Source organism: Talpa occidentalis, unplaced genomic scaffold (genome assembly GCF_014898055.3).
Source record: "Talpa occidentalis isolate TD23 unplaced genomic scaffold, MPIMG_talOcc4v2.1 talOcc4.8, whole genome shotgun sequence".
NCBI lineage: Eukaryota > Metazoa > Chordata > Mammalia > Eulipotyphla > Talpidae > Talpa > Talpa occidentalis.
The window spans coordinates 81,997,472-82,069,560 of NW_023605194.1; positions in this window are offsets into that span (position 1 = coordinate 81,997,472).

Below are 72,089 nucleotides of genomic sequence, written 5' to 3' on the forward strand. Positions count from 1 at the left end.
AAGAAAAAAATCAGAAAGCCAGTACTTATTCTGAGTGTTTACATTGGCATCTAAAATCTAAAATTTGATTCCAGAGAAGATGGAAATCTATCTGGGAAATATTAAACAGTCTTGGTCGTGTTACCTAAAATGTATTATTTCATTCTTTTTTAGTACTACATTTTAATATCAATAATTTTTCACAATTTATAAAATACTTAAGTGTTTATTTCCATGTGTTTAACTATCTATGACTCTACTATAACCTCTATCATGTCATAGAGAAAAAGCAGGCACATTATGTTTGGAAAAAGCTGGCAGTTTGTTAACATTTATTAGATAAATAGAGATATTGAGAGCCTGATATTGGTTATTTATCTAATAAAATAGCTACTCATATGCTGAAATGTTTTCAATTTTTGTATTTTACTGTTCCTATAATATTTTATGTTATTTCTAATAAAGATTCTAAAATTAATATAGCATCTTATAAAAAAGAACTATAGTTTACAAAATATTATTGCACGTGCTGTATTAGTACATAAATGGACTATAAAAGTTCAGTTATATTGTTCATTTGATATTTGTCATTACCTATTTTCTCTCTCTCTTATATACATGCACACACGCACACACACACATATCACAAGCTTTAAAGTTAAACAATTTTTGGGCCTCCTTGGTGGTATAGGGGTTAAGTCTCAGTGCTATCAAGCTATCAACAGCCACTGCAGTGAGTTTGATCCCCGGCCAGGGAGCTCACCCACATGGTACAGCACACCTCTTGTGTCTCACCTGCTGTTCCCTTCAGCTGTGTATTTCAGTAGATCTGCCTTTTCTGCCACCCACTCTGTCTCTGGTCAATCTTCTCACCACCCACACCTCTGGTCTACATCCAGTTCTTGTATGCATGCATAAATAAAATATATCTTTTAAATAAATGAATAAAGTAAAACCATTGTACACATGGGCTTATTCCTGAGATCAAGTAGGATTCTAGTTTAAATTGTCATTCTTTCCTTCCATACAGATGTTTTAATTATATGATTTATATGAACTTTACTATTTGCATTTATAATTGCATGAATTGCCTGATGATTTGGATACAGAGAACTTTATGATATTGTCCATTGATGTATATCAATTCACTAGAAAAAATGGAACGCTTTAAATACAAGCTGCAAAATGTATGGAAGGAGGAAAGTACAATATATTTTACCCTTTATTTCAATAGGCTGTCAATATATATTATCATATTTAATGTACAAGACTTTAAAACATCTTTATACAAGTTTAAAGAATACAAAGTGCCCCACATCTGTGATTTTGAAAATGACAGATATAAATATACAATAAATTTTAAATTCAAAATTCATTATTTATGATAATTAATAAAAAGCAGGGGATAATCTTTTAGAAATGGTACAATGTGTACCATCAAGTAATATAAATAGACAACACTAATGTTAAGAAAAAATATGATCAACATCACTACTTGTAAACATTATTTTAAGACATAAAACAGTGTAGTTACACAAGAGAAATGGATTATAAATCTATATTACGCAAATTTATATTTATAAAATATACAAGATTGGCCAGTATGTAGGAAGCACTACATAAGCCCAGTCAAGTGGCACCACTATTTACTAATAAAAAAATTAACTATCTGGAAAACCCCCAAAGAATCATTGAATCAGTTGAGAGAAAATTACATGTCATGAGGAGTTTAATAAAGTGCCTGCCTAAAAGATGAAAGTCAGTAACATCTTATACAATCACATAATCACAACAGCTCCACCTTCATATGATTTCTGTGTGTGTATGTGTTGAGGGTGTAAGAGACTTTAATATAATAAATCAGTATACTGCATTGTATTTTTTTAAGACAGCTCAATAATGTCTTCTATATGTTATTCTACAATTTGAACTTGACACTTCTCCAATCAAAAGGTGGGGATCATGATCATCTGCTTGAATCTGGGCAAACCTGTAACACCCCTGTAATCAGAAAGGGGTAAGACTGCATGTCTTCCAAGACTAGGTCACAGAAGCTATAGAGATTCCTGATTTCTTTGCTGGGACATTCTCTGGACCCTTGAATTACCATGTAAGAAACTGAATTATCCAAAGTCTTCCATGTAAGAAAGATAGGTCACCTTGTATGAGAGGCACCAGGGAGAAGCTTTTAGAATATTTGAAGAGAGAAATTGCTGGCCAATTTCTTGCTGCAGCTATGGCAACCATAACTTGAGAGTCTGACACAGAACCACCTACACAAGTTCATCCTGAATTTATAATTCCCAAAACCAGAGTGTTAAAAAAATAATTGACCAAAACAGGGCCTCCCCAGTGGCACAGCGGTTGAGCGCTGGGTTGCGAAACTGCCCACAGCCTCTGCAGCGCCGGTTCGATCCCCGGCTGCTCCCTGGCCACCGGAGGAGAGTTCCACATGGCGCGCAGACCTCTCCTGCCGCCTGCTGCTCCCCTCAGCAGTGTACTTTAGTCCTACTGCCTGCTCTGCTACCTGCTCTGGTGAATTCTCTCACCCTCCCGCGCTTCTGACTATACCCAGTGCTTGTATGTATAAATCAAACAATCAATCAATCAATTGATTATTTTTAAAATCACAGAATTTGGGGTCATAGAATTATACAGCAATAAAACAATGAGCAATGGCTTTAAAACAAAATAAAACATTTACTGCTAAATATTAAACCTTAATTAAATGCATCATAAGTGGTGATTTACCTGCAATTTGCAACAGCACAGATGGCCCTACAGCGTATTATGCGTAATGAAATAAACCAGATAGAGACAAACACCATAGGATTTCACTCAGATGTCATATACAGAGAAACCAAAAAATAAATCAATTATGCTTAATGAAATGAACCAGATAGAGACAAACACCATAAGATTTCACTCAGATGTCATATACAGAGAAACCAAAAAAATAAATCAATGAACTAGAACAAACCAAAACAACCCTATTAGACTTTAACACCATATTAATGGTTACCAGAAGGGATGGGGTAAACAGTATGGTGGATCTGGCAAAGGGGTCAATTATATGATGAGCATGGAATTGGATTTTTGTCTTAAAATTATATTCAGAAATAAAAATATACAAATATAGAGAATAAGACATAAATATTATTTCCAATGTTTGTTCTTAAAATATTCAGGATAGATGTATATTAGATGTTTTGATTTCATTCATAATCCATTGATACATGTTATCTTTATTTATAGTATAAATAAGTAACAGGTATTATTTGTCATCCAGCACTTGAAGGCCTAAATAGAACAAAATGCCATATTAGGGAAGATAATATGGTTTTAATGAGCCTACTGACTCAAGTGTTAATCTCACTCAGAACCCCCCTCATGTACAAATCCAGGATTTAGTCTGATCAAATATCTGGCTATCCCATGCTTTAACCAGGTTAACTCACAAAATTAATCATCGCACAAAGTGACAGACATGTACCATTATAATATTTGTAATTTGTAAATCTATAATAAGAAAATGTGGAAAGAACATACTTTTAATTTATTTAATACCAATAATTTGATAAATTTGTCTTTATTGTGATTCTCTCTTAACATTGTTATGTCAGTAAATATATACATACTCTTTGGACTTGGTTGGACAAAGATCATTAATTTATGTAGTCTTGAGTAAACAAGGGAAAGAACTCCTTTAGTGACCCTGTGATCTGGTGAAAATTATACATTTCTGGTTCCCCTGCTTTCCTCAGGATCACTGTTTTCAAGTTCTAGTCCAGTTCTTGCCACTAATCTCCCTTCTCTTTTCCACTGCTTCTCTAGCAGCTACCCTCAGAAAGCCTTTTCTTCCTGTAAAGCAAAATATGTCCCTGACTAGCATCTGAATAATGTGCACTGACACCAGGCTTCCTTCTTTAAATGCAGTGTTAGTCACATCTTTCACTCAAACAGGGGTTGGTGAAAAGAGCATGAACTTTAGATGCAGACAGTTCTAAGAACCATCCCCTGCTTCATATTTACTAGTTGTGTGATCTTTAAAAAAGGAGTTAACTCTTTCAAGCAAACAACAACAACAAAAATGCTGTCTCTGCTTCATAGCTTTGTAATGAGAATTTAAGAAACGTTTGCAAAGAATACATAGCACTGGGCCTCCCTGGTGGCACAAAGGGTTAAGCACTGCACTGTGAAGCAATCCGCAGCCTCTGCAGCATGAGTTTGATCCCTGGCCAGCCAGGGAGAAACTCACATGGCACAGCAGACCTCTCCTGTCTCGCCCGCTGCTCCCCTCAGCAGTGTATTTCAGTCAGTCTGCCTGTTCTGTTCCCCACTCTGTCTCTGGTGAATCCTCTCACCCCCCGCATCTCTGGCCTGTACTCCAGTTCTTGTATGCATAAATAAATCTTTTTTAAAAAAAAGAATACATAGCACCGAGCATGTAGAAAAATCATGGTTATATTTTTCCTTGGCTCCAGTATTTACTGAACATTAACTCTGTCTCAGGCACTAAAGTTGTCACAAAGGATACTGGGTTAGAGACAGGATCTCTGACATCAAAGAGCTCACAGGCTGTCAGGAGACAACATAAACATAAATGACTACCAATATGCAAATGTCTATAAAATAAGTAAGCATAATGGTTGTTTAGAATATGTGAGTACTAGTCTGAAAAGGATCAGGTATGGTTTCTTGAAGTGATAAAGAAGCAAAACTTTGGAATGAGCAAGACTTTCCAATAGAAGAGGGAAAGGAGGTCTCCTCATTTAACATCTGGCAACTGAAGAGAGTTGGTGACAACACACAGATTTCAGAAGGACTGAGGTTTAGTTTATTCAGAATGGGGCTTGGGGAGTCCAGATAAAGTAGTACAATTGAGAGGGGGTGTGAATAAGCAAGATCTGGGCACAATAAATATATTAATGTGCCTAAACTCTTAGAAAGTTGATACTTTTGTTATCTCTATTTTAAAGAAATAGCAAATAAAACCAGCATTCCCAACGTCATTAAGCATATAAGTTGCTGAGCCAAGTTTTATATTTTGGGAATCCAATCTCACAAACAATGCCTTACACCTGTCTGTACTGCTCCTCTCCAATATGAAAGCTTCAACTCAGGCTCCTCACTTCTTTCCCTTATTTTTATGTGAAACTCAGTCAGAAATAATATCCTTCTATTATGCTACTAATAAAAGTTACACACACACACACAGGTATAACACTAATATGTTGAGGATGAAAGAAAATAGTTTGGACTGATTTTCTTTTTTTTTTTATCAAATGCAGAAATCTAAACTTTTTCTATATAAAAATGCAGAAATGCAGAAATCTAAACTTTTTCTATATAAAAATGCAGAAATGCAGAAATCTAAACTTTTTCTATATAGTATTAGTAAACTGATGAGTTTGGTCTTGGTTAAAATACTATGTGTGCATTTTCAAATTCCATTTAGGCAACTGTAAAGACTATCTCTGGTAGGTCTCAAGAGGGAAAGCAGCCTCCCTAGGACACACTTGGTAATGAAGATGATGCACTGCAGTCCTTACAGGATGTTACAGTCAAGGACTCAGGCCTGTCTGGCCAATCACACCCTCCACTTATTTTCCTAGCCTTTGCACCTGCACTTCTGGATCTCTTTAACTGAGGTCTTTGCCATTGGTCTTTTCCAGGTGCCTCTTCTGAGACTTCCGTTTTGTGGGTGAGAGGAAGGCTGAATAATGGGGAAACAATGAAGACACTTTTCTACATCCTAATTCAATGCCCAGCACTTTTCCACTCCTAGTCCTTTCCCCTTGCACCATCATACACTACTTCAAAGTATATATAACTGCCAAAAGTCTTTTGTTTGGTGTCTTGACAAGGAGATGACCTTCATTAATATGCTTATCCACCTAATCCTAGACCAGTGATCCATAAAGAAAGGTAAAAATAAATACTGCATATTTCACACAAGTCCTTTTTAAATAAATAAATTATAAACTATAAATAAGAAATTAAATATATGAACCTTAACTAAGTTAATGCTTAACATCTGTATGCTTAGACTCAATCCTTTTAATGGGTTAAAATTAGTATATCTTTCATAAAGTTGACGTGGGGTTTTAATAGTTAACTGTGTTCAAAGTTTCCTTGATATATCTTTGTTTAAATATTTGGACAATTTTTTTTAAAGATTTATTTTATTTATGCATAGAAGAACTGGAGTGCAGGCCAGAGGTGCAGAGGTGAGAGGACTCACCAGAGACAGAGTGGGAGGCAGAACAGGCAGATTTTCTGAAATACACTGCTGAGTGGAGCAGCAGGTGAGACAGGAGAGGTCTGCTGCACCATATGTGGGTTAGCTTCTTGGCAGGGGATCAAACTCAGGCCGCAGCTATGATAGCATGATTGTGCTGAGACTTAACCCCTATCGCATCAGGGAGGCCCCATTTGGCCTATTTTTAACCACGAGGTTATGTTAGAGATATATTAGTGATTGCTACAGAATGCACATAACTGTCATTTCCTTACTGTATACTTACCTAAGGAGTTGTTATTTAGATATAAAATGCATACCTTTTAATTTTAGGATGGACTTATAGTTTATGTATTGATATTTATAAATAATAATTTCACCCCATTTTAAATGTATTTTATAGAGTAAATATAAACAAATTCTGTCACTAACATTTAAGATTTGAGGTATTTGAATATATTCTTGAGTGGTTTGTTTATTTACCACAAAGATATTCAAAGCCATGGAATTTGATCAAAGCAAATGAATGTTCAGCATCCTACTAGGTCTAATTACTTATACCATTAAGATGGCTATAATTTAGGTCGTGTCTCTCCATGTCTCTGATTCTTGCCTGATAGGATATTAGTCAGTTGAATTAAATTTAATTGTACAAAATACTGCTATAAAGTAAAAAATATATATATATATATGCCTTGAGTCTCAGTAGGTATGTAACTATCAATACAAAGGTTCAGTTGGCATGTCTTGTTCTTCTATGCAAATATGACACACCCTTCCAGATACATCTATTTATTATTGCTTTATTTCAAGTACCCACAGTTACATAAGTTATACAATCTCTTCTTTCTGTGTGTCCATGTATACCTCCATTTATGCTACAATAACCCCAAATTCATAATATTGACAAACTGCAATTCTTTTCTCTTAAATTGAGACTGGAACCAATAGAATGTGACCAAAAGTATTTGTGAGTTTTATGATTAGATTACAAAAGCGTGTGACTTCTTTTTTCCCAAACTGACTCTTGATATCGCAACTTGCAGCTTTGGTGAAGTAAATTGTCACATTTGAGAGATGAGGTTTCAAGAAAGTGGGGATGGTCTCTAACCAAATGCCAGCGTGAAATGCAGCCCAAATGGTAACTTAAAAAGAATTTAAGTTTCACTTAAATAAAAATAAGTTTCACTTAAGGTTAACTTAAAAAGAATTTAAGTTTCACTTTTATTTATTTGTTAAGTAAAAGAATCCCAGAATAAAAAGAATTTAAGTTTCACTCAAACTAGGCTAAATTACATAGGCCTTAGGCACACCAGATTGGGACAATTCTCTGGATCACAATAGATAACAATACATGATGACAATTGTGAATTACAATCTCTCAGAGTTATAAATCAAGCTGTTTCCTTATATGCAATGGTATTTTGTGGTATTAATTCAGTTCCCATCATAAAACATGTATGTTTCATAAATCATAAAGCATAGTGACTGTGAAAAAGTTTGAAGGTAAACATATATTTTTCTATACAGTATAAGATATATAAGTTAAATATCAAGAACAAACCAATTTTATGTTTTAAATTTTTTTTTCACAAAATGGTGTGGATTGGGCTTTTTTAAATCAATTACTTAAAAAATAAGGTTCTTGCTTAAGCATGGTTATTTTTCCATTATTTAACATTTACTAAGCATAGATGATTATCTTGTGCCAAGGACTTTCCAAGTCAGATTTCTGGAATGTAATTATGTAATCATAATGTCACATGAATACTTTTAAGCAAAATAATTCAGTCATGATTCAGTCACCCTTATTGAGAACCAAAACAGTAGCATTACCTCAAAGTTTTCTAACTGCTCCTTTTCACAGTATCACTCTGCCTCTTTCATAGTAGTAACTGCTATTTTTAAATTTTATGGTTATTACAATTTTACTCTAAAAACATTTGCTACAAATGTCTGTCTGTATCCCTCAGTGTATTTTCTTTGAAAAATGCCAGTGTATATATGACTGTTCCACACAAAGCTAGTAAAATATATTCTTTAGACATCATTGATAAAATATCTAACAATGGAATATTTATCAAAATTTCAGCACAGCTGTAATTTGGTCTTCTATGGGGGAAGGTATCAGGGAAAACACTGCTCAGATTTATTATATTGAATTTCCAACAAAAGTCCCCCAGTACTATAGATACAGTATAAGTATGTGTCCAGTTGTATAGATAGAACATAAGTATGTGGGGAAACATCTAGAAAATCCTTGAGAAATATTTGTCAACCATTTTAGTTTGTGATTTTAGTATGTGTATAAGTTCAGAAGATGTCAAGGTTTACATTTTTTGGATGTATCATATGTATATGGAAGTTACTATTGTGGAAAAATGTAGTGCAGATATTAGTATAACCTGGAGAAATGGCTGGTGTCAAGTTATGAGAGGACAGAATTAGCAGAATTAGTTTGAGTGAAATTTGAATTCTTTTACTACCATCTGGGTTGTACAGGAATTTAATGTATTGATTGCCAACATATTGCAGCGTTAACTTTTAATAAAGAGTAAATTGACAACTTATGAAATATAAGCTTCTGAAGATTGACAGCTTTAACCAATACCAAGTATATGTAATTAGAAGAAAGCTTACACAGGAACAACTTCATGAGCATGTTGACTTCAAAGTAGAATTTTGATGGCCTTAACATATGTGTGATCACAAGAGTGTATATGGACAACCTCAGCTCATGGAAGCCATAAGTACTGGGGTTATGTCAACTTTGATACCTTGTAAATCATGTAGGCTACCTACAGCCACACCATACTGGACCTATTCTCTGGATCAGGTGCATCTCAGCAATGCTGGATACTTATTACTGGGTTTCACACCAAAATATAGTTACTTATTACTGGATTTCACACCAAAATGTATGAAGATAGTTGTTGACTATTTTCACTTAAATTGGACCTGAAAATTCCTTACAAGTGCTTTATATAATATTGCCCTAGAGATTGGTGAGGGGTCATGCCCTAAGATACCATTGAACTTAGAGGAATGGACCATATATCAACTTGTTCATCCTTTACCCCATAGACATTTTGGGTTTATTCTGCTGCAAAAAAAAAAATTTAAGGAGTAAACATTGGTTATTTTCATAACATGATTCAGGAATTTCCTGACCGACAATACTGGTTTCTAGTTCAGGCCCCAGTTTTTCCCATTTATTTTTGGGCTATTATTTGATTTCTCTAAGGCAGAGGAAAGAAAATGTGATAAAAACACATTGTAAAGGAGTTGTTAAAGGTGAGTATATTGTTCAAATACCTTAGAGTCCCCTTTTATATAGGAGTGCAATGAATAAAGGAAAGTTACAGCAGATGATGTTAGAAAGGTAGGCAGTAAAATGTGAAGGGCCATATATTAGGTGTAGGGGAATATCTCTGTGCCATATAAACTCATTAAAGGAATGTATACAGTACAATCAGAAAATCATATCACTGAAATTGTAGCTAGACTGTTAAGTCTTCAAGGAAAATGACAAAGTGAAGAAAACTCAGAGCATGAGGGTATTAGCCAGGGAAGGAATTCATTTGATATCATAAGCATCCTATTGATCTATAACATAAATGTAGTCAATTTCATTATGCCATGATCACAAAATAATAGTTAATAAACAATACATAAAATAATAAAAATAAGTTTCAGTCCTAATGGATTTGTAGGAAAATATAGGATCCATACAAAAATGTCCAGTGAATGTTGACACACGGTGGAAGGGAAGTATGATGATTTTTGTTTTTCTTTAATGGTGCTTTGTCAAAGGATAGTATTTAGTTTTATTGGGAAAGAAGCAGATACTCCCTGGAAAGCCAAGGAATCTTTTAAAATTATATGTTCTGTTTTGTTGTGGCATATCAAAATGTTAATACATTTTTGTAAATTGTTCTCATTGAGAAGTAGGATTAATTAAACATTTTATATTTTATTAATCTTAGGGATATTTTTAAATTAACATATGCTGTCTAATAGTTTTACTTTTAAATAAATTATATAATCTGTAGTTTCATGGGGAGTTTTTATTTATTGTAATTATTGATATGTTGATATATTTCAGCCATCTTATTTTGTGTACTGTATTAGTACCATTTTATGTTTCTTCATCATATTTGTCTTTATTGTAGCAAGGCTTTGCCTCATTCTATTTGTTCCTTTTGTTAGTTTGGAAATTGCAGGTCCTATTTGATTATCACCCTTGGAATTTTATAGTACTATATTAAAGGTATGTAAAAAAATATTAAATGAATCACTATTTAAGCTTCATCTTTGCAAAACCATGACCCTGGAGTGGCCTAACTCTTCTCACCTATCAGATAGCATGCTAGTAAAATAGTGCAATTTTCTGAAAATTTTACTGAATAAATTATACAGTTTAATGTTCTCTATGGTTGTTTATGGTTCATGAAGTTTAATTTTCCAAATGTGTTCTGTCATTATCAAATTAGATTATAAAAGTCAATAGTATTTTTCAGTTAGTAAAAACATTAAGTTAATGAAATATACATATATTTTAATGTGAACCCTTTTAATTAACAAATGAACTAATAATAAATTAATTTTAATTTCAAAAGAGCCAACATAAATAAGTGCCATGATAGTTTAACTATGACAATAGCATTAACATGAGAGCTACAAAAATGTTTAATGATTTTAAAATATCATAAATCTTAAAATATTTATTCAGAACAAACTGTTTGAAAATTATTCCAATCTATAACCTTCCATAGTTTATACCTTTACTTTTTTTAACTGGATAGAACAATGATTGAAGAATGGAGGTTTATAGGAAGCAATAGCCTTTAGCTTCTACATGTTGTCAAACATTGTAGAAACATCATTCATTATATTTTTTTATCTAATTCCAGCAGGGATTGATGTGCCGGCAAAGACTCTACCTTCATGTTTCCTAGATAATTTTTCACTTTGATTCTTGGCTTTCTGTGATTTCCCAAATCCAAGGAAAAAGACACAATCTGCCAAACACAGTAATAATCAAGTAGTTTAAATTGGGTTTCTAACAGATGCTTCAAAGTAGGAAAAATGTTCAATTTGGGTGAAAAAAAGCTTAACGATACATACCTTGCAACACATCTTTAACTGTTCCACATACTGTGTTTGGCAATTTATATATATGTACAAGCTTAAGATCTTTCTACAGAGAAAATTATGAGGAATTTAATTTACTGTTTCAGCATTTTCCTTTAAGTTGATTTTATTTCAAAAAAGCTGATAAAATAAAAAAGTTAGTTCAATATGAATGATAAAGAACTTATTCTCAAAATGTAATAAATAGGAATACAAAGTGGAGAACAGAGCTTACAGTTTGTTAGCATTTATATGAATGTATATCATTATCACTGATGAGATCATACACATAAATGATAATATACAAGTATAATAATACTATTTATGTCTCTAGTTTTCAGTGTTTACACATATACATATGCATATAACCAAGTTTACAGATACATGAAATATCTTTATGGACAGAGATTAGTAACTAGTAATGGTATTGATAAATTACATTTTGGGTTTTAATTGCAAATTTTTGCCATGTATGTATATTACTTATTTGAGATATAAGTAACATGTTTTGAAATGTAAGCAGGAATTATCTACTCTTTGGGATTATGATTTCTTTATATTATGTAACGTTTGTATTTATAAAACTAGTAACATTATTAAATAATACTTTGTTTATTTTGTTCTTAAAAAAAACAGAACAATATTACTAAACAACACTGTAAAAAGAATTAGAACCATCATATATTCAGTCTTTACAGACAGTATTCATTATTAGAAAACTAAGAGTAACTTTATTAAATTTATCAATTAATACATGCCTAGAAATAAAGTTAGAATAATAAAGTTCAAATTTTATATCAAAACTATAAATATAAGGGCCTTCCCGGTGGTGCAGAGGTTGAGCACTGGGTTGCGAAGCTGCCCATAGCCTCTGCAGAGCCTATGCCACCGGCAACCGATCGATCCCCGGCCACCGGCAAGGGTCCCACATGGCGGGCAGACCTCTCCTGCCGCCCGCTGCTCCCCACAGCAGTGTACTTCGTCAATCTGCCTGTTCTGCTCTCCACTCTGGCTCTGGTGAATTCTCTCATCCTCCCCCGCTTCTGACTGTACCCAGTGCTTGTATAAATAAATAAATAAATATTTTAATAAAAACTATAAATATAATTATTTTTCTCACTTTATAAAGAGTGGAGTTTCTTGTTCAAAGTATGGAGATAGATAACATATCTGAAAATATTAAAATATCTTCAAATATTAGTATATGAAAAAGTAAAAATATTTGAAGCTATATTTGGAAAACTTTAATATTTCAATAATTGTGATAATATACCTAAGCATTTTAATCTTTCAGAGTGAGAGATACATGCAGTTAAAAGAAAAGTATGCATTAATGTACATGGTGAGTGGTTTCTTATAAATAAGAACAACAAATTGTTCAATTTGAAAGAAGTTCCAAAAAAATTCTTCCTAACCTAATTTATTTTCATTTAATTTCTTTCAACAGGGTTTGGAGTAAATTTCAGAAGGTTAAAGAATTACAGTAAGAAATACATTTTATTGAAAATATAGCAAAGCAAGTCCTTAGCAAAACAAACAAACAAAAGCCAGGCACTAGACAACAAAACAAACAAAAGCCAGACACTAGACAAGCAAGTCTCACTATCATATCTCAGTCAGGAAGGTCAAGCCTTGACTGCTCCCTGCTCCAGTTGGCATTAGATGCATATCTGATTTTAAGGGGAAAGATCCCTTCAATCATGGTTCTTTGACTTTTTTTAAAATAACATATAAGGACTTAGGGATATTGTGCTTAATAGTGATTTTGTACATTACCTACATTTAAATGAATGGCATAATAGTTTTAGTTTAAAGCTAGAATGTCATTACACTGCTACTACAATGTCTCATTCATGTATGTATTTATTCTCTCTGAAGTGTTATTAATATACCGTGAATAGCATTACCTTGCATTTATTCTACTGACAGTATACTTAGTAAAATTTAATATATTTTCATTGCTTTTACTAAAGATATATTTTTCAATATTGGTGCAGTGTCTATCAACTTAATATGTGTAAATATGCATATTTTCATTAGGATCAACAATTTTGCTTTCATGATGAGAATGATATTTTATATGTGAATAAATCTTAAAAGGGATGCAAATATCTGTCAGAATTCATATTGATATGTCTAGTGCAATAGTTAATGGAATTTTAAAGTTTAATGGGCTTTGGAAGATTCATTAAACTTTTAAACCCTAACATTTATCAGAGTCAAGCTAACATTTTTGAGAAGTGAATGTCACTTTTTAAATAGTAAACTTAAGTATTTAATTTTTGAAATGGCAAGCATAATTTATTTGGTTGTTTTCATTAGTACTCATAGTCACTATCTGAGGATTATTGGCATAGAAAACTGCAAATAATCATCTCAATAATAAAATTATTTTTGTACAAAATTCACCAGAGATTTTGTACCAACTCTACTACTGTCTTAGAGTGAGGCCTAGAATACACCATTTACACTCTCTACACTTAATATTCCTTTAATTTAAAGATAAAGATAAATTTTAGAGAGAGGCATTCTCAAGGAAAGAGTACACAGAATAATATAATAGATTAATTAGACTTCGAGATATTGCATTTAATTTACAACTCTGTTGAGTTTTTTGGCATTTGTGGCACAATTTTGCTTATGATTACTGAATAGTTATGCTTTTTTTTTTTTTAAAGATTTATTTATTTATTTATACAAGCACTGGGTACAGTCAGAAGCGCGGAAGGGTGAGAGAATTCACCAGAGCCAGAGCGGAGGGCAGAACAGGCAGACTGACAAAGTACACTGCTGAGGGGAGCAACAGGCACGGCAGGAGAGGTCTGCTTTGCCATGTGGGACCCTCATCGGTGGCCGGGGATGCAACCCGCGCTGCAGCGCTCAACCGCTGCACCACTGGGGAGGCCCTATTTATGCCATTTTTCTGTCCCATATTTTTTATTCAATATTTAATTCATTTCATAAGAAATTTAAAATTAATGAATAATACTATTCCACTATCAAAAAGATAAACTCATTCTATTGTGTAACATGAATGGAACTGGGAATGATTATACAAAGCAAAAATAAATAAGGAGAAAGGAAAATCCCGGCTGGTGTCACTTCCATGTGGATATAGAAAACCAGACAAAGGGTCAGACAAAGGCAAACCCAAAATCTAGCCCTTGAAAGCAGACAACAAAGCTGAGACATTCAGAGTGGAATGGGGAAGGAATGAGGGAGATTACAAAATGGAGAGGGATCACAATAGTCTATGTTGATGGCCTATGGGTCCTTTGGTGGTTGGTAACAGCACCAGAAACGGGTATCCTATGCACCCAAAATACAGACAATGTAAACCAGGGTTACCTCAATAAAAAAAGAGAAAGGAATGTAAAAATAGCAAATTGAAAAACTACTGAAGCAACTCTATTCAGAATTTTAAGGAATAGTGTGTAATTTTGTTAACATTAAGCCTCATAATCATTACTTTTTATTTCTGTATGACTGTCATGTACTTAATTTTGAAACAGAAAATACCAAACTTCTATGATCTTAATCTTAGTATTACATTTCTTGACCAAGCTTAAGACTCAATACTGTAAATTGATACTGTAAAAAAACACACATGATGAAAAAGATTAAATATTATTAATACAATTTTGTAAGGAGGATTTTTCTCTAGATTAAAAGAGTTGAGGGCCTCCCCTGTGGCGCAGCGGTTGGGCACTTGGTTTCGAAGTTGCCCGCAGCCTCTGCGGCGCCAGTTTGATCCCCAGGGCCTGGCGAGGGTCCCACATGGCGCACAGACCTCTCCCGCAGCCTGCTGCTCCCCTTAGCAGTGTGCTTCATCCTTCTGCCTGTTCTGCTCCCTGGTCTGGCTCTGGTGAATTCTCTCACCCTCCCATGCTTCTGACTGTACCCAGTGCTTGTATAAATAAATAAATCTTAAAAAAAAATAAAATAAAAAAAAGAGTTGACTTATATTTTACTCCGAGTAAGAAGGTGGCTTCAAGTGTAGATTTAAATGTGCATATAATACCTATATTGATATATTTAAAAAATTTCATTTTTTTCTAAAAATTGGTAACTATATGATAAACATATTACAGAAATAAAAATCAGTCATAAAGTTATACTGCTATAGAAAAATTAAAATATCATTTCTTTTAAAACTGAGTATTTACTGTTGAACAGTAGAATAAAAATTTGTATCTCAGAAAGTTTGTGTTATTGTTAATTGTTACTTGTAAGAGGAATTTTCCATTTTTTATATTGAAAAAAATTATTTGATAGTTCAGGATCTATATTTCACTCAACATTTCACATCAAATTCTGCAGAGTGGCCAAAGTAGAATATTGGGTACTGTTGTAAACAGAGCCTTAATTTTATTAACATTGCTATAACATTGCTTTAATAAAATAAGCATATCCTGAAAAAACATGTTCTTGCCACAGCAGACTATCCAGTGATTAGGATCTGATCTGTTTGATTCACTCCTTACTTTCTATGCCTAGAACATTGCAACAAAACAGTGAAATAATAAAATGGTTTAAAAATTAAGTTGGGCCTTCAGCAGTGCCCAATGCCAACAGCATTTTTCTTTGACTTAGCTGCTTTGCAATCATCAACATTTTCTTCAGGTTACTCTCATCATTTGGATTTCTCATGTATATGTTATTAAACTTTTCTTCTTTTTTTTAGAGACCATACAGGCAATAAAATATCAACTACCTGAAAAGGGGACAAGTTGTCCTCATTTCCTGTGACTCACTTCTTAGTGTTTAGAAAGCCTTTTAAAAAAACTGGGTTACCTCATGGAAGCAAGTGACATATGTCTGTCACTTGAAAGGACACACAACATTTTTAAGCTCTTGTACCAAATGCCCCAGATAGTATCTACAGTGCAACTATGTAATTGTAATTTCAACAGGCCATTTTACCATCTCAGAAAGTCAGATATTTCTGAAAGATGGAGTATCTTAAATGACCAGAAATTATATGAACAATAACTCACTAAATTATTTACTTATTGCAAAGTAAATTAGAACAATAATCTGTAGAATATCACAATTGATAAGTTATTTAACAAATATATGAGTGGTAGTGTTAAAATAAAGATGAGGAAATTTAATATCAAAATAATAAATCACTGATTCATTAAAAATCAAAACAAATTATTGATTTCATAATGAAATGAGTTTAAGATTTGTTAATCTGCTTACAATAATTGTCTAATTATCATAATATGAAAAAAAAATTATCACTCCTTGAAATCTTGAGAAAACTGCACTTATGTTTTGAGTTCATAGCAGCTAATCTAGACTGGAATTCAGTGGCCCTCTGGTGAACTGTATATTACTAAATAGGTATGTGCCTTTCATCTATGTATATTTGCTTACCCTTAAACCATATCTTCTCCCAGAAACCACAGAAAATGAGATCTACCACCAACTGTTCCCATTGTAAACATACGCCTTCTCCTATCATTCCTGGGTAGCCTATGCATTGACCAATTTCCACAGAAATGCTGCTAGTATCTGCTAACAAGTCCTATGGAAACATTTGTAAAGGAAATCTATCCTCTAAAGTCTAATGGGCAAAAAAAAATACTTAAAATACCTTAAGTACTAGCAGAGTAAACAAAGTCTATAGGCCAGTTTTGTATATAATTTGTTCATCTCATTGGATAGACATGCTTAGAGTCAATTTCTCCACCTATTCTTTAGATTTTTGCCTATTATTTAAAAAAAAAATCATTCTTAGAATTTCCCTTTATGATTTGATTTTTGATGACCATTTTTTCCCTTTTCTCTTGCTTCCATGAGATAACCCAGTTTTTTTTTTCCTTATTTACATACCTTATTTATTTATTTATTTTTTATTAAATAATAAATTTTATTTTTATATTCCCCCATACAACTGCACATGCCCCATTCTGACCCCAATCCCTCCCCTCCTGGCCCCCACCCCCCAAAAAGTATCTCTGGTTCATAGTTTTTTGTTGATTTTGATTTTCACTTTCTTATAGTTATTCTTTTTCCTGATCCCTTATTTAAGTTTTCTAGATTCCTGCTATGAGTGAGACCATCCGGTATTTTTCTTTTTCTTTTTGGCTTATTTCGCTGAGCATGATCCCTTCCAGCGCCATCCATGTTGCTGCAAATTGCATATGTTTATCTTTTTTGAATGCTGAGTAATATTCCATGGTATATATGTACCACATCTTCTTGATCCAGTCATCTATTTTTGGGCATCTGGGCTGTTTCCAAAGCTTAGCTATTGTAAACAGTGCTGCTATAAACATAGGGGTGCAGGTGTTCTTTGGAATTGATGTTTCTGTGTCCTTTGGGTAAATACCTAGGAGTGGAATTGCTGGATCATATGGAAGCTCTATGTTTAGTAGGTCCAGAAATCTCCACACAGCTCTCCATAGTGGTTGGACCAGTTTGCATTCCCACCAACAGTGCAGGAGAGTTCCTTTTTCTCCACAACCTCGCCAACATTTGTTGTTGCTAGTTTTTTTTAATATGTGCCATTCTCATTGGTGTAAGATGCTATCTCATGGTAGTTGATAACCCAGTTTTTTTAAAAGGCTTTCTAAACACTAAGAAGTGAGTCACAGGAAATGAGGACAACTTGCCCCCTTTTCAAAATACCATCACTGATAAAGCAGCATCTGTCTCATTAGAAAGAGAAGATAGGGGCCTCCCTGGTGGTGCAAGGGGTTAAGCCTCAGCACTGTGAGGCAATCTGCAACTACTGCAGCATGAGTTCTATCCCCAGCCAGGGAGGTGACCCACATGGCACAGCAGACCTCTCCTGTTTTGCCTGCTGCTCCCCTCAGCAGTGTATTTCAGTCAATCTGCCTGTTCTTCTCCCCACTCTGTCTCTGGTGAATCCTCTCACCCCCTTACCCCAATGTACCTCTGGCCTACATCCTAGCTCTTATATGCATAAATAAATAAATCTAAAGAAAAAAAAAAAAGAGGAGGTAATACAATCTGCAAGGGAAACTGAGAGTGAGCTGTCCAAGTGGGTACTCATGCTACCCAAACCAACCCAATTCTGAAGATTCCTGGCAGGCCTGTAAATTTAACTGACATCGTAATTTGCAAGCCAGCAGGATCAACAGATGTGTCTGATTTTGGTTGTCAAGTATTTCAGTTTTGCAACTTCATGAGATAAGATATTCTTTTATCACTGCTATGAAAAGTTTTTTGATTTCTATGAATGCCTTGCATTGATATTTGAACTTTTATACTCTTTTTTTTTTTTTTTTTTTTTTTTTTAAATATTAAATTTTATTTTTATATTCCCCCATACAATTGCAAATGCCCCATTCTGACCCCAATCCTTCCCCTCCCGCCCCCCACCCCCCAAAAAGTGTCTCTGGTTCATAGTTTTTTTGTTGATTTTGATTTTCACTTTCTTATAGTTATTCATTTTCCTGGTCCCTTATTTAAGTTTTCTAGATTCCTGCTATGAGTGAGACCATCCGGTATTTTTCTTTTTCTTTTTGGCTTATTTCGCTGAGCATGATCCCTTCCAGTGCCATCCATGTTGCTGCAAATTGCATGTGTTTATCTTTTTTGAATGCTGAGTAATATTCCATGGTATATATGTACCACATCTTCTTGATCCAGTCATCTATTTTTGGGCATTTGGGTTGTTTCCAAAGCTTAGCTATTGTAAACAGTGCTGCTATAAACATAGGAGTGCAGGTGCTCTTTGGAATTGATGTTTCTGTGTCCTTTGGGTAAATACCTAGGAGTGGAATTGCTGGATCATATGGAAGCTCTATGTTTAAACTCTTTTAAAGCTTCCTTAATTTTGTGGCTGCACCCCACTACATAGACCATATTTTTTTTCATTTGTTCACAGAGTTGAATGGCAATGACAGCCCTTAAAATTTTAGCTCTCAGTGGGTCCTTTATTACAGATGATCGCTAAGGATAATTAAATTTTCTTCTTACTGCCATAGAGCAAATTTTATTACATTCTAACTGAGGAATATTAATGTGAAACTGGCTACCTAGCTAGCCACATAATCAACCCCAGATTAGCTACTATTCCTAAGGATCTTCTCCCATAATACTTTGGTTAATTATACCCATAGAGTACTTCCAGGAATAGAAAGGGATTTCTAATTTCTTTCTGTTTTTATAGTTTCAGATGGGACCCTGACTCTCATTAAGTCTTGGCCATTAAATATATCTCCAAATTGAGAATGTGGTTTGAATGCTGGACAAAAATAACAAATATTTACAAAAAAACACAATGCTATTCCTTTTTTTTCCCTTGAAATTAAAATCAATATCTTAGGTCTCTCCTTGGTGATTTAACTCTAGAAAATGTTTGCCATTCTGATCCATATAAAAGTATATAAAAGTGGTTACTTTATCTTCTGTCCAATACAGCTTCATGATTAAGATACTACTATGATGACCATATCGTTTACACACCTCTTTCTCTCTCCCTCTCTCTCATTCTAAATCTGTAACCCTTTCCTCCTTCCTTCACGCCCCTTAAGAGAACCTTATTTTATGTATTTTGGGTTTCCTAGCATATATAATAGTACCTGGCACACTTTCAGTAGCTATAAAATACTGAACGATTAGCATATATTAATGAAGATGCTGAGATCTAACTAAATCACCTGCTTTACAGCAGTTTACATAAGCTAAAAATAATTCTCCCAGTATTATTTACACAAGACAATGCTAGACCAATTGGATAAATTAACAATCAATAAAGTTCATTAGAAACTACAAATATGTTTGCATCTAAAATATCAAAGGGAGTATTTAGATTAATATTGGTCAATGCACATGTACTAACAATGCTAGTAAAATTCCTGTGATATTAAGTAACGAGATATTTAGTGACTTTTTATTCTTAAATAAGAGAGCTAAATCGTAATAGAATCACCCCTACATTGTAAGAAAAATTTAGTAAGCGCACAGTAGCCAATCTATATATTTTCTTACATAAAAATAGTTCAATGACTACCAATCCTTTGATCACCCATGGAGAAAATAGGAAAATTATTGATAGTGTCATCACTCACCATGAAAAACTAAAAATATTTGTATGTATGTAGGAATATATATGTATATTCCTGTATGTATCTGTGTGTATGCAAGTGTGTAATATATATTTTATATGTATGTGAAATAATTAGACTACTTATAAAAAAGCAAGTGGATAGTTATATATACAAAACATAGTTACTCTATACTAATAAGAAACTACATATACAGTTATATAAGAAACAAACTAATAATCAACAATTTCTTTCCCCGTTTTTTAGAACTTTTCTCACATTGAACTAAGCGAAATGTATAAATTATGAAACTTCCCAGGGAAATTAGCAAACACACTCCTCTTTTATGATGGGTAATTGGTTGAATTCTGTTCTCCTGACATTATGTTTCTATCCCAGTCATAACTTTTATAAGTGTCATAAACATGTACAAAGGCTCTTACGGGTTTGATACTAATGCATAAGAAAGCAGTAAAGACTTTCATTTGCATATAACCATGCAGCATAAAGAGTTATATTGTACTTGTTACTTTACCAGATAAATAAAAATATATAAGGTACATTATTACCTCTAACTCACATATTTTTACTATGCATCGAATTTAATCAATATTGTTCTACTGTTGCCCAAAATACAAGCAAGGTTCTGGTTAATGAGTGAAAAAGTTAACAATCTGGGTAAAATTCAATTAATTCAAGTAATTCTCTTAATCAAGATTTAGTCATTTTTTTTAAATTGCGTTTAATATTAAACAAAAATTTTAAAACCATCCATTAGACCCCCTGACCCTTACTCCTATGCCCTACCCTCTCCCACTCTGGTAATGACAGTTCTGTTGTCAAAGTCAACTTGGAAAAGAACTGTCTCTTAAGTATACCATTTATTTTTCCCCTGAAGCAATAACCCGACCTGAGTGGGGAGGAGGGAACAGTGCTATTTAAGACCCAGTTATACTTCTGGAGAAGGGAACTTCAGGACTTGCTCTTACCTCCTGCCATGTTTGGAAAGCTCTTGTGATGTATTTCTTGTGAGCTCGTCTAGGGATTTGAGCAATGTCTCAAGTCTACAAGATCTACACTGTCTCCTCTTCTTGTTTTTATGATATGAATCTCTTCTTTCAGTCCATGAAGCAGGATTTTGAGTTCCTTCATCAAATTGGCCCTATAGCCTCTCTGTAAGTGTCTGCAAGATTAGTCATATTCAATGGCACTTTCTTAGTCTAGAATTCCCTAAAGATGTCTTGATCCTTGTATATATTTCTTCTAGCAGCACAAACCTTGTTGATGAGGTATAATTTCTCCTCAATTTGTGGAGCCAGTGTTTATGTCAGCTGCATTTTATGTATTACATAGTCAACTTCTAACAGACTAAACAAGCCTGATTATAAATAAGAGACCCAATATTAAGCTGAAGAAAAGTGGACACACCACAATCTTCGTGTAGACTCTGAAACTGAAAAGGTAATTCATGTTGTTGGGCAGCAGCTTCATCAGCACCTCACCAAACTTTCCAAGGATCAGCCCAAAGACAAGATCCACAGAGGGGCCTCCCATGGTGGTGCAGGCCGTTGAGCACAGTGCTGTGAAGCTGTCAGCAGCATCTGCAGTGCCAGTTGGATCCCAGCCGGCCCGTGAGGGCCCCACATGGTGTGCCAGACCTCCCCTGCCACGCCCTCAGCTCCCCTCAGCAGTGTATTTAGTCAGTCTGCCTGTTCTATTCCCTGCTCTGTCTCTGATGAATCCTCTCATCCTCCCACGTGTCTGATATGTACCCTGGTTCTTGTATAAATAAATAAATCTTTAAAAAAAAAAAAAAAGGATCCACAGAGGACAGCAGCCCCTCCACACACCAATTCACCAGATGGCACTGACCAAGCTCTGTAACTTTAGATGCATCAGCCACAATAAATCCAAAGTAACACCCTAACATTCTTCCTAAAATCCCAATAGCAATTTGCATTTTTATATGGTTAGTGGGGGCGGGGATAAGTAAATGAAATGTAATTCTTCCCATTAATATCTAGTGGTCATAATTACCTCTTCCTTTTTTGTTTTTGTTACTATCATTATAAAATTAAACTGTAGTGAAATGTGGCAATAAGTATATGACTTGACAAATCTTTAATATTTATAACCCCTATAGACACTAAAACTGCTATCCATATGAATTATATCCACTAACATAGAAATATTTTTGTCATGTTTTAATTGAAACCCCTCACATATGTGGTCTCTGATTTCATTTCTATTAATAGCTACTTGTTTGGTAGTAGATAAATTCACATAAATGAGGTACATCATATTGTACATTTTAATGTCTGTTTCCTTTAGTATTAATATTGTTAAAGTAACTGAAGTCAACTTCATTTGCTTCAACTTGAGAAAGTAATGGGAATATGTTCACTTTCAATTGGATTAGTGTTATAGTCTCCTATTTGCTTTCCTTTATTTTTACTTCTTTGTGGGGGAGCCCACATAACAATCAGAGTCAGTCTACAAGTTCAAATATGCTTTTGATGCACACTTAAACCTATTATCGTTTCTATGGCGATCATCAAGATCACTGATATGAATTCAACTCAATAAGGATTACTGTTCATTCACATAAGACAGGTTTTCCTTCTTAAAATTTCACCAATTGTTGTGGAGTGTTTGCTTTTGATAATTAATTGTCTGTACTAATTATGCATCACAATTGAGCACTGCAAAAATTCTAACAGAATAGTTATAGACTAAATGAAACAATTATTTTGGAATCATTATGCTTGATAACCATAAATAATTAGCCGGTTGACCTACATTTATGTAAGTTTTTCAAAATAATTCTTTTGGATATTGATTAAAGGGAACAGCCTCCATAGAGGAAATGAAACAGACTATGATTCCTTTCTGTCTACAATGATATTCATCATTAAGAATTCAACCCCAAACACTATCATCTTTATGCAGGCATGAGAAAAATGCAAAGATAAGAACAAACTAAAACTGTGTCACATGATTTCTCATTTGATTATATTTTAAGTTTTCTATGGTGTATCTGTTTCTAAATTTGAATTAATTGCATACTCAAAGCCATGGAATACTTGCATCAATAGTCTGTATTGTCTTTAATTTGTTTTTCTTTTTAGCTGCATTTAAATCCCATTGTTCACACATAGAAATTTTGTCCATATTTAAATGTTTGCATGCTTCAAAATATGTAGCATTGTTACTTGTATATGCCTTCTTAGAACTTGCATAATGGTAATGTGTTAGTCTTGTTCCTATTTTTAGTGTCTTCCATGTTACTATTTATAACAACTATAAAATAATACATGCATTTATGTATATATGTATGTCATAGTTGCTCTCAACTAAAAATGTATTGTGGTATAAATCCACCAAATATTTTCTTTTTTTTATTTTATATATATTTTACATCATTCTTACTTTTTGTACAATGTATGCTTTCTTCTCTCAGTTGTAGACCCTGTAAAATTCCCACCACCAATCCACCCATGCACCATCACCATAGTCCCCTGTGCTCTTCCCTCCCCTCTTTTGATCCCTCTCCCCTACTTCAATTTACCTGTTAATTTTTTTCTAACTTATTATAATTATTTTTTTCCTGATCCCTTACTTGGTTCCCCTACATTCCTCTTATAAGTGAAACCATTCAATATTTTTCTTTTTCTTTCTGGCTTATTTCATGAAGCATAATCCCTTCCAGTTCCATCCATGTTGCTGAGAATGGCATGAGGTTTTCCTTTTTAATTGCTGAGTAATATTCCATTATGCATATATACCACATCTTCTTGATCCAATCATCTATTTTTGGGCATTTGGGTTGCTTCTATATCTTACCTATTGTAACTAGTGCTGCAATAAATATAGGGATGCAGGTTTCCTTTGAATTAATGTTTTTTCATTCTTTGGGTAGATTCCTAGGAGTAGAATTGTTGGGTTATAGGGAAGCTCCATTTTTAGTAGTGTGAGGAACCTCCATACACCTTTCCATAGTGGCTGAACCAGTTTTCATTTCCACCAGCAGTGCAGGAGAGTTCCTTTTCTCCACATCTTTGCCAACATTTGTTGTTTCCCAGTTTTTTAATGTGTGTCATTCTCACAGGTGTAAGATGGTATCTCATTGTGGATTTGATTTGCATTTCCCTGATTACAAGTGATGGTGAACATTTTTTTCATATACCTGTTGGCCATATGCATTTCTTCTTTGGAGAATACACCAAATTTTTAATTAATGTATTTATTTAATTTTGAACATCTAATGTGTTTTCCAACTGTTATCTAACACAGATTGCATTGAAATATTCTCGTTTACATCTCCATATGAATCTGCAGGCTATTTATCTCAAACATAGACTCAGAAGCAGGAGCTCTTATGCATGAGTTTATGCACATTTGATTTTTTGGACAGTGCATAGTTTCCCTACTTTAACAAAACAAAATAAAACATTTGTCTTTACTACATACTCCGCCTTTGCCAATTTGATGGATATATGTAGTAGTTTATCATTGTTGTGCCACAAATAATAGAATTGTGATGCTGGAGGGTTACGATGGTCATTTATGCCTCACAATCAAAGTCAGTCAGCAATGAGAGCTACTCAGGGGAAACAGAAGACTCTTTTGGGAAAAAGGAGTTAGAAGAACATCTGTTTAAGGGACAGCAAATTGTTTTCAATACAACCAATTTAATTGTAATATAATATTCTTGAAATATTCTATAGAGTTTATGGATACTGCCTAGATTAATTGGGATTTGTGTATATAAATATATACACACATATATAAATATATCTATTTATTTATATATATACAGGCACACACATAACGTTTTTGTTTAATTAGGATAAAAAAAGCATTTGCCCATAGAACCAAGAAATACAGTTTCACATTTAAATTGATTTTGGAAGTGGGGGGGGGATAGAGCTATATAACTTATGCCAAGATTTTGAGAATTAATGTTGATTTATATATGAAAATAAAACCTAAAAGTTTGGATTTATTTTTCTCATAATCTGAAGTTATAAAATATTTGTAATAGGATCATGGAATCATAATAACCAAAATCAGTGGGATATGTTTGAGAATCGTAGAGCTTTATCTGGAGAATGATTTTTATAGGTAAACATATATTAACTCCCACAAAGATTCTCAGAAACATGTGTAATCAGGGGATGAAGTTGTGTTTGTTCTTAATTTTCTGACTACGTAAGTCTGCTGCTAAGAATAAATTTTAATAATTTATCAGTAAAGAAAGTTCAGAGTGGAGTTTTAGGAATAGCAATAAGTGCTGGATTGGGTACTTGGGGGAATTTGGGGGGAACAGGGATGGCTTTAGGGAACAATAATATTTGGGTAAAATGTTCAAGGGGCAGTTACGTGCTTTGAGAACGCCAAGCAGTGAGACTTTTCATGATACTTGTTTGTTTTTGTTTTTTTTTTAAAGATTCATGCATTTATTTATTTGTTTGTTTGTTTGTTTATTTATTTATGCAAGCACTGGGTACAGTCAGAAGCACAGGAGGGTGACAGAATTCACCAGAGCCAGAGCAGGGAGCTGAACAGGCAGACAGACGGAGGACACTGCTGAAGGGAGCAGTGGGAGCGACAGGAGAGGTCTGCGTGCCACGTGGGACCTTCCCTGGTGGCTGGGTTCCAACCGGCATTGCAGATGTTGCAGGCAGCTTTGCAGCCCGGCTCTCAAGCGCTGCGCCATCGGGGAGGCCCTCATAATACTTGTTTACTGTAAAATTTTAAGAGTCATATGTATTTAGAGAAAATATGCTAAATGGTCTGTTATTAAGAATTGTTCAGAGAGCATGACAAGTCAGATGTCTGCTGAGATGTAATAAAATAATGCTCTCTCTCTTTCTGCATCTATATCTGTTCATAATGTCTATCTACTATCTATCTATCTATCTATCTATCTATCTATCTATCTATCTATCTATCTATCTACCTATCTATCTATCCTATCATCTATCTATCTGTCTATCTATTTATCATCTTCATAGTCATCTATCTATTGAAGGATATTAGAAAGTCACAAAAAATAACTGCTTGACATAAACATAATTTTGAGCTACAGAAAATTAAGAAGCAGAAAACCCAGAAAAAAAGAGTCCTGTTTTCAATCTAAAGTCAGGATATAAAATCTCCTTTTACTGGAAATAAACTTTTATCATCCCAGAGATGGCAATTAGGAATTTGCCAACAAACATATTTCCATTCGTTTCACCCCTTATATTTATCTTCCCACAATTCACTACCTTTGGACACCTGAAATGACTTTTTTTGTTATGTTATTTTTCTACAAATGTATTGGTGTTTTGTTGAAGATGCTATATTAGACCAATTCTGGGCTACCACTTTGATTTACTGTGTTTTAGGACAATGCTTGCATTAATAACTATTTTTCTTTTTCTTTTTTATTAAGTGGGGTGGGAATTGTATGGGGGATATAACCAAAATGAAAATGCATACATTCTGCAAAAATGAAAAAAATAATGTAAGAATTATATATATAAAAAAAAGCTGGAAAAATAAAATATCAATATGCATAGGAAAAAAAAACTATTTTTCTTTTGTTAATCTGTCTTTGGTTAAAGAGTCCCAGTTGAAAACCTAAGATAGGAAATGGTGAGATTTTTGTCTGTTCTCTACTATCTTCTATCATTGTACCTCCTGACAAGTTGCATCCACCAGTAGATGTTTTATATCCAAAGGGCACAAAGATAATTTCTAAAGAATTCTAATTCAACCTACATAAAATCAGCCATTAATATGTACATTTGTATGCTCCATTAATTTTTCATAAAATTAATTAATTTTAGTTCCATTAATTTTTCATAAAAATCCATGCTTTTTTTCTTTTGATGGGGAAGAATTTTCTTTGGACTATTTTTGTTTTTAAAAATCTCACCTGTAACTTTAAATTGTGAGATATATATGTTACAATCAAACCAACTTAATAGACATATTTTAATACCCCAGAATATACACATGTTTAAAATATTCAATATCAGCTATGTCTATCCTAAATATACATATTTAAAATACAACAATTATGATGAAGTCTGTACCTCAATATGATATTCATTTGAGAAACATTAAAAGTTATATCATATTTATGCTTTGGTAGATATAATTATGTTAGATAATTCTATGAGAAACTAAATATTATAGCTGTGAAGACAATTTCTTCTGAGAATTGCAAACTGACTTACTGAACTTGCTGATCATTGACTGGTCTTCATGTTATTTCAAAAGATAATTGTTCTCCATAATTCCTGTATAATAGTGAGTACCAAAAACATTTCTTTGAAGTTTAAAATTAATATATATATCATTAAAATGAGTGTATAGCGCTGTAAATTTTTTATACACATACTTCTTAATGAAAAGTGCCCCAAAGTTTGATCACTGATAAATGTAAAGCATAGTTTTTCATTTTTTTTTTAAAGATTTATTTTTATTTATTTATACAAGCACTGGGTACAGTCAGAATCGCGGGAGGGTGAGAGAACTCACCAGAGCCAGAGCTGGGAGCAGAGCAGGCAGAAGGACCGAAGCACACCGCTGAGGGGAGCAGCGGGCGGCAGGAGAGGTCTGCGCGCCATGTGGGACCCTCCTCTGGTGGTCGGGGAGCAGCCGGGTATCGAACCGGTGCTGCAGAGGCTGCGGGCAGCTTCGCAACCCATCGCCCAACTGCTGCGCCACTGGGGAGGCCCTAGTTTTTCATTTTATATGATACCTATTTTGAGTTTCATGAAATTTGTTGGTATGTGAAATCTGACAATAATAGAAATTAAAAGACTTGCCTAAAGAATGCACTGACATGGTGGTAAAGTCATAATTCAGGCTCACCTCTGTTTGTTAATCTGGTTTCCCTCCATTCTAACAAAACCCTGACTGTGATCTGGCCAGCCATTACTGTAAATTTTAGAGCTACGGAATATTTCAAATACATTGAAATATTTTTCCAGAATTTCCAAATTGGAAATGTTATGAGCAACAAATTCTACACAACAATTCATTCTGGATTTTTGTTTAAGTTGGCAAATCTGGCCAATTGGCGTGACAATAGCCCACTAGTATTGCTCTTATGTTTAGAACGTATTACACTTTCTTCTAATCATTTCCTTCTAAATGAGTGACATGAAAGAGTAAGGATCAATTTTAATGGTTAGTCATCTTTCTTAATGAGGTGTCTTTTTTAAAGTTTTACCTGCCTCATTCATACAAGTTAACTTCCTGGTCACTGAAGGCCTTTGGCTTCACAAGTAATATTATATTACAATCTTCTCTACGTTTGTAGTAAGAAAAAGGCAAAAACAAAGGAACATTAAATAAAAATGAGAGAAATGTAGAGAAAAGGCAAACAAGTAGAAAGGAATGAAGGAAGGGAGGAAGGTGAGGAGAAAGATTAAAAAAAAGAGAAGGGAAATATGAAGGGGAGACAGAAATGATATAGTTACTTTTGGGCTCACAAAAAATAAAAGAAAATTAGGCCTCCCTGGTGGGGCAAAGGGTTAAGCACCACACTATGAAGCAATCGGCTACCAAATCCTTCTAATAGTGTTATTTAATAGCCTTTGCCTAAGTTTTAATAAGTTGGCAGAGCCATGATTACCCAGTAAAATGAGGCATAACCAGGAGGGAAACAGCTATGATTATTTAATAATGAAAGAACAGAAAAATTGTTATTGCACAGAAAAAAGAAAGGTGCAAGAACTGTGAAATAAGCAGGACAAAGGCAGTTAATTTGGTCAAAGAATATGGATAGAAATGACTTGAACAACTGGAAAATAAAGAGACTTTTCAATCCGAAACAGTATCTTAGACTTTTGATATGTTCTAGCTAAACATCTGAACATAGAGTTCTGAAAGGAAAATGGGAGGTAATTTCAAATACTTATGTACTATAATCTCATAATACAAGTAAGCAAAATAATTGTTCATGTCATTTACATGATATACAGAGAACTAAATAAAAATAAAATACAACAGGCAGAGAAAACACATTTGAAAACATGATCTTTCAAAAGGCTTTAGCAGTATGTAAAGGAAGCAAACCTATTTAAAGCAAATAACTTAAGGAATATTATCAAAGGGAAAATAACCATCTCATATTTATGCATACAGCATAATGAACTGAAAAACACAATAGGCAAATACATTAGATTAGCATAATTTTATTTCACTATTCAAATTTATAAGCTGAAAATTGATTTTGTTTCAATTACTGGACTCTCTCTGGATTTTGCACATTGTATTTTAAATCTATGCTTGCATTAGAATTTTATTCTGTTTATTATTCTCCATGGATATTTACCATGTTATATAGTTGTGATTAGAAGCTGCCTTTTAAATTTTCTATGATTGAAAAATTGCTCATAATTACATTTGGCCAACACAGACAATTAAACAGATTTAATAATTTACTTTGCCTACTTTAAAATTAAATTTGTATTTTATTATAACACATCCATACTGGTTGACTAAAATTTCCACTGTTGCATAGTATCATGGGTATACGTAATCTCAATTTTACTAATAACAGTGGGCATTTATTATCTAGCATTCTTTGACCCAAATTCTACTAGAAGAAAAAACAGAATTAAGTTTTGAAATTAGAGTTTTACTCCATTTTTGGATCCAAGAAAGAAATCTCTCAGGATGTTGCGTATATATACATGTTGACTTTTAAAGAGGTACACCTAATCAAATGCTATTTTAATTAAAATGAATAATTATTGTGGAAAAAATAATACTTTTTTTCTTCCTATGATTTGAATTTTCAGAGAAAATTAGGCATCCTTATTCTGAAAGAAAACTCCTGCCATGAGGAGCATGCAAGTGATTGATGTATTTTTAACTACACATTTAGTAAACCATAGTAACTTAAGGAAGTCAAAGAAATGACATTTGGCCTATGAGTGATCAAACCAAAGAATCCAGGCAATTTTTGTACTATTAAATTACATGTGCAATATTTATTTCTTACATCCTAGTGTCATGACTTAGAAATAATAAATACTAATTAAATGAGAAAAAATACAGTATTAAAGATTATATTCTAAATAATATCCTATAAATGTCAATATTAACGAATGCTGTCACTAACTGTATATAGTCTGGATGACTGTCATATTGACCTGAAGAACTGCAATACAGCAATCAAAACTAACACAAAAATCTCTGTTTTGGTTATTTTCACTTGATATAATTTTTACATCCATTCTGATGTAATATTCTATGTATGAAAAAGTTTACAGTACTATAAACAGCAAGACTTAATTCCCAGGATTTATTTTTTAAGTTACTATTTGTGTGCTTTTTAATTAGATGGCTACAGTTGCGGATAAGAAGCATGCTGTAGATTGTTTAGTTACAATTAGCTCTAATAAATAAGGATTGTAAGAAAAAAATTAATTAGCTTCTATAAAGGTTAGGTACCAGAGTCAGTTGGCGTTGATTACTCTGGGCCATCATAGAAAATATCCTCATCAGTGTACTGAAAGTATCTCCTCTTTAATTTCTAATAATTGTTTACTGAATTCTTCATACGTGATAGCCCCTATGTTATTTATCTTTCAGATGTTCTTTTTTTAATAATTACAAAGTATATAAGGTATTTTTCATGATTACATTCACTCTAAAGATACTTTAAAGATAACAAAACTGTGGCACAGAGAGCTTGACTGATTTTTTTTTAAGTTTTAAACTTGGAAGTGAATAAGTATAGATTTGAACTTGGGCAGTCTAATGCTAATATCCTCACCCTCCCTCTCAGTATGTGTCTGTATTACATGAAAAGGAAAGGTTGACAAAAAAAGAAAATAACTACCTAGAAATAATTCAATGAAATCACCCCTCCCAGATTTGCTATTCCTAGGAAAGCTGTGTTACAGTATCATCTCTGGAGTTCTCTGTGGATCAGGCCCCCAGGCTCACCACTATTTTCTCATCTCTAATTACAATAATCACATCCACCTCACTTCATAGTTAATTGCCATCAACTGTATTCTATTATTGTGGGACTCTGTTGTCCACATTACTATCAGTTTGTACAGCTCTGCTGTGGTATCTCCTTCCCTTTGTCCAGCCAACAGAGGAAAGTCACCCTGGAACTTACCCATGAGGTTGGCAAACCCTTCACATGAAATTCCTTTTTTCTTCTGTGCTCTCTTATAGAACACAATAATCTGGTGAGTTTTATGCCCTTATATAATATGTCCACTTTAACATGTTCCTTTCCCTAAACATCATTTAAAAAATATATATATATTTATACAAGAACTGGGGTACAGGGCAGAGGCGTGGGAGGGTGAGAGAATTCATCAGAGACAGAGTGGGGAACAGAACAGGCACAATGACTGAAATGCACTGCTAAGGGGAGCAGCAGGTAAGGCAGGAGAGGTCTGTTTCCATCATGTGGGTATCTCCCTGGTAGGCCAGGAATCGAACCCATGCTGCAGAGGCTGCAGACAGCTTCACAGTGCTGAGCTCAACCCGCTGCACCACCAGGGAGGTCCTCCTTAAACCTCTTAATCTTTTAAGCTACCATCTGACATGGCATTTACACTTCATATGGATGCACATTTTTTCCCACTCTCCCAGGAGTTGTCTTGGCAGTGAGTTTGTATCATCTGTTATGATCCTGAATCTTATAAGCATGCTCCCAAATCAATAAACACTCCCTTATCCAAATTTATGTTACATAGTTCCACTCAGACTGTCATCCCTGCCTGGATGACATTGCCTAGATTCTTTAGGCATTTTGAGATATAATGAGGCTATGTTGTTACTTAACCCAAGTCACAGGCTTAAAGGAAAAGCAGGAAGTTGGGAGCAGTTGCTGGGTGGGTTGGGTGAGGGCTTACTTTGTGCTACAGAGGGAGACCCTTGCATACCTTCACGCCATACAGCACTTAATTGAGAATTGTGGTTTGCTTCTGTAGCTCCAGAAGGTTCTAAGATATTTGAGAATTCAAGATTTTCTGATGCCTAACCTCAGAAGTCTTCACTCCATTTTGAGGGTACTACTCTTTTCCAATCAATGTATTGACTTAGCCATAGAAGACCTACATCAATTCAGAGTTTCTGAGGGAATCTAGTACTTTTATTCTTATGTTAGGGTCCCAGAACTCCAATTTTTCATCCCTACAGCTATAATAGATGAGAACTTCTTTAAATGCTACTAAGGAGGCCTTTTGGTTTTCATATTTAGCTGTTGTGTAATTATTCTCAACTTTTCCTTATGCTCCTTTAAAACAATCATTACCCTCAGTAATAACCACAGAATCACAATTTATTAATTTTTTTAGATTTATTTATTTATTTTATACAAGCACTGGATACAGTCAGAAGTGCGAGAGGGTGAGAGAATTCACCAGAGCCAGAGCAGGGAGCAGAACAGGCAGAAGGACCGAAGCACACTGCTAAGGGGAGCAGCGGGCAGCAGGGGAGGTCTGCGTGCCATGTGGGACCCTCCTCCGGTGGCCGGGAAGCAGCCTGGGATCGAACTGGCGCTGCAGAGGCTGACGGGCAGCTTCGCAACCCAGCACTCAACTGCTGCGCCACCTGGGAGGCCCAAGAACTCCAATATTTTTAAAGATACTCATTGCCCCAATATTTCTCAAATGCTTGATACAGCATAGCTAATAATACTTTCCTATCCACTGGAATCCCATCTCAACTGACCACAGAAATGTTTTCTTGTACCAGGTACTATCTGTGTTCTCTCTATCTGTGTTGATGGGGTTCTCTTGGCCAACAAGTTAATAAGTGATCCAACTCCCAAGTCCAATTTTATGTCTATTTTCTCATCCTGTTGTGGGATTAATTTGGAATAGAATTGGGAAGGAGGACGAGTTGGGGTAAGATACAGTCTCAGTCAATTATTATGCTGACAACACAGAGAATTCTGAAGCTAAGGAAATTCTCTAGAATGCCACTGTTTTTTGATAAGATGACTGGTATTAATATTCTTACATCAACTAGTCAATAGGCATAAACTTCCAGGAAGAAATAAAAACATTGTTGAAATATTTCTTGTCAGAGGACACATTTTCCAAGGAGAGTTGATGACTGAGGAGGGCTGGTAGCAGGACTCCTTGGTAAGAGGAGAAAAAAACTCTCAAACTTGATGCTAGACATGGTGGGCACCAAATAACCCATCTAAAAATCAAAGGCTTATCTAGCAAGATAACTGCAATGATGACATAAGGAATAAGGGAAACTATTATATGTTTGATTTTAATTCCTTAGTTTCAGAGTTAACTATGCAATCTGAGTGTATAAATTACAACAGTACATTAAGTATGGTTCAAACCTTAACACACAGATTAAGAGTACTCTGGTAGAAGCAACAGTATTTCAGCAAAAAGAAGTGCATGGAAACATAACTATGAGATAGCAAGATAATTATAGGCCAAATCCAAGGTTTCGTACTTAGGTTATTCAAATATTAGGTAATTCAAATATTTACTTAGTATAAACCTTTGGTAAGGTTTATTGAATTTGTTGGAAATAGAATATATGAATGATAATAAAATGTAAATAGTAACTTGAAACAAGTTCTTAGGTATGGTACTTCAGAAAAATCTTCAATAATTTATTTACATTTTATATATTTCCGCAACTCAAATGGGACTAAAGATGAGGGCAAGGAAGTGGATACAGTGAGGTACATTCACATACAGAAGCATGAAAATATACCCCCATATTTTGGATTTGCTGAAATGCACTGCTAAGGGGAGCAGTGAGCAAGACAGGAGAGGTCTGCTATGCCTTATGTGGGTTAGCTCCCTGGCTGGGGATCAAACTTAGGCCACAGTTGTGACAGCACTGAGAATTAACCCCGAGACTACCAGGAGGCCCCTGTACAGTATATTTTTAAGAGCTGTTTATATTGCGTGTATCTTTTGTAAATCTATAAAAGGTTCCATGTATCCTAACATAAACCTAATAAATGGAAGTTGTTGAATGAAATAATTATATGAAAAACCTTTCAAAATATTTTATTTCATTTTAGTTATAAGGTGTTAATGAATAAGCTCTTCATTTCTGTTCATTTAATTACTTATTGGCATCACCGTGATAAAAATAAGCAAATAGGGACTAATGAAATCATTAAACCAATAACATCTCAAAAGCAAATAAAAGTCCAATTACTTCATCATAAACTCATATAACTCCCTAGATTATACCACTAATTTCTAGCTTAAATACACACTAACCTCACACGCACAATTTCTCAGAGGGTAAAAAGACAAATTAACATAATAGACATTTTCATCTACTTAGTATCTTAACTTAAAATCTAATACATAGACTATCAAATCATTATAGTAGGATTGACAGTATCCTCACAGGGCAGGTACAAATTTTATTTTGTTAACTATGTACTTTGGAGTAGATATTTAAATTCCACGTTTCACACCTTCTACTTAAGCTGTGCTACTCATACTCATGTAAGATTCATACTGTATTGTGCACCAGCCCATCCCCATCCATCCCCATCCTGTTAATTGAAACAAGAATGCAATATGGACACTCATATCATTGACAAAGCAGACTCTGAATCTTGGGGTATTTTGAACTAAAGATACATAAACTAAAAGAGATACATTTGAAATAAATGTCTGTTAAAGTTAAATTTAGAGCAGTCTACACAGTGATGTGAGGAGAGGTAAACATTTTGGAGACACTGGTGACAGAAAGAAATAAGATGACAGCTTTTAAATTTGTTTTATTGTAAAAAAGTTTTTATTTCCCAATATTCTAATCTTTAGTTTAGTTATTTCTTGCCTATCTTTTTCTTACCTTGCTTAAATTATATAAGGAATCTATAGATGACTGGATCAAGAAGATGTGGTACATATACACCATGGAATATTACTCAGCATTCAAAAAAAGATAAACACATGCAATTTGCAGAACATGGATGGAGCTGGAAGGGATCATGCTCAGCGAAATAAGCCAAAAAGAAAAAGAAAAATACCGGATGGTCTCACTCATAACAGGAATCTAGAAAACTTAAATAAGGGACCAGGAAAAAGAATAACTATAAGAAAGAAAATATCAAAATCGACAAACAACTATGAACCAGAGACACTCTATGACGGGTGGGGGGCGGGGAAAGGAGGGCTTGGGGTCAAAATAAGGGCATTGTAATTGTATGGGGAATATAAAAATAAAAATAAAAAATAAAAAAATCAACTATGAAACATTAAGAGCATACCTTGTTTATGCTTATATATTCAGATTTTCAATAAATGGAACAAAATTATATAAGAAAGTATTAATTTACATAAATACTTCTGTTTACTCAAAATAATTTGAATGTTTTTCTTTCTTTATTATAGTCATGCTTTATTTAGTAAGTTGCTGAAACTCTTTATAGCTCAACTGTGAACAAAAATTTTGCCTTTTCTGAATCTCTTGTGTTTCATTTTATACAAAGTGGGATATAAGAAGGTCACAAAAGTCTTTCCTAGATCATATAGAGCAGATGCCTAATGGCAACTGGGTAAAGATTCTTACAGAATTAGAGGGAAAAAAAATATGTAAAAACAAATGAAATAAAATATGATGGTGAGTTATAAATTAACTGCAACACTGATGAGTGGTTATGAAATAGAGGTGGGGATGCATTGTATTAAGGATGAATGTAGACAAAAAATACAACGAGTAATGTTCAAGGAATAGTGAATATTTAATCTTGTTTGGCATATAAGGCAACACTGAAAACTTATAGAAGACCACTATAAACATTTATAGTGGGACTGAATGTCAGTCTAAGAAAACTGAACCTTATATAATAGAAAAAAACAACTGGCAGTTTCTGCAACTAACATATGACCTAGTAATTGCAACTCTGGGCATTTATTATGTAGAAACAAAGACCAGTCCACATAGACCTTCAAAGCAGTTTCAACCGAAGTAGCCCCAAACTGGAAACAACCTAAATAACATCAATAGATTAGAACTTTGGCGCATACCTCAAAAAAGAATAGTACTGAGCACAAACTACAACTTCATGACTGCAGAAAATTATGCTAAGTGATAAAAAGGTCCAATTCCAAAAAGCTACACACATACTCTCTGATTCCACTTTACAATATTCCTAAAACTATCTACATACAGAAAAGGAGAATAGAGTAGTGGCTGGCAAGGATTAGGGAGTGCTGGGAGAGAAGGAAGTGAACACTGGCTTTAAAGGAGAGCATGAGGGATCTTAGTGGTTATGGAAATATTCTGTCTTCACTGTATTATTAGCTATCAGAATTGGAAAATCCCTACTGTGATAGAGTGTTACAGTTTTGTGAGAAGTTACATTTGGGGAAACTGGTTAAAAGATACACAGAATTAGCTTTTGCAATATTTTATTCAATTAAATGTAAACCTACAATTATGTTAAAATTCAAAATTTAATTTAAAGATGTCCGTGACAATAAAATCAAAATTTACCACAAATTAAATAAATCAGCAAATTTCTTATTTATGTCCTTGGTTTAAGTCTGGATGTGTTTACCTATGTGGCTATTTTTCTTTATAAATTGGGCAAATATACATTGCTTGCTGTATAAAATTCACTAACAATTAATTTTAAAGATTTACTCCATTAAAATAAACACTTTTCTCTAAAGAAACTTTTCATCCTATCTATGATTTATATATAGTGCAATATTCAGAAAATGCATGTATTATTTTATACATTTAATAGACATTTGAGAAAATCATTCTAATATCAATTTTCTAAACATGATTTTGACATACTTGTTAGCAAAACCTTTAGAAATGAGTTGGTAGCTCACAATGAATTTTCCATTACTGAGTTCTATTATTGCTTTTGAAAACTGAAAACATATGGTTCCAGTGATAAAATTTTTGGAAGATTCATTCAATTTAAAATTCTGCATTTCCCTTTCTTTAAAAGAAGTGCCTTACTCATCAGGATAGTGTGAGACCATTGGAACTTTCAAGAAAATGTCTCTACATCACTTTCGGATCATTAAATGTTTAGTCAATATAACTACCAAAAGAGGCAATATATGTATAAACATCAGCATAAACATAGATTTAAGAGTAAAGTTTCTAGACTTTGCTTATAGCATGCTTAAAAAATAGAAGAAATAACTCTCTTGGGAATTGTGTCAATAGACATGCCAACACAATCTGTATGGAGAAAACAATTTCTGAGTGGATTTTTGTTTGAATACATAATATTTTACATTCAGTTCTTAACTGAAATATTCTTTCTGTTGCTTGATTCCACAATAATCATTTTAATAAATATGCATTTGCCAGCTCATTACACATTTCTTCTCTGCAATTTATTAATAATATATTATATTTATTGTTACTGTATTATAATTAATTTGTTTCATTATCTTATTAAACAATTCTATTAAAGCAAAGTTACGGCATGTCAAAATTTGAGAAATAAAGATATCATTTCTTTCTTTAAAGAAAAATTACTAATTAACTGTTTTTAAATGAATGATTATTCAACTAGAATAAATACAGTGTATCAGTATTGGCCTAAACTGACATGCCAATTTTTGTCCTGGGGTAACCAGTAAGACAAAGTTCATCAAAATATCCAAACAGTTCACTCTGTTGCTTTTTTTTGAAGCCTGCCCAAACTATCTAAAATTGCCAACTATCCTCAATAGATTTTCCAGTCATTTTCTCTGTATATATTATTACTTTCTCATGTATTATATATATATATATATATATATACATCTTTTACTTTACATGATTTTATGTTCTCTCTTTTGCACTATAGTATGTGGCAAGAACTTTGGGTATTTACTTATACATATATATATTATTTTAAATTTCTACTGAAGTATATTGATAACCTATGTATTTTAAGAACATAAATTTAAACTGAAACCTTTTGTGAAGAATGGGGTTGACAGAGAACCACATGAAGAATTTAAGGGAAATTACTTTTCTTAGATCTGTTCAGCACGAACTGCCAGTTACAGCTATACAGTATATAATGCAGCAAATATAAATATAATATAAATATATATTAAATAAACATTATATAATAGTGTTAATAAATTGATCCCTACCTGATCTCTTTGGCATCATTTATTGATTTAGAATTCAAATGAGGAGGAGTTAAAATTCACTTGTATCATTAACCATTTTAAAACTTAGCAAAATTTTAAAAGTCTCACTAGTTTTTAAATCAAATCTTATGCAATTATAATATTCAAACATAAAACCATTCATTTTTCTTTTTTTCTGAATAAAGATGTAAAATTCATAAAAAAATTTAGAAAAATGTTATTCAGCGTTTCTTCAAAAATAGTGATTTGGCTCAACCAAGTTAGTTTTATTCCAAAAACCAGGGGACCGCTCTACATTAGACTATGTGTTGAAATAAATGAATAAGTTAATAAGTTGAATAATAATGACCACATACTTCTAGCAGTAAATTGTAGACCAAATTTTTACAACATGTGCACTCTACATATTTTGAGTATTTTTAAGTAAAGTAGATCTATTTTATGTCATCATATGCACTTGAAATCAACACAACATATGTAATAGAAAGTGGTGAAGCATTACAGGAATCAATTATTAAACAAGGAAAAAACTTAGTATTCCTGATAATTTTTTTTTTTTTTACAACTCTAAGGGCCATTCAGATTTATGAAATAGCCTTCTCAAATAACAACAGATTATATTTTAGAAAACTTGAGAAGCCACAAAGTAACACGTCTTTATATAATGAAAAAAGTCAGATTCACTGAGCTAATATCTTAGAAATCTATCACTCTGTATGGATCAATCATAATTATTGAGATATGAATGTATATTGATACACCTGAATGTAGTAAAGATAGAGTCAAAGAGGGCCTCCCCTGGTGGTGCAGCAGTTGCTCACTGGGCTGCGAAGCTGCCTGCAGCCTCTGCAGCGCTGGTTCGATCCCAGTGCAGGCCTCTCCTGCTGCACCCACTGCTCCCCTCAGCAGTGTGTTTTGTCAGTCTGTCTGTTCTGCTCCCCGCTCTGGCTCTGGTGAATTCTCTTACCCTTCCGTGCATCTGGCCTGTACCCGGTTCTTGTATAAATAAATAAATAAATCTTTAAAAAAAAAAAAGAGTCAAAGAAACCATATAAGCTGAATGTGTTAGTGTGTGAAGGAGGTATATATATGTGTATGTGGGCCTCTCTGGTAGTATAGGGGTTAAAGTCTCAGAGCAATCAAGCTACTGCCAGACACTGCAGCATGAGTTTGAGCTAACTGACATGTTGCAGCAGATCTTTCCTGTCTTGTCCACTGTTCCCCTCAGCAGTGTATTTCAGTAGATCTGCTCCCCACTCTGTCTCTGGTGAATCCTATCACCCCCACCCTACCCCGGCACCTCTGGCCTACATCCCAGTTCTTCTGTGCATAAATAAATAAAAATATATTTTTAAAAAATACATATATGTGTGTGTATGTGTTTGGGTGTACATTTTATAGGTAATGTGTGTGGAATTATTTAACTAAAATTAAGTAAAGTATTACCAACAATAAGTATAAAATTAAATCATTAAATCATTAAAAATGAGCAAGCAGGGCCTCCCCAGTGGTGCTGCGGTTGAGTGCCATGCTGTGAAGCTGTCCAACCAGGGAGAAACCCACATGGTGGGGCAGACCTCTCCTGCCTCACCTGCTGCTCCCCTCAGTGGTGTCTTTGGTGCTTCTGCCTGTTCTGCTCCCCGCTCTGTCTCTCGTAAATTGTCTCACCCTCCCACGCCTCTGACTTGTACCCCAGTTCTTGTATAAATAAATAAAATCTTAAAAAAAATAAAAATGAGCAAGCAAGATTAATAATTATCCTCATGGAAATTTGTTGTTGAAAGATAAAGCCAATCAAAAAATATGTCATGGTTCCATCCATATCAGCCAAGGAAATGTACCTTTATTAATTAAAAAAAATTCTGATCACTTACATAACATTTAAAATGTTGGAATATGCAGAATAGTGCTGACATGACCCTGTAAATTCTGTATGGATTGCAGTGAAAGAGAAACAAGGTTTGTGGACAACAACCTGTTTATTATTCAGTCTTAATTAATGGTTTTTCTCAACAGGCCATTCTTGCAGTGCATGGAGTGATAATAACAATCTGCTGGTTTTACTTTGGGGAAGGACTTTTAATTCTACTTAAACTCAAGATAACCCTTAATATGGCACTTTCCAAATCATAGCATAGCAAATTGTGCCTGCCTTGTCTACACCACAAATGCCTCTTCATTCTTCGAGGGGTTTCTAATGTGCATGCATGGATCCCAGGTGCAGACCATGGGCAGAATTCAATGTACTTATGAATATGGATAAAAACAAAAGTATATCTTTGCTTTTGCTAACCCCTAACTGAAAGTTAGTATATTTTTGGAAAATAAATGTAGACTACAAACATCTGTTGTGACTTTATCACCAAGAGAAATCACATATATTTTTATAATAGGCTATAGTTTTTGCCAGCATCTCAAAAAAATGTTTAAATTATTTCGCTTCTTTGAGTTAGGGTAATGAATAGAACCATCATTAAATACGGCTCTTTAATACACACATGCTACATGAAAATTTGATTGTAGAAAAAACTTATATTAATATGAAAATAACTAAATAAACATTTTATATTCACAAGAACTTAGGTGAAATCAAAGTTAGAAAACCTTTCTGTCATTGCAGGTCATTGAGCCTGGCAATTGAATTAACATAGTTTGCTGTGTTGGCAGAGTATAATCTGCTGCATTATGAAGCTGGTATAGAAAAATCCACTCACCCAAATAGTGCATTTTCTTATTCTACAGAATATAAAATTCATAATGAATAACCAGTTACATAGTAATGCTTGAATAGCAGTAACACTGCCTGATTGCAATAAATTAAAGTTATCTTCAGTTTTGTTTAAATAATGTAACAAATGCCATTATTATTCCTAGGAGGTGAGTTAAGTGTGTAAATATAGATTAAATTTAAAAATGCCCTTTATTCAGCAGTTAACATTGCAAGTTTTCAACTGAATATAGCAAGTTTTTCAACTGAATATAGCAAGTTTTTCTATATAGTTGTTCTTAATTTTAAAAATGCATTCCCTAATGAACAAACTAATAAAAAAGTGTAAGTTATGTAATGTTCTGGGTCAGAGACCTGATTTTTAAATTTATTTTTCCCTCAACTGGAGGATGCTCTGAGATAAAGGACTAGTGCACAGCAAAATAAGAACTTATCTTAAGGTTTTGTCTTAATTCTATCCATTTTCTGGATAATAAGTCCACCTCTTGAAATTATCGGAATTATATATTTTAAGTTGAAGATCACATGGAATTTAGTTAGTTCTGCATAACCCTTCAGTCACCTTAGTTCATTTCCAAGTATATAATAGTCTTGTTCTACAGAATGTCTATTTCTTCCCTAAGTGGCCATTTTCTTTTCTCCTCTTCTCTATAATCTTTTCCGTCATACTGAACAATAACAGCAAATGAAATGAGGCACATGATAATAACAAACTGATAATATGATCCTGTACCCAATGCTAAAAAAAATCATTGATAATGCAAAGAAATCTATTATTAAGACAAGCCTTTTGGTACCTTTTGTTTCTAATTCTTAATCCTCTTATTCCAGCTTCTAAAATCAATGACATCTAATTTGAACTCTATCAACTCTGTCTTACAAAAGCAAACTAACTCTCCATGACTTCCTTTCAGTTCAATTCTCCTCAGCCAAATGCTAAAGCTCAGAGGCTAAAAGGGGACATGCATAGGGCCTTCCTGGTGGCGCAAGGGGGTAAGCACAGCACTATGAATCTGTCTACAGCCTCTGCAGCACGAGATTGATCCCCAGCCTGCTAGGGAGCAACCCACATGGCGCAGCAGACCTATCCTGTCTCGCCTGCCCGCTGCTCCCCTCAGCATTTTATTTCAGTCAGTCTGCCTATTCTATTCCCCACTCTGTCTCCTCTCACTCCCCGCACCTCTGGCCTGTACTCAGCTCTTGTATACATAAATAAATAAATCTTTTTTTTTTTTTTAAAAAAAGGATATGCATGACTAATATTACACACATTGCAAAGGGGTAAAAAAGTCATAGAAATCTAAATGGATTGAAGACACTACATTGAATACAGTATTTTAGAATAAATATGATTATGACTGATTATTAATTTTATTTTAAATCTTAAATCTGGGGCCTCCCCGGTGGTGCAGCAGGTTGAGCGCAGTGCTGTGAAGCAGTTCCCAGGCTCGACAGCCCAGGTTCGATTCCTGGCTGGCCAGGGAGATACCCTCATGGTGTGGCAGACCTCTCCTGTCTTCCTGCTGCTCCCCTCAGCAGTGTTTTTCGGTTGTCTGCATGTTCTGCTCCCCGCTCTGACTCTGGTGAATTCTCTCCTCCTCCTGCACTTCTGGCCTGTACCCCAGTGCTTGTATGAAAAATCTTTTTTAAATTTTTTAATGATTTATTTATTTATTTATACAAGCACTGGGTACAGTCAGAAGTGCGGGAGGGTGAGAGAATTCACCAGAACCAAAGTGGGGAACAGAACAGGTAGACTGACGAAATACACTGCTGAGGGGAGCAGTGGGCGTGGCAGGAGAGATCTGCGTGCCATGTGGGACCCTCACCAGCTGCTGGGGATCGAACCGGCGCTGCAGAGGTTGCGGACAGCTTCGCAGCCCAGTGCTCAACCGCTGTGCCACCAGGGGGAGGCCCTAAATAAATAAATCTTTTTGAAAAAAATCTGAAATCTGAAATAATATTGCTATAATGTTGATATGACATGCACATGACAATTCTAAATTCATTTTATATGATTAAATAATTTTCACAATAAAAATACCTTAAATTGATTACATAGATAATTTTCACTTTTCAATTTAAAATATTTTATTATCGGGCCTCCCCCGGTGGCGCAGCGGTTGAGCCCTGGGCTGAGAAGCTGCCCGCAGCTTCTGCAGTGCTGGTTCGATCCCTGGCAGCAGGCAAGGGTCCCATATGGTGCGCAGACCTCTCCTGCCGCCCGTTGCTCCTCCCCTCAGCAGTGTGTTTCCTCACTCTGCCCGTTCTGCTTCCCACTCTGGCTCTGGTGAATTCTCTCGCCCTCCCACACTTCTGATTGTACCCAGTGCTTGTATAAATAAATAAATAAATAAATAAATCTTTAAAAAAATTTTGCTATCACATATTAAATGTTGATAATCAATATAAATAAATATTTATGAAATATATCTGAGTCCATTATGATTTCAACATATTTTTCACTTTATTTTTTTGAATTCTAAAATAGTGACATAGAAAATAAACCACAGTCAGCACCAAATGAATAAAAACAATGTGAGAAATGTCTTGTAGGTAGACAGCGATGGTGGTTGTACTACAGCATAGATGGAGTAAATGACAGATAATTATTTATTTAAAATGGTGACTATTATTTTATGTAAATTTTACCTCAATTAATTTTTTAAAAAGCAGATTTCCACCATTATATTTATCTTTTAGAAATGCCTTAATCATTGATAAAAGAAAACAAATAAAAAATAAAATGTGATTTCAATAATGCACAAACAACTTATCCAATTTCAATAGTCATTTAATATTTAATGGACTACTCTCACACTCCCTGTATTGATTAGTCAAATGAAAATTTTGAGTAATCAAGTAAAACTTAAGTATCAGGTAAAATTAATGACCATTTTATATTAGTTTATCCATATGTATCTAAGAATTCAAGGCAATGAATTAGAGAATGTTCATTGTGAAAGCAATCACAGCAATACAATGATCTCTGGGCATATTGAATGATCACAGTATACTAATTACTTTGTATTCATTATCTTCAAACCTTATCAGCGCAAAGTTATCTGTGATTGTAAGATATTAGAAATATAACATTTAAAAATAATTGGACATTGGATGACTCAATTGATAAATTAGATTAAGTAGTATAGATTCTCAATCTTGAAAATTTGATTACTTCAGTGCCCAGTTTTTATTACTGATGTGATTAATATGACAGCAGATTGTACAATGAATTTGTTCACTAAATGTGACAATTTAATTTTTTTAATTAATTTATTTTTTAAGATTTCTTTTATTTATTTATACATACAAGAACTTGGGTATACCAGAGGTGTAGGTGGTGAGAGGATTCATCACAGACAGAGTGGGGAGCAGAACAGGTGGATCTAATGAAATATACTGCTGAGGGGAGCCCCGGAGAGACAGAAGGAGGTCTGCTGCACCATGTGAGTTAGTTCCCTCTCAGAGGATCAAATTTAGGCCACAGTGGCTGGTGATATCTTTATAGCACTGAGACTTTAACCCTTGTGCCACCAGGGAGGTCCTGAAGTTGACTATGGTAAATGATTTTCTTCAGGAAAAGACATGATGATTAAGACACACAGAGAGATAAAATTATTTGAAAAAGCACCTTCAAAGTGGACAACAGAATAAAACATACTTTACAGAACATAATTCAGTCATTAGAAAACCTTAATTTGGGCCTCCTCTGGTGGCACAGGTGGTTAAGCGACGCGCTGTGAAGCTGTCCACAGCCTCTGCAGTGCCGGATCGATCCCCGTCAGCCAGCCAGCAAGGGTCCCACATGGCGCAGCAGACCTCTCTTGTTGTGTCCGCTGCTCCCCTCAGCAGTGTATTTCGTCAGTCTGCCTGTTCTGTTCCCTGCTCTGTCTCTGGTGAATCCTCTGACCCTCCCGTGCATCTGGCCTGTACCCCGTTCTTGTATAAATAAATAAATCTTTAAAAAAAAGAAAACCTTAATTTTATTTTACTACCTCAAATATTAAATCTATCTTCAGTTTCTACTTGTGACACACAGAAATCTTGCAATGATAAATATAGTCTGCAAGTGAAAATTCATTAAATTATGGTCCCACAATTGGCTAATATCCAGAATTATATATCATAAACTACAAACAGATTATGTGAATCCCAACAATTTCATATTAGTAGTTAGGGATTGTAGTAGAAAATAAAAACAAAACAAAATAAAAATTTAAAAAGAAATCAGTGAGAGCTACAATCTAACCTGTGACTTAAGTTATACATTATAAATAAATTACAAATTGAAACAAGAAATCCATATTTTTCATCAATATTAAGTTGTTAAATTTTCATACAACCTTTGACTGGCCAACATATTGCTTACAGGGTCTTCTTTTCTTACATGTTTCTTAATTTTTATGCAAGTTTACTATTCCTTATCAATCACAGAAAAACTTCTACTTTCAGTGCTGATTAAAATATACAGTAGACAAATATACATAGAGGATTATGTATAAATAGTGTGAACTTAATGATGGGCTCTCTTAAAGGATATAGTTATAATGATAGCTTTACAGATTCTTGAGATATTAATATACAGTGGGACTAGAATGAATTTTAGTAGAATCTTTATGCATTTGAGATGTTAAGGCCCAAATCCTAGAATCACTGACTTCTTTTTCACAGTCCACATCCAACCATCAGGAAATCTTTTGTATATATTCAACAATTACAACTATCCAATGGCATTCTACTATAAATATAAAGAAATTTTTAGCTACCTAAAAGTCCATTCTTAATGTCACTGCTGCCTATCTCCATGTTTTCATACTGCTCCTTCTCATTAAGCAAATTCAGGATAACTGTATCTTCATCACACCCACTCTTTTCTTACACACATTAGCTATTCCCTCTCAACAAAACCAAACCAAACCAAACCAAACCATTCCCTTCTACAAAATATTTAAGATACTATTGCCTGATCATTCATGTCTCAGCTTAGTGTTTAATAAATATTTGCTCTATAAGTGGATCTCATTGACCCTACAGATTCAACTGATGAATAATAATTGTTTAGTATATATTTAGTATCCTTATCTTATTCTGTTTTAATGAAACTAGAGTGGTGATTTTAATCCAGAATTAGAGCTTCATACCAATATCATAATTACCTTGCAGAGTTGTGAAAGAGGAAAAAATATAAAATTAGAATATAATTATAAGCAACGATAATTATCTTTTCCTTCAAACCTCTCTTCATGTGCTACACTGAGGATCAAATATTGCTGCAGAAGATAAAATTCAGAGATGTATATTCATTTTCACAGAAAGGTTTGGAATATGGGTCATGGTATAAAAGTGACTGAATGTTCAATTTTGTGGTCAAATCAAACAACCCAGTACCTCTTGCACTAGTCTTGAATTCAGGGAGAAAATGTACAAATGGATGCATTCTTTTCTAAATAGACTCTTGTGAAATGTGTGGCTATTTCTTAAATACTACTCTAGGTGAAGTAAATGCCAAATACATCATAAGCAGCACAAGTCCTGATAATAATAAGCTCAAATTTTATATCTCTAAATCCCTGGAAGTATTCATAAAGTGATAAATAAAGAACATTTTAGCTTCACTCACTGAGATTCTAGTAGTGAATATACTATACAAAAATCATAAAACTTACACAAAAGACATAAATTAGCTTGAGATCCATTAAAATTATTCAATTTTAGTCTACTTATGTGTAATAGAGGTAACACTGTGTAGTACACAGCATTTCTTTCTGTGAAATCACTATGGAAACTGCCACTATAGATTACAAACTCTGTGACCTTCTCTTATAACACTTTTATTTTTGTGTGTATTTTTATTTTTCCCTCTGCAAATCTTTCAATGCAGCATTACTAGGAAATACATATCCCTGTAAATTTATTTAAGAGAATACTATAAGTTCAGTTGTGAAAAAACAGACCTTTGAACTCTATGACTGATTAAATTTTGCCTAATTTTCTTTGCAGTTTAAGTTTTGAGTTTTAAGATCATGGATTGTTTGTCTTTGAAATTCTGCCCTTTCTCAGAAGAACTAATATAATTTTGCATTGGCCAATAGTGTTATTGTATTGACACATGACTGACTGAGTGGGAACCAACACAACCCAAGGCAGGACAACCAACCCCACTAAAAGTAACCTTCTCATGTAATGACCTTGTAATGAAGGATCACTAATTAGCAACACACATAAGTATAAGTTAATTTATTTGTATATTAATCAAAAAAGTTTGACAAACCATCCAAATAGAGTTTATGTAAAAAGTGACTACCTGAACCTCCTTTTCATAGGTTGAAAATCAGATAAGCTCAAAAGCAATATTTCTATTATATTTATATTCTAAACTGTACACATAAGATAACCTATCTAAAAATGTCAGATGATTTTGAAGCTATTATTACTCCATCACACTTCCAGGTTTATCCCAGTGAGTGTATGTGTTTTAAATGCTATTTTCACAAAGATAATTTATTTCCATAGCTTAACATTTATATGGTTCATATTACATCATCTTAAACTCTAATGTGAATCACTACTTCAAGATGCATACTGTTAACTTTTCATATGTAAATTTTTAAATTGCTAATTTAATGTCAGTAACCTGTCATGTCTTAAGTATCTTTATAGCCATGATGGATATTAAAAACTCCATATCTGATAGATGTTAAAATGAATTCTCTTAATCATGGGTACTCATTATAATACTTTCAGCTTATCTTATTTTCTCCACTGAATTATAGTGATATTTCTTTCTCCCCTGAGGATATTTTCAATGGGCAATTAATATTTGGATTGAAGACAATCATATCAATCTGTTGGCATGTCCATTGTGAGTAGACAGATGTTTGTATTTAAGGAAATGTATGTGATTTAATATCAAATTTTACAGTAATTCAAAATATTAAAATAAACCAAGGAATTTATAACTTAATTTTTAGTTAACTCTAATAACAATATTGGTATTCCAACTTCAATAGACTCTACGTAATCTCACCTAGGTTACTTTTGTTAGTAGGAGGCCATATCCTATATCTGAGATAAACTTTGATAAGCACATCAAAATTGATTTTACAAAATTAAAACTTGCTAAGAAAGAATACTAACAAACCAAGCTGTTTAACTACAGAGCTAGAAGAGTTTGTAGACCAAGTAGCTAAGGCTACCATCGAAGGAGAAATATGACTAATCACCTGACAGCCTGTGAGTAAGTGGAAGGTGCAGTCTTCAGGGAATAAAATGAAACAATGCAGAGAAACAGAAAGTCTGGCTCATGTGGCCCCCGGCAAAAGAAGAGAGACAGTGATAATGATTTTCCAGTGCCCAGGAGGTCTAGCTCTTAAGTTTTGAGTGCTTCTGATATATTTTTAGGATAATTTCCCTTTTTAGTGTTTATCCATATTTTTTCTCTTAAACAAAACAGACTGAATTAGAAATATATAGTTAGAAAAATTCAGTGTGAACAGATTTTTCCCAAACAAACTTTACCACTACATTTATTTATTTTTTTTTTTATATAGACGCATGTTTTTTTACTTATTTATTTATTTGTTTGTTTTGTTTATACATGCACTGGGTACAGTCAGAAGCGCGGGAGGGTGAGAGAATCCACCAGAGCCAGAGCAGGGAGCAGAGCAGGCAGAAGGACCGAAGTACACTGCTGAGGGGAGCAGCGGGCTGCAGGAGAGGTCTGCGCGCCATGTGGGGCCCTCCTCCAGTGGCCGGGGAGCTGCCGGGGATCGAACCGGCGCTACAGAGGCTGCGGGCAGCTTCGCAACGCAGCGCTCAACCGCTGCGCCGCCGGGGAGGCCCAAACTTTACCACTACATTTAATTCAATGTTAGATGTGGATTTTGTGACTACAGAATTGGATTGAATTCTGCTACCTCAGTACCTTTCAATGCAGTGCTGAAAACCATGCACTTTAAGAGTCTCGGCACATTTGGAATTATTTAGAGCGTAACCACTTTTAGTTTGGCAAGAAAACAAGATAAAGGTTTCCTGAAGGAACTTACTAGATTTATTGTATCTAGTGTCATGATATCCATGAAATAAAATGTCATAAACACTGGTCTCATCCTAAGTCTTCACCTAATCTTAGTAAGCAGCCTAAATGGAAAAACTGGGTATTCACACGCCTTTCTCTAGTTATTGCCCTTTAATTCCAAAAACGGAAATAACATTAGAAATATAAAATAAATATTTTTTATTTTTATTCATGCTCACAAGCACTTACTAAACTTACTACAGTAGGCAGCTATAATCATGTTTTACATAAAATATGATATTCTACTTGACTTAAGCAAATCTATTGTCTTCAGGGAGTGCTGCTCCCATCTCTGATCTCTGACTCTGTCATAGATCACTAATCTGATAACCATAACTCAGTTCACTATGTGGGAGACTCCAGATCAGGCACAAGCACACAGCTGATTCAGGAATGTATTGCTTTCATTGGGCCCAGTCAGAGGAAATAGCTTTAAGGCTTTAAGGCTAGATTTCCTGATTTAATTACCCCAAATTTTATACTGTAGTGCACAAGAATCTGGAAGAAGAATTGTACACATTTGTCACCTCTATTTTAAAAGTATTAGGTGTCCTAGAAACATTTGAACCCTCTCATTGAATAGTGCTATGCAAGGAATCGCCCAGGGCGATGATGTGACGACATATAATTATTTTGCTGAAATTTATGCTGAAAAACGTTACCCAGCGTTGAGGAACTCAAGATTTATTCACTTCTTTCCTTTCACAGTCTCTGCTGCTTTAGTATAAGACTTCATCAATTAAAGTGTGCAAGTTTGCAATATGGCTCTACATGTTTTAGAAATTCCAAACAGGAGAAAAGCAAAGTCACAGGCCTGATGTAAAATTTTGATTTAGGACAGAACAGGGATTTTTAAGTAAGCAGTTGCCAGAGAGAGGTCCTTTCCATGCCACTTATTTATAAAAAGACTATTGGGAGTCAATGAAGGATTTTAAGCAGGGAAGTGGACTGACACATAAACTTTCAGGATGATGCCTTGATAAAATCAGGACATCAGATTATCAAATTATGTTGACAGTAGATTATATTAAATATTGCATGAATCATATTAGTTCTGTAACATTAATTCAGAAGAATTCACTTTCAATTATGCTTTCTTTGTAATTTTAATTAATCTAAAAATTTAGGTTTTTCTGAGTCTAGGTCTTCCATGCTTTTGTTTATATCTTCCAATTACTTCAAAGTAATACATCTGTTTATTAAAGCAAAAGACAAACATCAACAGCATTTCTAGGAAGGGACTCGATGAGGTGGGCCTGGGTCTGGGTGTATCCAATTAATTTTTTTTTAAAGATTTATTTATTCATTTTACACAAGAACTGGGGTAGAGGCCAGAAGCGGGAGAGTGAGAGGATCCACCTGAGGTAGAGCAGACTGACGAAATACACTGCTGAAGGGAGTAGTGGGCGAGACAGGAGAGGTCTGTCGTGCCATGTGGGACCCTCGCCTGCTGGTCGGGATCGAACCGGCGCTGCAGAGGCTATGGACAGCTTCACAGTGCTGTGCTCAACCGCCTGCGCCACCGGGGGAGGTCCCCAATTAAATTTTTAATAACCAAATTCCCAGGTCTTGGAATCACTAAAGAACAGGGCAAAATCCCATGGAAACATCATTAGTCTTGCTAAGACGTTTGGAGGGATCTGCAGTATAGATAATTCATTTCTTCAAACAAAACCTTGACATTGCAGTATCCATGGAAAAAAAAAAAAAACAACATAATCATTAACAAAATCATTAACAAGTAACCAGCCCCTTTATTTTATTTATTTTTTTAAAGATTTATTTATTTATGCATTCAAGAACAGGGGTGTAAGCAAGAGGTGTGGGGAGGGGGTGAGAGGATTCACCAGGGAGAGTAGAAGCAGAACAGGCTTATCTACTGAAATACCCTGCTGAGAGGAGCATTGGGCAAGGCAAGAGAGGTCTGCTACACCATGTGGGATGCTTCCTGGCTGGGGATCAAACTTGTGCTGCAATGGCTACTCACAGCTTGACAGCGCTGTCTTTAACACCTACACCACCAGGAAGGCCCCCCTTTATTTTATTTTTAAAATTCAAAACATTTTTATTAGCTTGCATGATAAATAGTCCACTTTAAAAACCTTTACAGAGTAAAAGTAAACATATATCTATTTTACATAAAGTATGAGATGAAGGAGGTAGAAAAAGTCAAGGAATAAATAGAGACATTGATAAACTGACCCTTTTAGTTTAATAATGGAATAAGAGCATTCACAAATTCCATTATTGATATTTGTTATGTATAAAATACCAACATATAAATATATATATGAACTTCAACATTTCTTATAAACATTTTATATCATTTATATAGATATTTGTGCAATTCTTCTCTTTTGAAATCTAAACTATGAAGAGGCATGTCAACTATATCTTACGATGGTTGTGTCTCAGACACATTATTTAGTCCATAAGAGTGTTTACTATGTGTATGTGCAGACATTTATGTAGTTACATAGACAGTTATGTCTACACACATATATGTACACACAGATGTACATATGCTTGTAAACTGTTATAGACAATGAAAGGGCTAACAAAATTCCTTGATATTTCATGAAAATAGCCTAGCTTTTGTGTTCCCAGTTTTTTTGGCATCTACAAGTTCTCTTCTCCCAGAAGTATAGGTATGATACATATGAAACAGACTTTTGTATCAGTAAAAATAAATGCATTCCCCCCATTACAAAAAGAAAACAAATGTGATTTAGTTTTAACGTTCTTCCATTTATATGCTGATTTCCTCTACCTAGAAAGCATATTCTCCACTTAAAAACACTATAGGAAATCTGGGCTTCCCTTGTGGCACAAGGGGTTAAGCACCACACTATGAAGCAATCCAAAGACTCTGCAGCATGAATTCAATCCCCAGACAGCCAGGGAGCAAGCCACATGGCACAGCAGACCTCTCCTGACTCTCGCGCTGTTCTGCTCAACAGTGTATTTCAGTAGATTTGCCGGTTCTGCTCCCCACTCTGCCTCTGGTGAATCCTCTCACCCCCAACCCCCGCATCTCTGGCCTGTATCCCAGCTCTTGTATACATAAATAAATCAATCTTTTAAAAAAAATAAACACTATGGGAAATCATAATGGGAGGCAACAGAAATGAGAACATCACTGCTCAAGATAGGAGTCAATTTGAGTGCCTATCTTAGTGATTATTTCTTGTAGTCAAAATCCCTGGGTAAAATTGTCTCCCTAGGCCTCCCCAGTGGTGCAGCGGTTGAGTGACACACTGTGAAGCTGTCCGCAGCCTCTGTAGCGCCGGTTCGATTCCCCACCGGCCAGGGAGAACCCCACATGGCACAGCAGACCTCTCCTGCCTTGCCCACTGCTCCCATCAGCAGTGTCTTCCCTCCGTCTGCCTGTTCTGCTCCCGACTCTGGCTCTGGTGAATTCTCTCACCTCCCATGCTTCTGACCTGCACCCCAGTTCTTGTATAAAATAAATAAATAAATCTTTAAAAAAATAAAATTGTCTCCCACTCTTCCGTCTGTGAACCTGTTTACCCACCCCATATTTGAGCTTTGCTTACACTGTCTTTATAAAAGTCAAATTATATGACTTTTACTTATTTTAGGCAAACATTATTTTATGACATTTTCAAATTATTTTACCTTCCAGAACTCAGTTATATTCTCAAAATACTTACAGAATTGGGTCTCCTTGGTGGTGCAGCAGGTTGAGTGCAGCACTGTGAAGCAGTCCGCAGCCTCTGCAGCGCAGGTTCGATTCCCAGCCAGCCAGGAAGATACCCACATGGTGCGACAGACCTCTCCTGTCTCATCCACTGCTCCCCTCAGCAGTGTTTTTCGTCTATCTGCCTGTTCTGCTCCCCTCTCTGTCTGGTAAATTATCTCACCCTCCCGCACTTCTGGCCTGTACCCTAGTTCTTGTAAAAATAAATAAATCTTTAAAATATAAATAAATACTTACAAAATTGCTTTAGAAAGAACTGTTAATCCCTTCACATTAAAACTGTAAAAAATAATTAGTACAAAAAATGATGAATGACAAAAAAAGCATAGCTTACAGAACAAGACATGAAGATAATATTTCTAGGATGAAGATAACATATGGGCTATTTTATCTGCAGGCATGCCCCAGGCATTATCTAACAAGGTGGGGAAAGGTTATAGCAATCAGCTAGAGAAGATCCCCAATTCTCCTTTCCCTTTCTACTTCATATTTCTTAAACATTAAACCATGGAGATTCTTAAGCCCTAGAGTGACTGAATTTCAGAAACTTGGAATGTTTTTGAACTTTCTTCTTATCAAGGGAGAAATGCAGGGTTACCAAGTTCATACTGAAACTCAAGGGATAGAAATACAAATATTTCATACTATAAAAAATGAACCACCGTTTAGCCTTTAACTTTTTTCTTTTTTTAAATTTTATATATTTTTTACATCATTTTTCATTTTTGCACAATGTATGCATTTTCATCTTGGTTATAGTCCCCATACAATTCCCACCCCCCTTGTTTTGATCCTACTCCCTCCTCCCCCCATAGTGTGTCTCTGGTTTACAGTTGTTTGTTGATTTTGATTTTTACTTTATTGTGAAACCACGCAAAATTTGATTTAATTGCAGCAAAGTATAAGGTTGTAATGTTCCTATCCCATTATTATTGGGCAGCTGTTATATGTTTAGGGTGATGGGAGAGAAGATGGGGCAGGCAGGCGGATTTGAAGCAGGGCCCATATCAGAATCCAACATTCCCTTTGTTACCCAAATCTGTTACCTAAACATCCACTTTTACTGCTGATAGCACTGCAGAGATGTTCTGTTTAGTAACCAGAGATTATAGGACTGCCTTACAACAAATTAATTTATAACATTGGTTCTCAAATTGTCTTTCATACTTAATGGTTTCCCATGGCCATTATTATTCAAGAGCTAGTGATGCTGTAAAAAAAAATCTATGAATTTAGAAAGACACTATCCAAGTTCAATAATCACAAACAAATATGGAATATTATAATGTCAGAACAAACTCAGCAATTGAGGACCTATTAATAGATCCTGCTGATTTATTTTGACTTTTGTCATATATGAAGTTATTCTTTTGAGACTCTCCCAGCAGGAATTTCCATGACAAAATGAAAATTTTTCTAAGTCAAAAAATGGATATGATGACCTCAGGAAAGTCCTTCAGGTTTTCATATCCCAGGATATCAAATACAAGACAAGCAAACAAATGTACAACAAAAAATATATATAAATAAAAAAATAGCAGGGCCTCCCTGGTGGTGCAAGGAGTTGTGACGCAACCTATGAAGCTATCCACAGCCACTGTAGCACAAGTTTGATACCCGGCCAGGGAGCTACCCAAATGATGCAGCAGACCTCTCCTGACTTGCTGGCTCGCTCCCCTCGGCAGTGTATTGCAGTCTATCTGCCTGCTCTGTTCCCCACTCTGTCTCTGGTGAGTCCTTTCATCCTCCCTCACCTCTGGCTTATACCCCAGTTCTTGAATGCGTAAATCAATAAATCTTTTAAAAACAGCATTTTAAATATACACATTTTTTATACACATGTTCATATTGGTTTATATGAGAAAATGCTAAATCATAAGCTGATCTGATTTTTTCTTCACTTTTTTTTTCTTGCTAGCATGCACATTTTAGGTTTGGCTTTCTATAATGTGGAATTAGCAGTATCATTGCAAATTTGAAATTGCCATATACTCTTTTATACAACTGCTTAGCATAGCACCCTCCATTTTTCTCCAGAGAACTACAAACAACTACACACTTACCTGATGCTGATCATACTGTTTATACAAAGCAGATGCTGACAGAGCTATAATCTGGCATATAAGAATTAAAATTCATAGCCACATGTCAGAAATGTTGCTGAGGATGCACTGCTAAAAAAAAATCTAATATTTTAATACACCATGTGCTATACTCAAGCAAAATAAATGTATGCTTAAAGAGAAAAACATCTATTTTCTTCAGGGCTAATACAGCTATTTTGAGAACATTTGTTCACTGCGAGTAAGGGAATCAATCTAGAACTCTTAACAGAAATTTATAATACTTTCCCACTTATCCATTGTAAATCCTTTTTCTTGAGTTCTTTGCTTATCACTTCTATCATTTTTATAACATCATTCACCTACAATGATAGAAGAAAAATTGGAGATTTTTTTTTCCCTACTAACCAGGAATTATATGGAAATTACAGAATATAGTATGTGTTTGTCTCTCTCTCCTCTTTCTCTCTGAGTCCTTTTTCTCTCTCCCTCTCTCCATATTTTAGTCTTTTACAGACTAACCTCACATGTTAATTTCTCACCTACATTCTCCGAATTATATAACCATACAATATTCTTACAATACTTGTAATTCCTATAATCAGTTCTACCAAAATAAATGAAATGGAAATATGTCTTAAAAAATAAAAAGATAGTAACACAAGTTCTAGATGTACTGAGGATAACAATAAAAAAGAAATAGCCCCTCTGTAGCAAGAAACCTGATATCTGCACCAGATGGGTGTATGCAGCCTACTGCAGTCCTGATAAAAGATGGCTAGAGATCAGTTGGAGGAAACCTTTTAAAGCTCTACTTTTGTTGGCCTGCTCTGTAAGAAAAGATAATAACAATAACCTAAATTGTAAGGTGAGTTTCTATGAAAACCAGTGCAGGCAGAAAATAGATTTCATTTCTGAATTACATACAGTTTTGGAAACCAATGTCACCCTAATCTAGTTTATATATATATACTAGAGTCTCCATCCTACACCAAGTCTTCAACATTATCACTTAGAAAAATTGTCTTCTCCAAATTTTTACTGTCTGTAAGATATTAAGATGGAACCCTGGCCTCAGGAGCCAAATGTAAACTAGAAAGATAAAATAATTTACATAAAATCAAGGTTAATCTATTGTCGATAATAAAGAAAATCAAATTTCTTTTTTTTTTTTTTTTTTAAGAGGCATGTATTTATTTATTTGTTTTGTTTGTTTATTTGTTTGTATATGCACTGGGTACAGTCAGAAGCGCGGGAGGATGAGAGAATTCACCAGAGCCAGAGCGGGGAGCAGAGCAGGCAGAAGGACCGAAGTACACTGCTGAGGGGAGCAGCGGGCGGCAGGAGAGGTCTGCGCGCCATGTGGGACCCTCCTCCGGAGGCCGGGGAGCAGCCGGGGATCAAACCGGCGCTGCAGAGGCTGCGGGCAGCTTTGCAACCCAGCGCTCAACCGCTGCGCCACCGGGGAGGCCCCAAGAAAATCAAATTTCAATCAGAGAATATTCTATGTGAAAAAGAATAACTTCATAATTCTAAATATCACTCAGAGTGAAAATATGTAATACCTTTGGATATAAAATTAAAAGGTTTTAATATATATTTAACAAAGTGGCATTTTTTTAAAGCTAAGTCTAAAGAACTGCAGAGACAGAGACAGATATGATAATTATTCTAAGAAACTAGAGAAAAGCTGCCTCCTCTGTAGATATATCATTTGGAACAAATTAAATCAAAACCAATACTAAGGTGGATTGCAAAGAAAGAAGATCTTCAAAGGATGTATGTTGAGTTTTTATTGCTAAAATTGTGTACTCTTTCTAAAAGAATGTATTATACTTATGAAAATTGACAATTTAACAGGCCATAAAGTAAATGCTAATGAATTCCAAATTTTAGGTAATACCAACTATATTTTGTAACTGTTATGATGGGGGCCTCCCTGGTGGCGCAGGCTGTTGAGTGCTGCACTGTGAAGCTGTCCGCAGCCCCTGCAGCTCGGGTTTGATCCCAGCCAGCCAATGAGAATCCCACATGGTGAAGCATACCTCTCTTGTCTTGCCCGCTGCTCCCTTCAGCAGTGTATTTCATCAGTCTGCCTGTTCTGTTCCCTGCTCTGTCTCTGGTGAATCTTCCCACCCTCCCACGCATCTGGCCTATACCCCAGTTCTTGTATAAAATAAATAAATAAATATTATGATGGAAGATCAAACATCAACTAATACAAGAATAAAAGCAAGAGAATAATATTATAAGATCTGTCTTCCAGGAAATAAAAAAATTGAATGGAAAAAATCAATAAATATGGAAGTCTTGAAAAGAGAAATACATAATAAATTTACAGATGCTCTAGAAAATAATTTTGATATTAAAATACAATTATTTAATTTATGTGATACCACTAGACAGATTTTTTTTAGAAAAATGTATTGCAATAATTATATCAAAATAATACAATAATTATACATCCAATTTATAAAGGATGATAGAACAACAGAGCAAGCATCACAGTCACCTTTATCATTTCCAGCATCCTCATCATCAACATCATCACCATCATAATAATCATCATCATGAGTGCATTTCCATGCATAACTTTTAAGATTTTAACATGATAAATGAGATAACTCCCCAAATACAAGTTCTTTTTTAAGTTTGAAGTACTCTAAATGTATAAAATATTGTGTTCGTGTAACAAAAGTTTTTTTTTTTTTTTTTCAAATCAGACTTTCACTATTCTGCTTATTGTTTTATCTTGCTCATTCACTTTAGAGAGGTTTCAATGGTAAACTAGTGTAACATAACTTGTGTCCTGTCCAACAGGCCTGCACTGTTTTCAGAGTCACTTTGATGCTGGGTGAGCAAGTTATATTTGCTTTGTTGAAACTCTTATAATGTTATTTAGCCTTGAATAAGAATCCATGGAGATGATATAATTGCAGGCTTAGGCAGACTTCATCATCATGTACAAGTTTGTGCATATCATCATATATTAAGTGGCAATTTAATAGTTTTGGAATGAAATACATTTTCAGTTCATGTCTCTTACTGCACAACTCTCTTTGTCTCTGAAAAGCAATTCTGCAGTATGAACTCAGAAGTTCATTTTTGCTTAGTCTTTTGTGTTTTCCCTTTCTTATAAGAACAGAGGAATGAGTAAATGGGGCACGGGTATTAATAAGAGAACAGCGATAATTCAATTCAGAATTTGGAGTTGACTTTGGTCCCATCCAACTTCCATTGCTGATACTTACACCATTTTTATTCACAGACATTTCCCCCTAATTTTGCCATTAGTACACTCATTAGTCGTGTTCTCTATTCATATTCCATGGGAATATTTGCAACCATCACATTCCTGCCTGAAATGCCTAATGGTACTTGCCAGTTATCAAATTATACACAAAATGCAATGATAAAATAGCATACATTAAGTATTTTGAGACTCTAGACCTGCATGGTCCAAGAAAGTAGTTATTAGCCATAGATGCCTATTTGAAATTTGATTAAAGTACACAGAATTAAAAACAAGCTCCTTAGTGATCCTAAGTCACATATCAAGTATTCAGTGGTCATTTCCGATGAGTGGCTACCCTTCTGGGTTTTGGACAACTCAGACACAGAGCATTTCAATCACAGCTTAAATGTTAGTAGGATTGTGCTACTCCACAGTCACAATAGTCTCTGTAATAATACAATCAAATATATTTGGAAAATGCTATGCATCTCACTATTTTATTGTATACTTGAGAGATATAGTTCACTAAATGCTGTAATCGTTTTATTTTTTTTTTTTTAAAGATTTAATTATTTATTTATACAAGCACTGGGTATAGTCAGAAGCATGGGAGGGTAAGAGAATTCACTAGAGCCAGAGCGGGGAACAGAACAGGCAGACCGACGAAATACACTGCTGAGGGGAGCAGCAGGAGCGGCAGGAGAGCTCTGTCCCACCATGTGGGACTGACCCTCCCAGGGAGGCCAGGGATTGAACCCGTGCTGCAGAGGCTGCAGGCAGCTTCGCAGCCCAGCACTCAATCACTGCACCACCAGGGGAGGTCCTGTAATCATTTTAAACCTAACGTTTCCCAGATTAAATTACTTAATCATCATCACTCTCTATCTCCATTCAGGCAAAAGCTAGTGTTCCTTGGAACTCACTTTGAAGGAATGTAAAATAATATTTAGCATGATTTATTTCACTAAGCAATAGTAAAAGCAATTCACTTGACTCTCACTTATGATAAGCTTAAAATATAACATAAATATAAATTTAGTAACTTTTTAAAACATTTTCCAACATATGTTCTAGAGCACATAAGCAGACTGACAGAAACTCTCCTTTTAAGATAAAAGCTACTCCAAAAATGCCAGGAGGCCTCTTTTGCTTTGTTTTTAATGGGGGGATTATGCAAAATTTCACAGTTTTAATTTGTATATAAAAGCAAAGACTTGTTGATCAATGGAGTTACTAAAAAACTTAATTGGCATGTATAAATATTAGCTGCTAGCTGGATGTTCTGACTTAGCACTCTACTCTAAAAAAAGTGGAACATACAAAAAGTATTTTTAAAGAAACAGAGCGTCCAATTTATATGTACATAATAAATATGTTAAATGTTCAAAATTTAGGTGGATAATAATTTGTAATCAATACATTATCAATATTGAATGAAGTCGGTTAAGGTTTTATTTTGTTCTTCTTAAATATAAACATTTAATTATCATATTGGCAGTGCTGCTCTTAGTTATTATATAATATTATATTAATGGCTCTTTGATAGTAGAAAATTGCTGATTGTTTTGTCATTTGGATTGGTAATTTGTACTGCTTCAGTTATTTAATATAATCGAATTCATGGGCCATTTTAAGTTGGCCAGCATTAAAAAAGAGATTTTAAACACTTCTAAATTTATGTCATTAGTGAATGATAAAATCATTTCCAGATTTTACAGTTAACCTGAAATGCAGCCTATTATTCTTTGCTTTATAATATATCTTCTCAATACTGAACATTAAAATTATATTGCGGTAAATGCATTTTCTGTGGTAGGAAGAAAAGACACATACATCTGAAAAACAAGGGTGATCACAAAGGGAGCAAATAAAAAGAAATCTTATCCTGATGTAGAGAGGGAAGCATCAACCCCTCACTGAAGAGGTTAGCATTTCAGAAGTCACAGCAAGACAGCTTGTGCTTGCACACTGAATATGTAAAACCAGTCCTTTTGTGGATAAACAAAGCCTGTCAGAAATCAGAAGATAGCATATCAGAGCTGAAGTTTGCCCTTTTGGGCTGATATACGAATCATTGTTAATAGCTAACAGTTTGAAAATATAAGAATTAATAAGAAATATATAGAATATTTTAACCTTTATCACAGAATAAAAGTTATCTGTGATAAGAACTTTGCCTTTTCCACTGGTCTTCACCTATAAAAGTGAAGGTGGTGTAAAATTAAGTTAAATTAAATATGCAGTGGAATGGAACCAAGTATAAGACTGTGTGTAAAAGACATGCATATGAAAGAAAAATCTTGAGTGACTGCATTACAAAAGGCATTTCTCAATTTAGAGCACTAGCTCATCAAACTGTCCAGAAAACACTTTCAAACAGCTCCTGCAAAGAGGAATAAGCATTCCTTTTTATTTATTACTTAATTGTTTTGCATTTAAAAAATAACTTACATCTAAAAAAAGCGAAGCACATGTATGACTAAATGAAGGAAAAATTAGAAATAAGAAAAAAATAACACTTACCAATGTATTGCTTTTAATCATGTCCAAACCTAGAGACCCTCTATAATATTTTTTGTTTTTTCCCCTAGGTTTGTGAAATTGATCAAGGTGAAGAGACTATTCCAAATTTTCACAAATCCACTAAGTTCATTAATCATACATTTATTCATTTAGGAATTTGTCTGTATATGTGTGTGTGTGTGTGAAAATATATATGTATGTATTTGCTCATCATATCTTACAGAACATTGACTGTCAAAATATTTATTAAGTTGCATTACTTTAGCTGAATATTGAAGCAAATTCTGACAATTGCTTTTAATTTATTTTAAGTGAACAGAATAACTAATATCAATGGTCCACCTTTAAACTATTATTTGCCTTCAGTCCCAACCTACTCTACTTCAAGATTAAATCCTACATCACAGCATGAAAGACTTAATTTATTGTATATTTTTCACATAATTTTACTTTTTGTTTTTCAATTATTTACTTTTTAATCTCTTCAGTTAATCTGTAACTTCTCAAATAAGTACCCATTTATTGTCCCAATTTTGAATGAATGCCTCAATCACAGCTAAATGCTTGGCAGTCTTTTCACAATAAACTTGTTGAGTATCTATAATATCTAATGTACTAAATGGAGTCAAAGAGTATATGATGTAGTCCTGATTGAAAGAGAAGTGATGGATGTTTTTCTTCTTTCTTTCTTTCTCTCTCTCGCTCTCTCTCTCTTTCTTTCTTTATATTAATTGAGGTAATATTTGGACATCCCCATCAAGTATTACCACCACAGTGCATCCACCACCAAATCACCCACAGTCCACACCCTTAGTCCACTGCACTCCCTACCCTCTATGTGTTCCCTGCCATTGGTGCTTCAGTTCTCCAGTCTTAAGCTTGTCTTTACCAGACTCTTAGTTTAGTTACTTCATATTCCACATATTCGTGACACCACCCAGCATTTACCTTTCTCCTTTGACTTATTTCACTTAGCTTTATCCCTTGCAGCTCCATCCATGTAGTCGCAAATGGCATGTGTTTATGTTTTTGGAGTTAGTTTCCCATTGTGTATAGATGCCACATAATCTTGTTCTATGCATCTGTTTTGGGCATTTAGGTTGTCTCCATAATTAAGATGAATGCTTTTCATAAAAATAATTCAAATTTATTTGACATGATGTTGCCATAATCAACAATATTAAAACTTATACTTTAACCATTTAGGCAGTTGACCACATGACCGCAGTTTAGGTGAAAGTTTTAGTGACAGCTCCAGAGCATCACTTTGGAGATATATTCTGTGATGCTTAAATTGTAATTCTGGGGCCTCCCTGGTGGTACAAGGGGTTAAGATGCCGCACTATGAAGCTTTCCACAGCCACTGCAGCACGAGTTCGATCCCTGACCAGGGAGGTGACCCACATGGTGCAGCAGACCTCTCCTGCCTCTCCTACTGCTCCTCTCAGCAGTGTATTTCAGTCAATCTGCCTTTTCTGCTCCCCACTCTGTCTCTGGTGAATCCTTGCACCCACCGCATCTCTCGCCTGCATCCCAGCTCTTGTGTGCATAAATAAATAAATCTTAAAAAAAACAAACACACAGATAAATAAATTGTAATTCTGATTATACATTTGTTTATACAAATGTATAAACATTTATACATTTGATTTATACATTTGTTTGCTGACTTTTTAAAAATTTTATTTAAATAAGTTTTGCTCTTGTATTTAAAGTACTGCATGAAAAAAGCAGTACTTTGAGCAATTATAACACTCTAATATTGTTTTCTTTGTTCACTGTTAGTCATTTTATATACCTATAAGGTGACTGTACTAGGCAGTATCAGAAATGGCTCCCCAAGATTCCTTCTTCTGATATTTATGTATCAGTGTAATGAGGCCTACATGGTAAAGAACAGATTTCAGTCTCTTTCTAGCAGTTAGCAATAAATAAAGCCCCTTAATCCAATAACTCAGGTGAACTGAAGTCTGTGATCAACCACATGAGGTCTGGAAGCAGATTCATCCCTGCTTGTCCAGGTAGTACATTGACTGCAACTTGATACCTTGATTTCAGTCAACCTGGCCCAGACACAGAGATCCCAACAAAACTGCCCATGGATTCCTAATCCATATGAATTATGTGATAATGACAGTTCATTACTTTAAGGATAATTATTACATTGTTGTAATAATTACTAATGAATTACTAATTATTAATAATTACTAATAACTAATGAAATCTTAGACATAAAACATATGAAGGAATATCCCTATATACATGGTATAATCATGACAATAGTAGTGTAGCTATATTAACTTGTAATGAATATGCATGCCTAATTTACCAGACAAAACATTAAAGATACCATTGGGATATTATTAAATCTTTATGCTAGGTCATTATTACTATTTTTAGAAAATCTGGCAAAAACCTGTGGAAATGCTAGAGTATCTCCCTTAAAGTTTAGGATAATATAGTGCATAGGTAAAATCACAGGTTCTAGATTTTCCCTATGCATCTTTGTTCCTCTGTTCTGTTTATTACATAATTTTAATCCAATTTTTAAAATACATGTTTAATCTCTTTTGTCAAATCCATTAGGTTTCATCACCCATGAACTGACAATGCAGTGGTATACAAAGATTTGGTGGTGAATACCAAAGGCAAAATTCATATTTCTGTTGATTTAGATACCTATTGATATCTTTTTAATTCCACCATTCATGTACATGTCCAACACACATCTTTTATGACCACCAAGGGCCCTAAAATTATGGACTATATGAAAGGTGTAAAGCTTCTACTGAACTGTGGATCTAGATCATTAAAGACTAAAGTAATTAAGCATTGTGAATAAAAACAACCTAGAAGCAAGTCTTTCTCTAGTCTTTCTCATTTATATAGCATCTAACTGCCTTTAGATTTTAGAAGATTTTGCTTATAAACATTTAACCTTTGTTTCAATGATTAATTGGAAACAGGGACGGTCATTTCACATTGCATGATCATTTATTAATGTATATATCTCATATATTCCCAACTTAATGCAAACACGAAAATACAAGGAATTCAAGAATGCATAAACAGGATCTCCCTGGTGGTGCAGGGATTATGTCTCAGAGCTATCAAGCTATTGCCAGACACTGTGGCATAAGTATTATCCTTAGCCAGGGAGCTGTCCCACATGGCACAGCAGACCTCTCCGGTATCCTCTGCTGCTCCCCTCAGTAGTGCATTTCAGTAGATCTGACTATTCTACTCTTCACTCTGTCTCTGGAGAATCCTCTCACCACCCCCCCCCCAACACCTCTGGCCTATACCCCAGTTCTTGTATGCATAAATAAATAAAAATAAATCTTAAAAAAATGCATCAAGTATATTTTACCATTCAATTTTTTTATAGAGTGGTACCAAATTTAGCCTGTTGACAACATTTGACTTCCTGTGTACTGGAGGTATTCAATAGTACCTTCATTTCCAAATTCGCTCATTGAAAATGTCTCCAAAAGTTAAAATTTAGTTATACTTACTTCATTTTATATTCCTGTTTTCTATTCATATGGCAAACTAAAGGGTGTTTTGCTCTTCATTATTTCAAAAATAAGCCTGTTCAATCTATAAAAATAATTATTCCTGAAAGTGAAAAACTTAAGACCAAGATAAAAACAGTATCTGGAAAACATTTCATTTTAAATACAATATCTAATGTCAAGGCCAAAAATAGCTTAATGTGTTATTTCTTGATATATCTGCTGCATTGACTAAAATCACTCTACTTGAATAGGTAGATAAAAATATGATATAATAAAAAACTTTTTGCTGCATATTTACATCTTATGTTTTCTTTTGGGTACTATGATTTATTATTAAAATGAAATAGTTAATCAAGTTATGAGTATACTGAATTCAAATTACACCAGGATCAAGGGTAACTTTTACCAAAAAAAAAAAAAAAGTTATTCAGAAACAACTTTCTACAGTGTAGAATTTACTATCAGTTTCTGGAAGGTGGCTGAAATAGGAAGATGCACCTATTTCAAATTAGGGTTTTCATAAGGGGACATGTAAGAGAATATTTAAAAAAGGAATAGAAATGTTGAATGGGTAGAGTCTTGGAAAAGAGTTTAAAGTTTTAATATATGGACTCAAGGGTGTAAGGGATGGGAATAAACAGAAATAACCACTTGGGAATTAATAAAGTTAATGGAAAGAAGCGAATTCATTCAAGTAAATAAACATGCTAGACATTTCATTCAGGGATAAAGTTGTTCAAGTTTATGATAAAATGCAGGTGATGGTTATGAAATAGATATTGTTAATGAAGTTAAGATGAAACACACTGAGTTACAGGATTCAGGGGGCCAGTATTCTGCCCCTCTGTCTACTATTTTCTATACTTACTCTGTTTACCACTGTAACAGAGGTGGAAAACACAAACTGGTTAGCAGAAAAAGACAAAAATGTGTATATCTGGAAGATATGCATCTCAAAGAGTGGGTTTTTCTAAAAACAGAAATTCCACATTTGAGAAGGAAGTAACTTTGAGCAAGGAAAGTGGTAGTATACTACTATATACAACACTTTTAATAAGAAAGAGCACAATAAACAATTTTCATGTCAAAAACTCTGAAGAACTTAGTGACTTATTAAGGAGAGCATGTTAAAGGTAATTTAAGAGACAAGAAGAAAATATTCTAAAATCAGGTGAAATATAAAGGAGGATGAGTTTACATAAAATAGAGAGGAGGCTGTGGAGAAAGGATGAGCAGAGGATAGAGGCCACTTTGTTGAAGCAGGGGTATAATCAAAGTCATAACTGGGAATCTGGGTTTGAAGAAATGGTGTGTGATTGGATAGAACAATGTGGTGGAAACAACTAGATACAACCTTTAAGTGACACTGGGTTAAGAAAATACCCTGTACTTAAACAATTAAAGACAATGGTTAGTTTTAGAGTTTAGATAATATTCTCTGTTTGCAAGATAGATTTTAGGTTGAAGTCATGTTAGTTGATTGTAGCTGTCAGTTTAAAATCAAAATAGAATGTCAGTGTTCAGGATATATAAATTATTGATACACTACTGTTTTTCTTTAAAATAAATGAACTACAGATGAGCCACAAATAACATTATTTTTAAAAACCACTGGAGAGATGATAACACAAAGAAATGCACATGAACTTCCAGAAAATGACGGTCATTTGGGGGGTGGGAAGAAAATACCCCTCAGTTGTTTTTATCACTGGTAAAGCAGTAGGTTGAGAAATAATCTGCTATTTTGAGAGAGATGGAGAATTGTGACAAATGTTTGGCATATCTTTTACTCTTAATGGAAGACATGATGGATAAAATTGTGAGGAGTTCAAGTCACAGCTCCCGACTACACTCACACACTCTTGATTTCTAATGGGCCTTCACCACTTGCAGGAGGTAGTGGCAGGGCAGAAGACTGACATCCCTGCTCCCTTACACCCTGCCCCAAAGGTCTAACTCATTGTAGGAAAGTATCATTGACCGACTGAAGGCAAGTATAAAGGAAGCAAAGAGAGAGACACCCTGAAATTCTTGAGACTTTCCTAGTATGCAAGAAAACAGACTTCCAAAGGCAGAGTAAAAAGTAGGATCGTTGGGAAAATCCCTCCTAGAGATTACACTAAGGCATTCATGAGGAGCACCACAAAATGCTTTAAAGTCTATCCCGGGATCAAAAAAGACAAACACATGCCATTTCTGGCAACATGAATGGAGCTGGACAGAATTACACTAAGTGAAATAAGTCAGAAAAACAAAGACAAATACTAGATGGTGTCATTTATGTGTAGAATATAGATAAACCAGAAAAAAGTGGTAGTAGGAGAGCTATGGCAACATCACCTGAAGGGGGGTGGTGCAATATACTTCCAAAATACAAACAACAATGATGTAAGCTATTGTACTGCAATACAAACAAATAAATAAAAGAATGAATGAAGAAATAAATAATTTTTAGTAATAGGTGAATAACCAGGGCTTATGTTGTTGGTCAATAATGGTAGATTGTTAAGTAATGATTTTGTATTACAGGTGATTTTCTGTAGTTGCACTTCAGGTATGCTATAAAGAATACATTTCTGATTTAATTGCATGAAATGAAAAATGTAGTCAAAATTTCTTAATTGTATTTTTTTTATAAATGTCATTCATTGGTGTATCAGTTTTTGAAAGTGGTGGTGAAATGTCCAAGTGCAATTGTTGATTAGTTTATTTGTTGGTCTTAGCCCTTGGAATCAAAGCTATACATTCAAAGATTATTTTATCTTTTTTTATTTTATTGACTTATGTATTCAAATTTCCTAGAAAGGACCACAAAAGTAAACTTTCAATATATGTTTCTTGATTATATCAATATAATTTTACATTATGTGTTCTTTTATATATTTCAAGTATGTATATTTTCAGGACATTGCATACTTTGATGAATTATTTTCATTAATTCCCAATGTGCCTCAAATCAATAATTTGTTACTTAAATTTTTTGGAAATTTTGGAATTGCATGGAGGCCCTATCTTTCTACATCTGCTTATTTTTGAAATTTCCTTATACATCCTGTTTTCCTGCTGAGTTGAGGAAACTGATCTTTTCATAAATTTATTATGTACATATACATGTGTTCATAATTCATAAAATACAATTTAAATCCTATGTAACTAAAACACAAAACATGGCATAGGATATTAACTGCAATTCAGAAGCTGCAATGCCCATCACAAGATATAATATCTCCACCCAAAAGAAAACACTTGTTTGATTTCCATCACCATGAAAAATTTTATCCTCTGATAGTAATATGAGTGGAACCTTACTGTATATTATTTGTGTAGACTACCTTCAGATAATACACTTGTGAGATTCAACCTTGATGATTCAGTTAGCTGTAATTCATTAATGTTATATGTGTAGTATTAACTGTATAGTGATAATATTTTTATATGTAACTCCACAGAAAAATCTGTTCTTCCAGTTTGCATTTAATAAAAATACTGTTATGAACATTTGCATAGGTGTATTTTTCTATAAAAACATAGACGATTCTCTTGGGCATATAATGGCTAAGTCACAATTGAGTTTCAGTAGGTATTTCCAAAAAGATTCTCAAACTTGTTATTCAATTTACTCTCCTTCTAGATACTTCTAACAAAGTTACTTGTTTTACATAATTGCGGTTGCTTTTCTCAGTCTTTGTTTTTACTATTTTTCTACAGTTATATGGAGAAGCAGCCATCCAAAGCACCCCTATTCCTCCTCCACTGTTATACCTACACGTTTACAGTGAACATGTGAAATATCATCTTCTTTCACATAATCCTTGTCCATGGTCAAACTTCATTTTCTTCAAATTTCCTGCACCTCTTATTTGGATTTGCCAGAATCTTGCTCATTCAGCAGCATCCTGAATTGTGCAACCTGATCCACAACTCCTGTATATCATTGTGGTGCTGTGGAAGCATCTTATACCCTTAAATCATATAGCATTATAAACCAATAAAAATAAATAAATATAAAACAAATTTGTATTTACAGAATGTTTTGTTCACTATTATTTTATGTGCAACACTGGTTTTGAATAAACAATTCATTTTGCAATAACAACATTAATATTGATGGTAGAATGACTGAAGTCTAGGAAGTTTGCTTGTTTTACATATTTTTCTCAGCTGGTACAGACTATTTTCATGGAAAATTGATGATTTAGTAATGAAATGACTACACTTGAAGTATATTGTCCTACAGGATGTGGCATATGCAAACATTCATTTGTATATACTGGGATAAACAATTATGTTGGGTATGACAAAAGTTTGCTACACAGGATAGCCTAGACATCTTTAAGGAGTTCCTTTAGGAATTCAGTTGAATACTGAGCAGGGCATGCATGGGAGGAAACTACTTAAGGACAGAGTTCTCAAGGGAGAACTACTGAGAGCATTAAAGGAAAACAATCTCCAGGGCGGCTCACAAAGTGCCAGGAATATTGCCTTTTATCACCAAGCATGGTGAAAAATATCATGATTCATGGGGCATCAGGGAGAGTATCCAGAAAGTCTTGGTCCAATAGTGGGAGATATTCACCCTAGCCTAAAGGCTCTTCCGTCTCTGACTAATAGAGTATTAAAGTAAGATTGAAAGGGATAAAACCACTTTTTAAGACACAGTGAAATATCAGAATAGAGTTCCCCTTCCCCCCTTTCATCCTCCTTCCCATCTTTCCTTTATTCTTTTCTTTGCCCTTTTCTCTAGGTGTCTGCAAGTAATTGAATACTCATGCCAAGCCACTAGAGTATGATTTGGAAATTATGTCAGAGAGAACAAATGCCTTTTAAATGGTACCCAAATGGCCCCAAAGAATTAATGAACCTGATATTCTTCCTGAACCAGTTTCATTTTAAAGAAGCCCTTTCACAGATGAGGTGTGTGGCTAATTATAATTGCACATTTGGCTAGCTGCTTAGTCATGCAAAATGAGTGATATTATGGGTCATGAGTAACCAACCATCTTGCCATATGGACATAATTTTCTGAATAGCTTCTATCTTTTTCAAGACGTTATGAAAATAACTTCTTATTGAGAAATAAAATGTTTTTTGCAGTTTTACAAAATTATTTCCATTAAATATCATGGGGTAAGTTTAAAAGTATTACATTTATAGGTAACCATTTTCAAATGTCCTATTTAATGAAACAGAGTAAATCCTGCAATGGAGTTAAACAATATAACTGTCTTATTTTTTACATGGAAATCTCTAGCAGGATCTTAACAGAGTACAGTGGAGGATTTGGAGATCAACATGAAAGATACCAATAGAGGATAAGGTGATTCATATTTCTTCTCCAAAGTATAAGGCAGGCATGAGATATCTTTTATAACCATTCTGTGTCAGATTCTATTTGATAGGAAAATTCTCTGAGCAGGATTAACAGTACCAGTCTTCTCTGTACATTCATGGGATATTTTGAAATAGAAAGAGAACTTTTTTATATCTGCTATTGACTGTAATAGCAAAATTCAGTATTCACTCAGTTAACAAGTTATACTTCACATAAACTAATACTATGGCCATTAACATGAAGCCATCAAATAAAAATGTAGAGTAACTTCTTGCTCTAAGTAATTAGCTTATATAAATACTGAAGATGAAAATATAAATCTAAATGAGTAACGTTGGGGAGGTAGCATATTGAACAGGCACATCACTTTCATTATTACCATAAGCATGCAACAGTTAGAACTATTTCAAAATTCCTGTGAATTTTTTTTCCATATTCTTTAGATAGTTATAGTTCCATGAACTCTTTAAGATACTCAAGGTGAAGATGAGAAAATTCTTTTATAATTCTTAAATCAGTGGTTCTCACAACTTATTGTCTACAACATACATTAGACATTAAATAAGTCAATTCTTAATATTACTTATAAAAAGAAAAAAAATACTGCCTTTGGAAAATGTTCCATTTTTTATGTGTGTGTGCATATATTCATGTGTGCCCATGTGTACATAACTGGACATATAAATGCTATTTAGGATTCTTTCAGTTTAAACAGCTCAATCTTTTTGAAGTTTAAAAGGGAATATGTTGATGTAATCAGAAAAAAATATTTATGTGAGGTATTGTGTTAAGTATGGTTTGATCCCAAAGCTTGTCCCGACCCGCGGGATTTGTACCCGCGGGTATGAAAAGAGAAGGGCTGAGGATTGAAATGAGGGACTTGAGACAACTTGACGCTAGTGATTGCTTCTTTATTTTTCCTTTACCTTCTCTTACTTTTACATGTCTTTCTTTTCCCTGTCTTTCTACCTTCCCTGGACTTCTCTCTGCTCCTCTCACAGTATCTTCCTCTCGCAGTATCTTCTCGCAGTCTCCTCGCAGTAGCCTAGCTTACTCTCCCGTGGTTCCCTTCTTATACCCTGGTAGCTCCTCCCGTCGTACCTCCCAGTCTCACGTGATTTACAGGAAAACACAGTGGTTTCTCAGAAGGGGAAACGGTAAATTGAAACCTAGCTCATCCCGGGCATGCACAACACGGCGCTGCTCCAGGCAGCTCCGGACAAAAGCTCAAACAATATGTGGCTTGGCATTCATGCCATCTGAAAGATCTTTCTATTTCTTTAATTCTCAGGCTCCCTGAATCTCCTATGACACATCAACCTTTCTTTGATGGCATCAAACAGAAATAGAGAGTGTGTCTATGTGTCTCCTTTGATATAATCCATAAAAATATAGTCTTTCTGGCAAAGATAAAGGCTGAAATCTAACCCTGATCTTTTTCCATAACCAGGGAAATGTGATGCTTGGCTTGGAACTGTGAATTTTAGGATTGATTAATTCTAAAATAAGGAATGAAATTGATCATCCAAAGTAAAGGTACAAGAAATGTTACAGGGCAGTTCTTCAAATAAATTTAAAAATGTATTTCCAAAAACACAATGAATGCATGTATAGGTGAAAAATTATTTCCACTCTTAATCATGGCATAATATATATAACGTATAGGTTATACCCCAGACTAATCCTCTTCTCACTAGATATTTGAGTTAACCATTTGACAGCTTGGGGACACTGTGATCTATTCTTTCTATATCCTCTTATTTGATATTCTGATTCTCTGCTATATTCATCTTTGCATATTATGATGGCTGATATGATATGTGCCATTTTATACTTTCTCACATGTTCAATTATTGATTGCTCAAGGATGACCCACTAATTACAGAAAATTTCTAATCTACCTACAATTGTTCAGAATTTAGAAGACAAATTTATGCAATTCTAAAATTTTATGAGGCTTCTGTTGTTATTACAATGATTGCTGATTGGGATTGTGTGTATACTTGATTTTGGATGAGTTGTTATGGTTGTTTATAATCTTGATGTAAGCATAATAATAAAAATTACAGAGGTTGAATGATGCCTCAAAAATTAATTATACAACATTAAGGAAAGAAGGGATGTCGGAAGACAGAAAAATGAAAATGGAGGTGTGGGCAAAGGAGTAAGGGATGAAGGATGAAAGGAAAAAATCTAAGACTATCAATCAAAATAAACCACCTCCTGAGTAGGTAGTGTGAAATGTTAGCCTACGTCTCTAATAATTTCAAACAATAATAAACACTCTCTCATAATTGAGTATCTTATTGTCTAAAAGGACATTTTAATTATCATATTTTTGTTTATTTTCTATTTAAAATATAAATTTTCTTTAGAAAAATTAATTAATATGATTATATTTAATATAAAATA